The 60,948-nt window shown below is 42.5% G+C and overlaps 1 protein-coding gene across 3 annotated transcripts; it reads left to right on the top strand.

The window, feature by feature from the left end:
• Positions 1 to 10,662: 10,662 nt before the first annotated feature.
• LCP1 (lymphocyte cytosolic protein 1) lies at positions 10,663 to 59,188 on the top strand. Of its 3 annotated transcripts, none has more exons than XM_066313293.1 (16): positions 10,663 to 10,760; positions 38,477 to 38,567; positions 40,376 to 40,527; positions 41,515 to 41,644; positions 42,623 to 42,755; positions 43,349 to 43,430; positions 45,465 to 45,630; positions 48,662 to 48,804; positions 50,846 to 50,941; positions 51,426 to 51,621; positions 51,788 to 51,866; positions 52,067 to 52,181; positions 53,009 to 53,142; positions 54,081 to 54,204; positions 56,241 to 56,365; positions 57,770 to 59,188. In XM_066313293.1, exons 2-16 carry the CDS (start codon positions 38,501 to 38,503, stop codon positions 57,900 to 57,902), a joined length of 1,875 nt encoding a protein of 624 aa, XP_066169390.1. In that variant the 5' UTR covers positions 10,663 to 10,760; positions 38,477 to 38,500; the 3' UTR covers positions 57,903 to 59,188. The 3 variants fall into 3 exon arrangements, with proteins under 3 accessions (XP_066169390.1, XP_066169392.1, XP_066169391.1); XM_066313295.1 differs by lacking the exon at positions 10,663 to 10,760 and adding an exon at positions 24,506 to 24,564; XM_066313294.1 differs by lacking the exon at positions 10,663 to 10,760 and adding an exon at positions 29,479 to 29,613.
• The last annotated feature ends 1,760 nt before the right edge of the window (positions 59,189 to 60,948 follow it).

Raw genomic sequence — 60,948 nt, forward strand, 5'->3', positions numbered from 1 at the left:
TCTGTAATGTCTTGCATAGGAATATTTGACTTTCAGCTATCATCAAGATTCTTGCAAATAGTGGCTGGGTCTACAGTACCCACAGCTCTTTCTGGTATGCAGTTATTATCTACTACTATTATCTAAGTTTCAACGAGACTTTCCCATAGGACAGGATTAAGAAGAGGGAGAGAGGGAAGTGAATCTTTCAAATGCATTCAGTGGCACAATTAATATCCAAGTATGGTCCAGAGCATTATGACGTACAGATCTGTTTTCATTTTCTGTTGTTTAGGTACATGAAGTTCTTGATGTCAGTAGGAATAATGTTAATATCATCATAGGCAACATCCAAACACTAGAGATCTTCAAATAGAAACAACCTACAAAGAAATAAAATAGGAGGATGAATTAGATATTAAAATCAGAAATGACAGTGAATCATGGAGTCAGAAGAATATAGGCTGAGGTGGACCTAGTTCTGCTCTGCAGTTCACAAAAGGAGTAGTGAAAGTTTTTGAAAGAGAGGTCTGACTGCTAGAAGTACCTTAATTTAAGTCACTTATCTCAGGTTTCATGGTCTTATAGAATTGGCTGCATACACAAGATGAGCCAGAAAAGTAGGGAGGGTGAGGATCACATTTTTAAAAAAATTGGGAAAATACTGTATTATTTCTTTAGGTCAAGAGTCCTGTGCTCCTAAGGGAGGTATCTGAAGGTCTAAACTGGTGCTGCTGAGTAGGGTTTGGCCAGAACTCTCTTCCAGCATGCATCTACCAGTCTGTTGTCCAAAAACAGTCTTTGCCCAGGCAAAAGCTTTATATCTAAGTCTACGACTAAAATGTAAAATTTTAGCTTTACATCACTTTAGTGATGTTATAGAAAATAAGCAGCATGTACCTGTTTAAGCAAGAAGAGTAAGTTGTTGAATGACAGATTAAGGCAGACAAAGGTAACCTTTTAAGAGGTCAAGTCTGGAAGGTGCAACAAAATGTAGGCCCAAAAGAGACATACAAATTGAATCAGCTTCATAAAGTAACACTCTCCCATGTTCTTCGACTGTGCTAGGCTTCCCTCTGTAACCTTCCTAAGGCATACTGGATGTATTCACTCAAGAAGCCCAGTCAAGTTCTTGACTGTACAAATCCTCTGGAGAGGATGCAAACCATTCAAACATGCAACCCACAACATCTCCAGAACCCAGGCAGAGAAACTCTCCTGCAGCTTGTTGCTCTTTTATCAAACTCCTTCATTTCTGACCTGGGAGGTTTTATACAAACTCTGATAGGAGAACACTGATTCTGCATTCTTATTATTATTGTTACATACACTGTCTAAAACTACACAGATCCTGAGATAATATTTAACTATTGCCTTATATAATTTCAAATACACTTCAATATATATAATCTATCATCTAGTTTCATAGAAACCAGAACTTAATCATTTTCACAACAGATACACAATAAGGTGTATCCATGCAACGTCCACTACCTATTAATCCCTGAAGTATTATCAAATATAAATTTAAGGGTTCCAATAAATACGACAAAATCTAAGGGTTATAATAAATATGTAGATGAGTGTAAATAATAAAGATTATTATAATGAAAGAGAAGTTATATCCTGCATTGGGGTTCAGAATTTTCTAAGATCCCTGGCATCTGCTTTGCAAGGAAAACAATGCTTCAGTGCTGAAGATTTCCCAGGGCAGTAACAGATAATAACAGATAACTATAGTCAGAGGATGAAAGCATTGTCTGTATTTCATTAAAGTTAAAATTCCAAATGAAAATCCTTCTTTGTGTAAACAAAAATCTACAACATGTGATTGTGAATATGAAAAACATTTCCAGCAAAAATGAAAATCCAATTCAGACATTCTTACTGGTAGCAGTAAAATATTAAAGAGATGTATTGTGAACAAGACAGTCTGAGGAAAAACTGATGTCTAGGTCCCAAGTGGAAGTGTTGTGTTGCTTCTTGTAGCAGAAAATTGCTTTTAGCCTTCAGAGTATATTCCTTAAAGATGCACTGCTCATTTTGTTGTGTTCAAGAGTCAATAACAGCTTTCTTTTAAAGTATCTTCTGGAATTGTAACCTCACTGACAGAAAAGTGATCTTGTATTTCTTACCCTACTACTGCATGAAAATGAAGTGCTTAGAATGATTTAAAACTAAGTATTAGTGATTTAAAACTTTAATATTAGAGTAGCTGTGGGGATAACTGATTTACATGGGGTTTTTTTCTGTAGTACTCTTGCCTTAAATTTTCCATTGTTTATTTCTTCTTTCGTCTCACCTCCTTTTGCCATTTCCTCTGTACCTTTACTGTATCTCATCTTCATTCTGATGCATCCTGCATAATTTCAAGGTACTTGACCAGCACTGCACCTATTGTGAAATTGTAATTCAACTCAAGATACATAAAATGGTCAAAGCACCATTCGAAGTAGTTGGTTTGGCTTTTTGCTGCCTGAGTAGACAGGAATGCAGCTATGCCTGGCAAAGGCCAACCTCCAGGACTGTTATTCTTATGAACTAGATCTGGGAAGTATCTATCATCATTCTGCTCTGTTGGGAAACTTGCTTTGGAGGGAATCAAACCTCTCGTTAATTCAAATAATGCAAACCTGTAGTTCTGGGCTGCAAATGTATTTGCCCATGGATATTATCTTGGCTAAGGAGATAGGCATATCTCTGTTGGAAGCATATAAGGCAAGAACAAATGTGGCCAAACAGATTGTGCATTGCCAGGCTCCAGCTGGGTCTGAAGAAGGGGTCCTTTGAGTTGGATTTGCCCTTGACCACAGAAAATCTGATGAATGGTCTGGGTTGTATCTTTACACTGGATTTTAAAGGGACTTTGGAGTACGTGCTTATTGGTGAGGGAAAGGTCTGTTCACCTGACTAGCCCTTGAGCACTGCCAGATCCTTCTTTTCCATTTTCATTATATATACTCTTTACTGCTCTAGCTGGATATTTGTCCAAAAAGCCTTCCTGCTGAAGACAAGAGAGAAAAAAAAAATTTGTAATGAGGGATCCTCTGACATCCTTTGCGACGAAAAGATCGTGTGACAAATTCTCCATACCCTACATGCATTTTTCTTATTCACAGAAAATGCACCAACAGTTAAGACCAAACATGTTAGTGCTGCCCATCACAAAACGTGTTAGTCTTTTTTTTTTTTTAACACAAGTGGAGTTCTCCTACACACTGTACTGAATGATGTGTTAAATCCAGTAGAAGAGCTGGCTCAGAAGCAGGACAGAAAAGACAGGTTTTCAAAGGCTCCTTGTGAGTTTAATGAAGAATGAATATGCAAGGTTTGTTCTCCTGTGTGTGGAATATGGCCATTTGTATCACTGACAAGTCCCTATTTAGAGATCCTGAATCCATTTGCAAGGTGCCATGTGCCAATGCCATGAGATCTTTCACCTGAGAAGTGGGGCTCCTTTGGTGAGTGTTCCCCTCCCCTTCTGCTCCACAGTGTTTCATGTGTCACCTAAACCTCATGCAGATACTACTGAATGGGAAGGCAAATCAGGCAGATGCCATATGAAGAAAGCACCATGGAAGAGACATGTTTAAAGTGTGATGGCAAAAGTGAGGTCAGCCAAGGAACAGGGATTGAGAAAGGAACAAGAGAATCAGCTTCTAGAAATTGTCTCAACAGTGACTGCAGGACTGGACACTTCATAGACCTTCAATCACAGGCAGCTTCATGGAATTTCTTATGCTTTTTATAGGGGTTGTTTGCATGGCTGTGGTCACCCCACGTGGCTGTGGGGTGGATAATGCTTTAAATTGTCAGACATGCTTTAAGTCTAGGAAGAACTGATGAAGCTGATTGAGACAAACTTGAGCTGGGTCCCCTGCTTACCTAGAGCCAGGTTCAAGCAAGGGCTGACAACGAAACAATGCCTGGAGTGACCTCTGACAGAGGTCAGAGAGCCTTTACAGCTGCCTCAGCAGGTGGAGGGTGTTCTTTCTACCTCTGGTGGCAACTGTAAATTCTGACTAAAACTAACAAACACCCCCATTAAGCCTTATTTGGATATAAACTTTTGCTTCCCTAAGAATGGAAATGAAGAGAAGAGTGAATGTGCCTTATATTTATAACTGCAGTCACCAAAAGCCCAACTATAACACGTGATCCTTCCACCTCATTGGGAAGGGCCAAAAGTTGTAGTATAGGCAAGGGGAGCTCCAGGACTAGAAGAAAAAAAGAAAAAAAAAAAAAAAAAAAGAAAAAAGAATTGGTGGGGGGAAAAACCTCTGCCTGCTTTGGATTGGTCAAGACTGTGTCTCTCCTCTGCCCCCTAAGGGATGCTTAGGTGAGCTTTGCACCTTTAACTACACTGGAGCAGATACATTTTATGGATATAATAAATATATGTCACCGATAGGTCTCTGTTACCGTACCTTTGGTAGTGACATACAATAACACTCTGTGGTCAGTGCATTTATCACCAATTCATTTATCAGAAATTCTGAACCTGCTTTCCTGTTGCTCCAATAAACTGCACTGGTTTTGAACCTGGATTGTACAAATTCTTACTGAATTTGATGAGGCTGATAGTGCCAAATTGGCTATAATCAGAGAGAAAACCCAGCCACACCCAGCCCCTCTGATCTCTGAGGACCAGCTGGAGTGCAAGGGGCTTCATTTTCTGCCAAATTTCTATATCCTTAATGCAACAGTTGGCACTGAGCCCCAGTGTCCCACACCTCTGGGGTGGGTTGACCCTGGCTGGATGCCAGGTACCCACCAAAGCCACTCTGTCGCTCCCCTCAGCTGGGCAGGGGGGAGAGAAATATGACAAAAGGTTTGTGGGTCAAAGTAAGCACAGGGAGACATGGCTCACCAGTTACCATCAGGGGCAAAATTTGGCTTGGGGAAATGAACTGAATTTATTACCAATTAAACCAGGGCAGAGTAATAAGAAAAACCTCAAAATCCTAAAGCATCTTCTCCCCATTCCTCCCTTCTTCTTGGGCTTAACTTCACTCTTGATTTTTCTACTTTTTTCCCCTCAGTGGTGCAGGAGGACAGTGAATGGGGGCTGTGGTCAGGAGCTTGGCCTGAAGGGCTTGGCCTTGGCCAGCAGTAGGTCCATCCTGGAGCTGGCTGGAATAGGATCTGTCAAATATGGGGGAAGCTTCTGGCAGCTTCTCATGGGAGATAAGCCTTTAGCCTCCTCACCACCAAAACTGTGCCACAGAAACCAAGTAAACCCTGTGTCAAAGGTTCATTTCATGCACATGCTGGAACTGTGCTCAGGGCTTTGCCACCAGGGCTATCCCCAAAGACCTCATTTTGGAGGACCATTGAGCCCTTAGCTACTCCCTGGTTTCTGAACAGCACTGCAGACAGCAGTCATTTAGTTGTCAACATTTTTATCAACAAAGAAATACTTGATAAATTATCCTTCACTCAGTCTCTTTAGCTCCACAGTGCTGATGCTCTGTTCCCTTGACAAGGGAGGCTCGTTTCTTGGGACCTGCTGAGGGAGAAGTCACTCTTTATACATCTCAGCTACAGCTTAGCTCTCAAAGAAAGCTGGGACATTGGCTTACCTCCCTGATTTTCCTGCCCTTGGCCACAGTGTCTGACAGCTTCCAGCTCTCAGGTGGACACAGTCTACCCTCCATGACATTTCTGCTGCTTTTTCAATCAACAACCTCATTTTGTTACAGCCCCACTTTCTACACTCCCCCTGAGGGAAATGACAGTGACACCACAAAACAATGCCTTTGTTCCAGCCCAGGGCTTCTGCTCTTCAGTCTCAGTCTCACACTTCATGAAGCAAAAAACAATTTCATCCACCAAGATGATGGAAGTACCATTGCTAAAGAGCTGCTTGCTGATCAATGGGCACACTGCTGCATAAATATCTTTCAGGTGTGATAGTTACATTTGGAGAAATGATCCTTGAATAAACTTTACTGTGAGCTCTTAGATTCCTGTTGTGTTTACTATATAAATACACAATCCCTGAATAGCATTCATCAGTAATATGTATTACTAGAATGGGAACCAGCACAGCAGAACTTTGATTCCAAATAAAAGGTTTTCCTATCATTTTAAATTTTTTTTTAAATCACTGAATCACAGCTCTGGTAGTGAGCCAGAAATATTTGCATCTGTTTGGGCAGCGCCAGACTGGAACTGTATCATACCTAAACAGATTTTACTAGACTTTCTAAATAATATTTAGCAGGGCTTAATAATATCAAGGGATATTATATTATCTGACTTTTCAACCTTATTTCTTTAACTGAGGTTTCTTAACTATTTTCTGTACTGTTAGAAAGGTATTACTTTTAATATATTACTGTTACTCCTTTTAGTTTAATATTATATCATGCGGATAAGTACAGTATGATAGTATTCTTACAAGATGAATATTCAAATTACTTACCATTTATCTCAAACATCATAAAAACCATTTTATTTGTTTTCTTTATCTTTATCTTTGCCTGCTTCATTGACTATGTGAAGATTGAGGAGTTTTAGCAATTTAGATACTCCTACAGAATTACAGAAGCTGGATGGAAAAAATCCCAAACTTGATTTGGTCTCTTTATCTCAGTCATAAGGACAGCATTGTTTTTCCATACTACAACTTTATCCTACTGTGCTGATCTGTAAAAAAAAATTGCAAAATTTATGCATTCTTCTTTTTTACAGTGGCTCCTGAGACCTGAGGTTGTTGACAGAAGTCAGTGAACCTGCACAGACACCAGGGTTCTTCTCTACAGATCTGTTTTCAGGAGTGGTGCCTAGTTTCTGTCTCATTTATATATTACTTAGGTTAAAAATGTTATAATTAGAGATCATGTTATTGTTTTTCACATTTATTTTTAAAGGCTAGTCCTTAAATATTTAATCAATAGCTACTTTATATAAACTGGAAAGAGCTTTTCATTCACCTATATAAGAAGCACACAAAATGCCTGGTTATTTCTGAAGCATACTGCATGGCAAGTCCTTTGTTTTAATTAGAAATCCCTGATGCCTGTAAAATAACATAAGTCAAGATACTTCTTTTCATAGGATTGTATATTCTGAGAAGAGCATGACCATCCCCCAAAATGTCATTTTTTCCATTTTATCTGAATCTAAGCTGTATCTCACTTCCCTCATGGTCTGACACCATGTGATCCAATTTTATTTTTCTTTACACCAGCAGTTTTTCACTGCTGAAAAACCAGAATTTCTGTTCACACCAGAAATATGTGTCTCATATTTCCTGATGAGCTAAGGGAAATACCTCTAATATCCAGCAGGTAGTATTCAAATCTGATAGGTGGAGGCTCAACTTCCAGGACCTGCCAAGAGGACTCTTCCCCAGTTTGAATGAAGAGCCTCCCAAAGAGATGCAGGTCATATGGGTCATTCTGCAGCCTCCTTCACACTGCTTTGCACTAGTAGGTGAATTGCCAATCTGTCATCTTCTGTGCTAATTCTAGAGACCACATGGGATTGGTAACTGTGCACCACAGAAGCTGTCTGTGCAGTTTACCTTTGTCGACATTGTCCCTTGGTATGGATTGTTCAGATGGCAGCTTATGAGGCAGAAGTCCATGGGGCAGTTTTGGTAGCTAAGTTTCCTGCTTAGCCTTTGTTCCTGACAGATAAATGAAGACATTTCAAAAATCAGAAAAATCTCACAATGCAAAACAAAAGAAATAATCACCTCTAGTTTAAGGTGCTGAGCTATGAATGTTTTCTTAAATAAAATGGGTGATAAAAGAGTCATGACACATGAGAAGTGGCCAAAAGTGGCATTTGTTCTTTTAGTGACAGATTTAATAGTTTTTCTAGTTGTCATTAGTGTTTCAGGAAATAAATCTGTGACACTAATTTAAAAAAAAACAAACCCCAAACCTATTATATTAACTTCAAATGCTTGCATTAAAAAGTGTTATCCTTCATTTGGCGTGGTAGGGCCATGAGTTGGACTTTGATGAACCACGTGTGTCCCTTCCAACTCAGGATATTCTATAATTCTATGATTTGTAATTCTGTAGTTCTATGACCTTTGTCACAAAAGGTGAGGCAAGAAGAGTTTTAAATCTCTGAGCCAAAGGAGGAACAATAAAATAGAGAAATGCCCCATGCCAGCCATTGCAAAAGCTCCCAGAAACAGTTTTTGACTGGATAAACAGATTTAATAAGAGCAACTATTAACCCTGGGAAAAGGCAAATCTGCAAGTAGTAATTTCATGCTTCTTCTAGTTTCCTATTAGTTTATGAATGCATACAATGACACTGATTTCAATCAAAGAATCTGTAATTTGGTTTCAGAAATCTTCTTATTAGTAGCCAATTTTAGCAAATCTCTGAGTCACTGTAATTTTCAAGATTATCTATATCCTAAATTGCAGAGTGTGTTGTTTGGTGTTTTTTCTTTTTTTTTTTTTTTTTTTTGGTTTCCTATAGGGCTGAAAACATCTTAGACATTGTACAGTGTAAAGATTCAGTCCTAAAGAACTTAAAATCAGAAGAAAAACACAGAAGGGAAAACACTGGTGAAGGTGACTTTGAAGAGAGACTAAAAGTGCCATCAGGAAGCTAATGGCTTACAGAAAGATTTACAAATATTAAGAAAACTGTCACATACACCTAGAAGCAAGGATACCTCTAGGCATTCATTTTTCCCCAGTAATCTGATTTGAAAGTAGATAAACTAGCGACTTCAGTGCAATTTTGCACGTGGACAAGACTAATTTAAATTAAGTGCAGCATTATATAAACCTGTGATTTTATATACTGAAAGAAAAAGAAATACTGTGATGAAAAGAAAAAAGACAGTGCTGGAGCGAATAATGAATTCAGACTTGACACTTAGCTAGTGGGCTTGAATGGCACTTAAACAAGGAGCTGGAGAAAGGAAGAAATAGGGGAAGTTTAAAAAGGAAGCCTGGAGTTCAATTATAGCCCTGCTGAGTTTGAATAAATGGACAAATATTGCAACAAGATGAGGTACAATGACACAAAAATGGTTCCTGATGTTAACCAGAGGCTGGGGACAGTACCCATGCAATATATTGGAGGCACCAGAGGAAGAATATTTAATATTAAAAAAAAACCCAAACCAATAAACACCAAAAACCCCAATAACAACAATAACTCCCCTCCCTCCCACAATGGAAGACCTCTTAAGGAGCCAAAGAAGTAGAATTTGAGGATCAGGAACAAAACACTCTATAGTTATGTTCGCACTTGATACACTCCAGCTTAGCATTCCAGACTTTTCCTCTTCAGGATAACATTTCTGGCACCTGCCACACGGATATTGCACAGGGAGTAATTCAGCTTGGAAGATACACCAGGAGTCCTTTAGTCCAAGCTCCTGCTCACAGCAGGGTTGGACTATAAGGTCTGAGCAGATTTCTCAGATCTGTACACAAGGATGGAGACCCCACAGCCTTCAGGGCAACCTCTGGGCCTCCTTCCAACAGGGATGAAAACCAAGACACAGAGTGCACACCCAACTAGGGCACACATCTAGAGAAAGTGTGCTTGTTTCCTCTCATTTATAGGTAACCTCTGTTGAAACTGGCTGACAGATCAAGGATGGTGAGAAATGGCTGCAGAATTGTTTGTCAATGCCATGAGGAGCACTGCCTGCAAAATTCCAGGAGGAAAAACAGACTGTAATGACATGAGGGCCTAGGATGGAAGTGGAGTGGAAGAATTCCTGAAGTGAATGTACACAGCAGAGCTCAGAGACAGAGAAGGAGGTGAAAACAGAAGAGGAAACCGGCAGTTACAGGGGCTGATGAGAAGAAAACAGGAGACTCAGTGGGGGAAGGGAGGAAATGCAAAGTAGATAAGAAACCCAAGTGCTTCCGGCAGGGTAGGAGAGATGTTCAAGCTACTAGAGACAGAAAGGATAAAAGCACAGCAGAGGGAGAGAGAACATGATTTTGTCATGAGTTAAAATGGACCATTACGTTTGGCAAGATTTTAGGTAAAACCCAAAATGAAATCAGAAGAGTCACAAAATGTTCTGAGTCAAAAGGGGCCCATATAGGGATTGAACCCACGACCTTGGTGCCACAAAAACCTGTCTGTAATTACTGCTGTAGGTGCAATTTAGCTCAAGGCAGCGGGCAGCTGAACCACCAAAACTCATCAGTGCTGCAGAAGGGAGAACAGAAAACTGGTAGTGAGGAAATCGAGCGTGGTGAAGGATGCAGGAGCAAAGGAAGGATGTATATGTCATGGACCCTGCCAGGTCACTCCTTACTGTGGGAGAAGAGCAAAGTCAGGGTCTGAGGAAGGGGGAACACCAATTCCCAGAAAATATATACGGATCAAGAGAAACTGGGATACAGCTGTATTCTACTCTAACCATGCACGAGTACCAGGAACTTTCTGCTGCACAGCATCAAAACCAGGCTAGCACTGATAAGGAGAAAGCCTCTGTTCTACCAGGATGGAGCAGAACTCCTTACAGAGGTACCTTTTAATAGGGCGGTGCGCTGGCTGCCCAGTGTCACACCCCAGGCTGGCCTTGGGGACCGTCCCCGACGGAGGGGCGTGTCCGGGGGCAATGGGCGTGGCTGGGCGTGGCTGGGAGGAGCGTATCCGGGGCGTGTCCGGGGCGTGGCTGGGCGTGGCTTGGGCGGGGCCGGGGCGGGACCGGGGCGGGGCCGGGCGGGGCTGGGCGGTGGCGCCGGTGGGAGCGGGCGGAGGGGCTGCGGCTGCGGGAGCGCGGCCGCCCCCCGGCCCGGCATCGCCTGTTGCTGCGCCGCTCCTCGCTGGTAACTATCCTCTGGAAATATGCTTCTGGATGGAGGAGGTGGTAGTGGTGGTCCTTTATTATTTTTATTGTTATTATTGCTATTATTATTATTTCTCCCTCGGAAAAAAAAATTCAAATTGAAGTTAGTATGAAGCAGACTCCTCCGGGAGCTCTCTCGGGCGAGCGGCCGGCGGGGAGGAGCGGTGGGGGCCAGGCAGCGGTGCGGGCATCCCGGGATGACGCTGCCGGCTGCGGGAGGGGTGCGGGAATAGCGGGCTGACCCCGCCGGCTGTGGGAATAGCGAGCTGACCCCGCCGGCTGCCGGGAGCGGTGCGGAGCCGTGCCCGGGGAGCGGGGGAAGCGGGGCTCTGCCGTCGGTGTCGCACTGTGCCCTCGCACAGCAGTGCCGGGGACTGTGCTGGATGGGGTCGCAGGTGTAAAGCTGGTGCTTCTTCGTGCAAACCAGGTCGAGCTGAGCCAAACCTTTCCAAATTAATGTCGGCTATGTGATTACTTTGAGAAATAGGCCCGGTACCGCAGTCCCGATTCAAGTAAGTCCCATTTGATACAGTGTGATAGAAATTTTAGCTGGGTACAAAGTCTTTTAAGAATGACTTACAAATGCGGGGTAGGGCAGAGAGAGGGACAGGAGAGAGCAGGGGTGAGGGTGGGTTACTGAAGTGGAGGAAGTTTTAGCATCTCCGATAACTGAGAATGTTCTCTTGAGGTTGCATTTAGGGACTGATGAGTAGTCTGCATCTGTGTTCCGTGAACATTGACCACCCATCATAGTTTTCTCTGTCAAAAAATGCTTGGCTCATTTAATCTTTCTATTTCTTTTTTTTAAAATTCGCTTTTGTCCACAGGGTCCCACTAAAGACAACTTCTTTATAGCTGTAATAGTTTGGAAAATTTCTGAAGGGCACTTCCTTTGCCTCCCTATGGAAATGAAGAAGCTGGTTTGCATGTTGCAGATGACTCTGCTGTTTGTCTCCTGCCTGCCTGCAAGGTTAGCGTTTCCCTACCAGGCTGGCAGCAATCAATTTCCCTCTTTCCTCTGCTTCTCTCCTTCCTTTGCACGTATTCCACTGCGTAAAGTGAGTGGAATAGGCTGAGGGGAAAATTTGGATGTCCTTCCTCAAAAGAAGCTGAGTAAATGAAATTAAAGGCATGGCTGCAACATGCATAATAGGTGCCAGAGAGGGATTATTTAGTACACCCGAAGCATTTACATTTTTTTTTATGTAATCATCATTCAAGGATCAATAGAGTGCCCGAATGATTTATTTCATCATTGGCTTTTGTGCTTAGCAGTGGGAGGTTGAAAGGAAAACGTCACCACAAACAAATACAACACATTATCTGTGTGCCATGCAGCACCACGAGCTCTCCCCTGCTGGGCTGGGGGCTCTTTTGGACACGAGCAGCAATGGTTGTGTGTGCACTATGGAGCTGCCCTCCCCCGTGTGGTGTTTGGGGCTTTTGGGACACCTCACTGCCCACCCTGACACCCCTGTTGCTGGGAGGTGGAATAGAGGCTTTCATGTTTGCCCTTGGGTTTGGAGTTAGGGTACAGCTAGAGTGGGCCTGGGAGCCCAGTGCCGTGGTCGGATGTAGGTGCATGCAGTGAAGATGACAGCCTCAGGAAGGCTGGGAGGATACCCAAAGGATACCAGAATCCTCCTACTGAAACGTTTTATATGTCTTCCTGCCACTGGCAGTGAAATATTGGGTTGCAGACTTCCCTTGGAGGTAAATGTAGAATAAGATACAGGAGTGTGACTTAGGCTTCCTTTCCTGAGGAACTTTTGCCTCTTGTATTTTACAACCAGGATGAAATTTTGCTCTTTTAGGGATTTCTGGGCTGCTGTGGGATTTGGTTTTCGCTCCTTTCAGATGAGAGGAATAAGGTGGTCTTTGTGTTTGCAAAATCAACGCCCATCTTTTTTTGTTGTTTCAGCATAAAACAAGAGCTGTGCTTAAATCACCATCTCACTCAAATCTTTGTGTGTAGTTTTCCCTGGTGGTAAAGGAGCCCTTTTCCACTTTCTCTTCCAGAATCTTCCCACAGTGATGGCAGGGGCCATGACAGCAGCTGGATGATGGCACTGCCATCTCAGCAGGAGTGTGATGTGACAAGATACATGGGAGAGTCTTTGGCTTGGTCCCCAGCAGTCTCTGTCATTGATCTCCATTGGGGATCAGCCTTGGGTGACTGGTGGGATGCTGCTGCTGCCATCAGCTGCTTCCAAAGTGCCTCCCTGTATTCTTCTAACAATTGTTAAGTTGTAGTAACTGTGAATGAGAAGATCAGCAGTAGTGGCAGTCCAGCAGCGGAGTGTGCTGTCCATATTATTCCTGAGTAAGACAAGAGGGAGCTCAGATGAGACTTGTTTTACCACACTACTGCAATGTGCAGGGCTAACTGACCATTAACGCTTTCTCCCTCACAGCCCATCACCATCTCCATGATGGACCTGCAATTCCTGAATTTTCCCATGTGCAACACACACTTCAGGCAACCCCTGATAAAAAATAAGTCTTCAGAAAGCACTTGCTCTCTGATCATCCATTCAAATTGAGAGAAAGAAGCAGTGGTCTGACAGGGAACATCAACAGGGTTTTGTTGGGAGCGCATGCTTGAAGATCAAATGGAGAAACTCAGAACAAAATGTCTTTTTGTTTCTCCACAGGCACATGTGTAACCAGTCCTACTGCTAAATAATCAGATCAATTGATTTATTTTATATATATAAATAAATAGATTAATAGATAAACAGATTTATTTATTTATTTTATATATAAATAAATAAATAGCTAAGCAGGAGGTCTTTCTCAGGAAAATACAATCATTCATGCAAAACTGTAGTCTTCTCCTTGTTATTAGAGGGTCCACAATTCAGTTTTGAGGGATGGATGAAATGAATACCAGTTGTAACAGTGTGGGTTACCAAACTGGAATGAGTTTTACCCAGAAGCTGGGACCATGCTTCTGGTCTTCCTGCTGACCTTTAGCATTGGCAACATAGGGAGCACTTGACTGGAAGATTCACAAATAGGTAACAGCATTACAAGTAGGACTCAAGGGATGGATTTCTAAATTGATTGTGTACTCTGCAAAGAAAATATACTTTTCTCTCAGTATATTTTGCTTATTTAGGCTCTCCCTGTGCTGCCTGTAGGCAGAGCCCCTGACTCAGCCAACTATGGGGAATAGTCCTCATATCCACACCTGCAGCCTGTAGGCTTCCTCTTTTCCTTTCTCCCTTACCTTGTAACCTGGTGACTCCGAGTATTTGCAGTGCATTCATTTCCTTCTCACTTACAAGAAGACCTCTAGTCCATTTATTTCTTATGGGAAGAAAGCAGCCCACTTAATCAGAATTTTAAATAAACCCTAGTTTGTATTTTAATCTGCTTAAGTCATATTCAATCTGTTTCTATTGTGAACGTCCTTATACATTTTTCCCCTAAGGTTTTACTCTGAATCAATATTTAACATATTTCCCTAGTTTAAAATTGATATGTCTTTGTTGGTTTTCATTATTGAACCTTCAATATTTTCTCTTCCTTTCCTGTTGTGACATTTTAGCACTAGTCCTTTATTAGATTGTGACTATATGCCCTTGACTACTGCAGTTTCACTCTGAAGTGGTTTGCAGGGCATTTTCCTTAAAGAGAGTCTCAGAAGAAGGTCAACACACCTCATTTTGCTCTTGCAAGCCCTTTCCTGAAGAAAGTGGACCATTTTAACTGAGAACACTACTAGGAATGAGCTAAGTAAGCATGCATTTACATCAGAAAATTTTCCTTCCTTGTAGCGTTGAATTTTAATGTGACCCACTGAGTATGAGGTTTGGTAGATGAACTCCAAAGTTTCCATCCCACCTACATATACACAGTCTTTTCTTCTCAGCATATTTAAACTGTGTGCCACAAGATGGAAAAGCATGGTCAAAACTCTAGTGTCAAAATAATTTGGGGAGAATTGCGTGGTAGCAAATTTAACATTTACATCATTTTAATTGGCAAGTCCAAAAGCTTCTGGAAAAGGAGGTCAGCATCGTTCTGGAATTGATTTTCCCAAAAATGAAGCACTGTAAGTGGAGTGGTAAAAATATTTGTTTCCGAGACCTGAGTACTTTACAAAATGTGTTTGTTCCTTTAGACAGAAATAGCCATATTTCTTATAATAATGGAATTTTTCCTCTTTATAGTCCCTGTCATCATGCTGTTATATTGCCTAACCTTGAAATTAAAGCAGTTTTGTTAACTTTTTACAAATGCTCGTTGCCATGTTGGGACTGAATTGCCTATCCCTCTCAGGGCAGATGAAAATCTCCAAAAAGTTTAATTTTCTTGTGTGTACTGTTGAAAGAGAGGCAGTGTGCTGGGTAAAAGAGGAACTGAGCAGGAAAAAAATATGAGAAAGAAGCCAGTTACTGCATTTTTTGGTTTGTTTTAATAGTTTTATATGGTCATCATTTTAGATAACAAGGAAACAAAACCTGGTGTCTGCTCTGAAGCAGAAGTTTCAAGTTGAACCACTGAAAACAAATCTTAAAATAGTATCTTTAGAAGCAACTTCTTTGTTTCATGATTATGTGAAGAAACATGAGAACATGCTCTGATTTTTATATGGAAAAGGTCCTGAATGATTGACTTTAGAAAGTTGTCAGTGTAATTTTTCTTTTGCTTATGGGAAGAACTCCAAAGATGAGATTTCAGTGTATATTACAGACAAATTCTTCTTTGCATTTACAAAAAAATAAATAATTTATGTCATTAGTCAAAATCTCTTAAAAAACTAAACATCTTTTACCCAACTTTTAAATTCAGAAGTGTCTGTATTAAGCATCAACAAACTCTTCCAGCAGTTTTGCCCTGTTGTTTTCTATCCAGTCCTTATTTGCATGACATTCTGTAAAGGGATGATTTTCCTCTTCTTCCCCTCCCCATACATGTGCTTTTTTGTACAGGTGGATGTCATGAGTTCACTCATCCATTTCTTCACCTGTGTATCCAGGTTAGAGTTTTCAAAGTAAAACTTAGATTTCAGATTACCTGGTTTAAGACATCCAGGCATTCTGGAGTCTCAGCTCAGCCAGGGTTAGAGAAAACAGTAAAGGAGCACAGCATAAGTGGAAATAGCTTGGATTGTGTTTTCCAGGCACAGTGAGGCCATTTGAGTGTTAGTGGCTTCATCAACTTGGCTCTGATGAGCAAAGTTAGTCAGGACTGTGATTAACACAGTAAGTGTGAGCAGGGACGTGCAGTGAGCAGCAGTATCAGTTCTTTTTTTTTTTTTTTTTTTTTTTTCCTATGAATTAAAATGAAGTAGTTTATATGTTCTTAGAATAACTCCTGGCTGCTCTTGCCAGAGAGAACAAGAATCAGAGGAAAGTACCCCACTCACCAGGTAGCCAAAGCCAAATGCCTTGTCCAGGTGTCTGGTGGGGTTGTCCCTCCAAAGAAGCCATCTCTGACTGTGGGAACAGGCTCCCCTGAACCTGGTAGGGGACACCTGAGGTGCCATCAATTGATAAACCTAGGAGGCATCTGCTGCCTAGGAAGTGTTGCAGTAATAACATGGAATCACATGGACAGATGATGCCAGGGGGAAATGGGGCAGAAAAAGAACCACCATGCTGCTCCCTCCCTGATGAGGAGAGAGCCACAGAAGGTCTCCCATGCTCGTGAAAGGGTGTGTCTCAGAACCATCATCAACCTTTAAATAGCTTTTATTTAAAAAGAAACTGTCTTTGAATGTGTGTGTCAGTAGGAATCCAGGGGTTTGGGTAGTATTGGAAGTATCAGTGATCACAGAGCATTTAGGACAAATATAAAAATTCCTGCAAGAGAAAAATACTATTTTGCATAGTTTGCTTCTTGATAAGGGTAAGTGTTCAACATGATGAGGCAGTTATCAGTTTCTTTATTCTTATGTTGCAAACACAGTTCTTATGTTGTATGTTTGCTTCAGAGAGATTGCTAGGTCATAAAAGAGATCCCAAAAGAGAGATCTTTCCCAGAAAATGAGGAGATTTATAGCAAATTAGAGAGAAAAAATGTCCATACCAGAGATCCCTTAGACCTACCTTCAGTCTCTTGTACTGGATACAGGATAGATGACACTTTTTACTTCTGGATTCTTCTATCAGAAGGAATCAAAATAATTGTTAATATTAATCACTTTTTTTTTTAACAAATAGCATCCTTCTCCTTCCTTATTTTCTCTTTGGGCATTCACTCAGTTAAAAAGTGCAGTCTTAATGTTGTGATATGCCAATAGCCCCAGTAATTTTAATGTGTGAATGCTACACACATAGATGAGAAATTAATTTTTCAAGCAAATTCAAAAGCAGCCTTTAGATGAAGGCTGTCATTTTACACTGGTTTTCAGATAACCCCTGCTTACTGCAAAGTTGTGAGTGCCCAAGTATTTGCCTATGTCTGCAGTTCTCATCTAAATCCCAATGTCCAGATGTTGTCAACATCCACTTTCAGAATTACATACGTGCCCAAGACAGACAAGCAGAAGATGAGAAGAGGAACAGCCAACCAATAGTTAGACCACTGTTTCAAACAGTGAGAGGTCTCTTTTGGACAAATGCCTTAGAAATATGTCTTTCACTTTTTTTTTTTTTTTTTTTTTTTTTTTTTTTTTTTTTTTTTTTTTTTTTTTCCCAGCACTACTGTGCCTTCATTGTCTACATGCACATATTTAAATGGGTTTTTGCAACCAGTGGTAACCAGAAATCCTAGTAGCTGACCACCATGTATCTGCCATGTATTTATCCTCTTATCCTTCCTTTCAGAGACTTTCTTGTGGTGGGATATGCAGGCTGTCCTGTGTTGGCCCAGGTACACAGACTCTATGCAGTGGCATTGTCCCAGAAATTTTGGACAGAATAATGGAATAGTTTGGGTTGGAATGGACATTTAAACATCATCTCATTCCAACTCCCCCTGCCATGGGCAGGGACACCTTCCACTGGACCAGGTTGCTCAAAGCCTCATCCAGCCTGGCCCTGAAAACTTCCAGGGATGGGGCATCCACAGCTCCTCTGGGCAGCTTGTGCCAGCACCACACCTCCCTCACAGTAATTACTCTCTTCCTAATATCTACTCTAAACACATCCTCTTTCATCTTAAAGCATGCCCTTGTGAAAATTCCTTCTCCAGCTGTCTTGGAGGCCCCTTTAAGTGCTGGAAGGCTGCTAGAAAGTCTCCCTGGAGCCTTCTCTTCTCCAGGCTGAACTACCCCAGTTCTTTCTGCCTGTCTGCATAGGAGAGTTGCTCCAGCCCTCTGATCTTCTGTGTGGCCATCCTCAGGATTTGGTCCTGCAGGTTCATGTCCTAATGTAGGTCCCAGCTCCAGGGCTGAAGCAGCACAGTAAGGGGTCTCATAACAGTGGAGTAGAGTGGGAGCATCATCTCCCTTGATGCTTCTTTTGATGCAAGCCACAAGCACACAGCCTTTGCATAAATGCTGACTTACTTTGCAAGGGCCGGTAGGAAGACCTGCTGAAAATATGTCCTTTGGCAAAAGCTGGGGTTTGAGAATGCAGGTACCTGTGTGCTGGGAATGGAGGCCATGAAGTTCTGATGCAAAGCTGCAGAGGAGGTGGTGTATGGGATCTTAGTAAATGCACAGTCATTTCTTTCTCATTCATGAGTCTACCTCTCTTGCACTCACTGCAGGAACATACCCTTGGGCATAGAGTAGCTGTAGCATCATGATTCTAGTGCCTGCTGTCCTCACAGTGCTGTGTCCAGAAATAAACTTGGCAAAGGTGTCCCTGGGCTTTAAGCAGAGAAAGCCCATGGTGCTGGCATCCCATTGGGATGTGGAAGTACACTTACTTTTACAATTAGAGACCACAGCTCTTCAACAATGGAGGAAACAGCGGTTGCAACATACAGCTGAGACCACTGTGGAAATGTAAATAAAAACTAAATCTAGTCTTTGCAGAGGCACCTGCAAACCCTCTTGTTTAAATGTGATTTGCAAGCCAGAGTGTGCCCTGTGCAGTTGGTGATGCGTTACAGTGTCAGTGTGCTGCTCAGGACAGTGGTGAGTCTTACTTCTCTGAGGACAAGTCAGGAAGAGATGGATGTGTGGGATCATTGCAAGCCATCAGAGCCAAACCCCAGTTTTTCTTCCTCTTGCTGTTCAGTTGCAGGAGCAGCCCATGTGCACAGGAGAGAGGAACCAGGCAAACTGGTGGGATTTTCTTCAGTGTGGGATCTTTGCCTGGCTCTGCTACAGTTTGGTGTTTCTGCTCAGTGTTTCTGGCAGCTAAAATGGATATTTCATTACACAGCTCCTCAGTCATGTAATATGTAATGCTGTGAAGAGCTGAAGAATGTTCCTAGTTAAACCTAAACCTTCAATACTTTCCAGAGTAATGCTTAGAAAAGGATTTAGAGTTCTTGTCCTGCCAGAAACTCATTGCTGCTCATGTGAAGCTCATAACTCACCAGGTGGCCAAAGACACAGAAATGCCTGAAGGAGCATTAAACCAGAAAAAGCAAGCTTAGCCAGCAGGCAGACTGCTCCTGCCACGCTTGACACTGAACCCTCTTTCTCTTGAGCTATTTGATGATTTCTGCTAATCTTTTATCTCAGTTCACCACTTCTGTGTGCCTGACCTTTAGCCTTGGCTAGCCAAGTGGATTGAAATAAAAGCTAAGGATGCTCCTTCCTTTGCCCCCATGCTTTGCAACTCTCTGAATGATAGGGCTAGAGCAAATCTTTCTTCTGATTGTCTGTTATGTCTGGTTTCTCTTACCTGCTTCTGTCACCTGGCAGAGTGCAAGACCTTTGGGAAATCTCTCTTTCTTCTCCTCTGTCTTTCTTCAGCTCCTTGGACCACAGTGCCTGGAGTCCTCGGGATCTTTTGTAGAAATCAGCTATAGGAGAAGACAGAAAGATGTGAAGGAAAAGCTGAGCACCTAGGAGCAGTCTGGAAAAAAATTCTCAGCTGCATTACACATTCTTCTATGCTTGATGTGCCAGGGAGAATGGCCAGCACATCACAGTGGCTGAGGCATTTTCACCTTCAAGCAGCAATGTGGTTTTCTGTACCTGGTCCCAGGTTTTGGGGGGACTGCTCAGCCAGTCTGTGTGTATTGCCTGTGGCGACACTTGCCAGGTGCTCCAGTGGGAATGTGGCCAGCAGAATGGGACTGGGGCAATCCCAGCCCCAGGCTCCCTGCATGCCCATGTTTTCTCCTTGGCACAGCTCCAGCTGCCTGGCCAGGGGCAGGGATGGTGGCAATGCCTCAGCTGTCTACACAGACCAGCTGTCCACTTACAGGTCACAACCTACAGGTCAGTGGTATCATCTGCAGAGATTTCCTTCCTCTTCAATGTGTCCAGGAGTCTAAATCTCTGTTGTTTGGGAACAGCTGAGCTCAGAGTTGATGGAGTTTGACATTCATTGCATGAGGCACGGATAAATATCCAAGAAGGGGCTAAACAGACCTGCCTGAGCTCATCTCCAAAGCCATACTGCTCACTTGCTCAGCTGTGAGGGATAGAAAGCAGGCAGCAAAGCCAAGCGGGGCTAGTGACACTGTCCCTTTTGGGGTTCTCGTTTAGGGGATGGGTTGTGTGCACCTGTTCCCTACTGGTCAGTGAGTGCCTGGGCAAATGGACCTCACTGATGGCTTAGGGGTGACCTCCAGAGATGCTGTGATCTGTGTGTTTATTTAGTGGGACGCAGGGATGAATAGGTCCAAACACTTGCTCCTTGTGCCTTTTATACAGGGGATTTTTTGGACAATGTCTTAAACAGTTTGGGTTTTTTTTCCGTGCTTTGTGACAGCAAAGAGGGCAAAGTGAGCAGTGTGTGTATTGCTTGGATAGTACAGGTCTTTTCTCCTGGAAGGCCTTGATTTCTATATTCCTGGCACCAACCCCGCATACACACACATACACAAAATCAATACAGTTTGGAGTTTTTGTTTGCTACTGAATTGTTTAACATTTCAGTTTCCCCTGTGCCTCTTGAACACTTTGTCAAAAGAGCAATTAATGTTTGTTTCAAGTTTGTCTTTTAGATAACACTCCAGCTAAAGTTTTGTTCCCTTTTTCAAGAACAGTCCTTTAGGGGCTCTTTTGAGTCTTCTGACATTTGAAAACATACCTGATGTCTTTGCCTCATTAGCTTTCAGTGTGCACTGGCCACAGCAGCACAGAAAATGGAGCAGCTAAGTGAGGATGCGGAATCAAGGAACTCCTCTGCTTGTCTGAGGATGTGCTCAGCCTGTTCCCTTGCAGTGCAGGCAGCTCCTGGATGATACCCATAGGGAGCAACACCAGCAGCATCTCTGGGATCAGACTGACACCACCTGACACATGTCTGACGCTTCACTGTGGTACTTGCTTTTGACTGGTGGATCTCCCATCTCTCTGTGGTGCCTCAAAAATCTTTCACTACCAGCAGTGAGCAAAATTAAAGTCTGGTCTTCTCTTGTCTAGCACGTGACTTCTGTAGGATTTCTAGCTTGACAACTATCCCAATATCAAGGGTCTTCCTGGCTGTATTCTTAGTCAGGTGCTAAATATGTTTGCTAAAACTTTTTCAGGCTGCCTCAAATTTTTGTTCAGGTGTGTCTTGGCCACCATTACTGTCAAAGCCTGGCTATGCTCTAGAGAGAGACTTTGAGAATGGGAGCATGCCTTTGGGTGCATACCCTTCAGTTGCCTTGCAGGGATTCTGTATTCACATCTCTTCTAGCCTTTTCTCAGCGGATCTTCCAAGAAATATCAATGTCAACCAATAGGAGAGGAAGGTGTTTGACCAGGAAGATGAATTAAAAAAACCCAACAAACCAAAACATCAAGGAAAAAAATTATTTTTGCTTACTTGAGACCAGCAACACTGATGCTGAAAATATGAAGGAATCATAACTGGGTTTTTGTGGTGCCAGTTATAATCAGTGCTTGTCATTGCTAGAGGGGGCAATGTTTCTCCCTTCCAAAGCTTTTTTCCTCTTGTATTTTTAATTTATATGTGTCATGGAAGAGATTAATCCTAATTACAAGCTCTGACTCAGAAGTCTAGTTAATCACTATGTAAAAACATTAGGTGGATTAGATTTGTTCACATTCCTTCATAAAAATAGAGACGTAACAGGGTAGAGTTTGTTTAATTCAGGAACTTTGTGAAAAACCTGACTTCAGATCACAGAATAATAGAATAATAGAATTACAGACTGGAAAAGACCCTTAAGATAACATTAAATTCAATGGCAAACCAAGCACTGTCAAGTCTACCACTAAACCATGTCCCTGAGGCAGCTTGTTCCTGCCTAGGGAAGAAATTTTTCCTAAAAACCAATTTAACCACCCCTGGCACAACCTGAGGCCACCTACTCTTGTTCTGTCACTTATTAACTGGGAGAAGAGATTGACCCCAGCCTGGCTACAACCTCCTTTCATGCAGCTGTAGAGAGATCCCACCTGTATTTGAGTTTCATATGATGCCTCCACCAATGAAACCCCTCTTTTTTGCAAAAAATGCAATCTTTTTTTGTTATCCTGCAACTACAGCAGATGAAGGACATGTTCCTTCTGAGCAAAAGGCTGACACCCAGCACAGGGCAAGGACAACCTAGTGCTGACTTTCACCCTTTACCTGCAGGAAGATAACAGGTCCTGCTGATGAAGCTCCAGAAGCAAGGCTGGCTCTGCAAACACAACCATGGCAAGGCTTGAAGGCAAGAAACAAAGGCAAGAAACAAAGCCCCTTCAGTCTGGTGGTGCAGGGGGAAATACTTTCTTTTTTTTTTTTTTTTTTTTTTTTTTTTTTTTTGGATGTGCTGTAGAAACCCAGCAAGTTCCTTCTGTGTTATGCAAAATTTCCTGTCCTGACAGGGAACTAATAACTGCTTATAAGTGTTTTTGAGTAGCAGCTTCAGTACAATGCTTGGGCCTCAGTCTTGCACATGAGAGGCTGCAAACAAGAAGTGGAGATTCTGTTCTGAACACAGTTACAACTTTTATGAGGAATGTTTGCTTCAGAGCTTGAGAACAAGCAAGCATAAACTGCCAGGGTAGGAGTGAGGAAATGACAAGAGGTAGATGGAAAAGTGGGAGAAAAAAGAAAATGTGCAAAGGAAAAATGAAATAATAAAGGGAAACATGCCAAAGAAAGAAGAAGATATACAAGAATATAGCTTTTTAAAAAGCTGAGAAGAAAAAGGTGAAAACTAAGAAAAACACAGAGCAGACAGCCTAGGATATAAAATTTCTAACATTTAAAAACCTATAAAGTCAGAACATAATAAGAGAGTGTTCAAGGAGACACATATGTGAGTGAACCCATGTGCACATGACATTTTGTTCAGTCCTGCAGGTATTTGTGTGCAAATTTTCATCTGTATCTAAAGAAAATTGGATTATTCTTTTCTTGGCAAAAAGCTGCCTGCTGTTCAGGAGAGCAGTGTAATTTATAGTCATGCAGTTTTTTTCTCCTGCCATGGTTTGCAGCAGAAGACAGGTACTTGAAATTCTGGCAGTGGGTTGGCAGTGCCTGGGTTTGCAGCAGAACAGCTTTATCTTGGCTGTGACAGCCACCCTGTGCAGAGCAGGGGCCCTGGGAAAGCCCATTCAGCCACTGTGTCAAAACTGACTGTGATTCACTCACCAAAAACTGAGTGAGATTGAGGCTGAAAGTACATGAGACGGTTGGTTAACCAAGAGTCAGCTTCTGCCAGATCAGATTCTCAAAAATCATTACTTTGTTTCCTCACAGTTTTGCAAAAATAACTGATATAACAAGTGTAATTAAAAATAATTTTACTTTTTTTTCTCCATCTGTTTCACATGCTTCTTACTCCTGTAAGCCTCTGGCCAGCTGACCCACCAAAGTCCTATTTTCATGTATTTCCTCCCATCACAAAGTCAAATTATTTCCTGAAAGAAAACCAGGAAAACTGGGAAACTCATTGGACTGAGTTAGGGTCTAACCAAGACACTGGTTTTCTTTTGTGGGACTACCAAAACAGGATAATATTGCTGCAACAGCCTCTATGAGTGACACTTCTAGACTCATATCTGTCTGGGAATGGGTTTATCAGCTGGAAGAGTCGCTGCCAGTCTCTGCTGGGAATGTGGGGACTTGCTTGTTTTCCTGGGAGAGCCTTGGAGGTGCCCCCTTCTCCCACTGCAGCCAGACCTGAGAGTGGCCAGGCTTCTCCAACCTCTTCTTGTCACTCTCTCACCAAGTAGAACCTAATATTAGCTCATGCACTGTTATTAATATTTCACTAGTGTTCCCCTTAGCAGCAAATGGATGGTTTTGATCAATAATTCATGGTTGGGTGTAACCCATTAAATTTGAAGTGAGGTGTACATTTTCCTGTTATTTATTTATCATTGCTTTTATTTTACAGCGTGTTTTTGCCCCAGCTATTTCATTTTTCACTTGCTTAAATGCCTTTCCTTCAAACTTCAGACTGCTTGCAGGAAATTAATCTTGTGCCTTATGACTTTTAAGTAAGACTAAACTCTCTTCGAGGGCCTGAGACTGAGCCACAAGGAAAACTTTCAGACCCACTCAGTCACTTCAGTACAAGAGATCTCTTTGAAACAAATGACTTGGGAAGTTTGGTAACAAATCTAACTGTTCAAAGCTCATCTGTGGCCTCAGAGTTGTCTGCTTTTTGTTTCACAGGGATATTTGGCTACTTCTGCTGAGGGAACAGCCTGCTCCAAGACCAGCAATCTGCCCTTGCCCTGTCCCCTGTCCCCTCCTTTGCCAGTGGGGGCTGTTCTGTTGGAACCATCCTGCGCACAGGTTTTGGGGAGTGTAAATCTTCCTATGCTGCTTGCAGGTTGTATCCCCTGGTTAGAAGTGGCCTTCTTGCTTTGCTTTGTGAAAACAGTCTACTCATAGCTTATTTGATTTTTGTGGCTCATCTTGATTCACAAATAGGACAGATCTTAGTGATACTGAAATAAAGATTTCCTTAGAAGACTGTAAGACTGGTTATAGAGTTTAGGTTTTGGAAACTGAAAGCTGCGCAAGCATTTGAAACCATAAACCAACCTCCCAGCCTAGCTTTAATAGGCCATTATCCTCCAGGTCATTCCTGTGCCTGGATCCAATGGAAAGGGTGAGATTTGGAGAGCTGCTGATCTGAGAATTACCCTACCAAAATCATGCTTTTTCACTATGGCAGAGCTTCTTTCTACATTCCTTTCTCCAGCCTTGCCAGTATGCAAGCCTGGGTGTCCCTCCCTGACCAAGCATAAATGTCTTGTTGCTGACGGGCTCTCGAAGCTGCTGCATTTGCTGTGTGGCACAGGCTTCTCTTCATTCACTCCTGTGTGCATGGCATGGGCCATCACCTTCCACCCCACCTGCCTCTCCTCTCCATGCAGCAGCCATGCAAGGTGCCACTGGGAATGCCCACACAAGGGTTGGTTAGTCCTGCCGTGGAGTGTGGGGGCTGAGTGAGGGTCAGAGACCAGGTTTCTCAGGCAGGGAGGGCATGGCGGCAGACTCCAGCTGGAGGCAAAGCTCTGGCAGGAGTAGATCCGCCCCACTCCTTCCTGCATGAAGAGATTTAGAGAAAGAATGAGATGCTCTTGTTGCATCAAGAGGTATTTCATGATATCATGACTCCACCCCCAACAGACCCCAGTATTCATGTTGTGACAGCTTCAGTGGGATCACCCAGCAGTGCTTTGGATGCTCAAGGCTTTTTCTATAATGCAGGAAGAATACAGTGTAAAAGGTCTGAGTTTCACATGCATTCTGCCAAGCCCCAGTCTGTAGTATTCTCTCTCCTGCAGAGATCACAGGTGGCATTTCAGGGTATGCTGCTAACACAGACCCAGCAGTGGGTCAGATTATCAACTTGCACCTGAGCACATGCCATCAGAGTAATGACTCCTGCTTCACAAAGACTAATTTATCTTTCAACAGCATTGAAGTTCTCAGGGTCCATATTCAGAGGCAGTTCAGAGCCAAAATCACTAGTGATTACAGGAAGTGTCACCGACTTTCAGAGGAACAAAGATAGAATCACACAAAATAAAGGTGCAATTCAGATAGTATCAAACCATAGTGGGAATTAGATCAGGTCTAATAGTGATACAGCTCTGTACTTATATATGAGCAAGATATTATTTGTTAAAAGGAGATAATTTAAAAATAATTTCCATTATTTTGATTTGTCCTAGTTTTTCACAGACCAGGATGTTCCCCTCAAAGGGTTAATTTAAATTTGTGCTGTCACTAGGTCAAAGGAGCTTTTGAAGTCCCAAAGGCTCTTTTCATTCAGCTTTGGAGATCTGCATTGCATCCCAACTCTGCTCCCTACTGCACTCTTCCCATCCCAGAGTGTGGTCTGCAACCTGTGACCATATCAGCTGTGCAAAGAAGACCTTGCATTATGAGAGTGTGATTTTGCAAAGTAATGGCTTTTGGAGGAAGTAATTTCCTGAAGCAGAAGTGGCCTGCAGGAAGGCAAAGTTCTTGGGAGATTGCAGCGAGCAGTTAAAAATGTGAGAGCCAAGAGGTGGGTGTGCCAGGGAAGGCCACCACAGGAATACACTTCCCTAGTGCCCGAAGGAAACTACTGACCTATGGCAGACCCCAGCTCCCTCCTCAGTTGGGGATCCCTGCAAACCACCCCCTGGCTGCCAGAACACAGCACTGCCAAGTCAGATGGAGCTGGTGGGCCTCTTCTTGGGCAGATGCCCCAGATCCTTCAAATGTAATTCCCATTCATTGGTGGAAGTGGGATTACTGGCTCCTGTGTGCTTTCTAGGTTGTCACTTAGCTTGCTAAGAAACACACATGCCTCATGGCAGGAGAGCAGAGACAGCCTCTGCCCTTCCCAAGGCTTCCCAGGGCACCCAGGGGAGACAGGGAGGAAGGTGGGAGTCTGTTGGCTGGTGAGGAGGTTGAAGTGAAAATGCTGTGTCACTCAGAGCTGTGGGGCTGACTCGGGAGCAGGGGTGAGGGAGAGAAAAGTCGTGGAAAGGTTTGAAGCCTGTGGTGACACAGTCTGGCTGATCTGCAGTGAAGTGTGTCTGCATTACACAGGCAGCAGGATGGGAGTGTCAGCACTGCTAAAAGTGCTTGGAAAGAAAGGTCCTTCATGCACAGGGACAAGAAGGGGCAAGACTTTTGAAGTGTTGTAGTGGTGACAACAGGGGGAAAATACTGGTTTTGACCTTCTCAGCTGTGTCTCAGGGGCATGGTCTGTTAAGAGTTATAGTCCTCCCTCTGCAAGTGATTGAACACAGTATATGCTAATTTATGGTACTTAATTTATAGACAATCATCTTTGACATTTCCTGATGTCTTTTCCTGTAATTGGAGGACCACCTCCTTTCACTTTTTTTACCTTTCATGCACATAAATCTCAAAGCAGCTCCATGGATATTTTGGCTCTAAGACTGAAGCTGTAGGTCAAGTGTATTGTTTTTCTGAGGTGGGACAGTAATGGACATTTAACTCAGTCCCACAGTACAGCCTGTTCTAACACCAGCTGGCCTGTTCCTAGCCATAAGCATACTTTGTGGCAAAATGCAAGCTATTTGTACTAGAGAGTTACAATTCAACACCCTTCTAGGAAACCAGTAGTGTAGTAATAGACTGCGGTATCCTGCCCTGTTTAAGAAATTGCTTTAGAGGCATCATTCTCATGGAATCCTGCATTGTCAGCAATAACACAGACATCCACCACACAGGTACAAGTTAACCAGGTACAGGTAGGAGATAACTATTTCACCATCCCACTTAAAGATGTTTTGGTGCTGCCCAATAAAATTGTTATTTGTGTGATGCTTCAAGGAGGCACAGAGCAAGGTTTGAATAGTGTGTCCTGACAGGGCTTCAGCTGGGGTTGTGTGTGAAGGGTACCTAAGTCTAATAATATTTGGTGAGACAGCATTTTTAGCTGTACAGTGACAATCCAGCAGGTCTTGAAATGAGGCAGAAAAAGGGATTCATGATCCACGTGGCAAATATAGTTTTTGTTGTTGTCTGCCTTATAAATCCATCATACTTTAAATCTCATCCTTGCTGTCCTTGTATTTCCAAGCTTGTTTGAACACTTCTTTAACACAGCTGGTGCCTATGGGATGTGCTGGTATTGAATCAGTGCTGAGGACACAGTGTTGAGGTCAGTCTATGTCACACGAATATAAAATAGTATACAACATGGTGGAAACTCTGTGTTCCTCCCCTACCTTCAGCATAAGCTGTAACAACTCGAGAGAGGGTGCTAAGAGTGTTAAGCAAGCGTATCTGGTAAAGGAAACACCCACCTCAGTTTTTCTTTGTAAGATGTTAGATTTAGAGCACACATCCCTCTGGTGCCTTCTTCCTTAGCTCAGAAAAGACATTGCAGCATTTAATGGGATGTCGTAGAGACCAACAAAAGTAATTAAGGATTTGGAAAAGGTCTGTAAGAAAAAAGCTGGGACAAACCATCAAGCTGGCGTAAAATATCCTAGAAAACAAAGAAGAGGAGCTGTGGTACAGCCTATCAAATAATGAAATACCACAGAAGATTTTTTTTTTTAAATAGAAGTAAGTAATCAAAAATGCCTGAAACGTGTTTCAACGTACTTCTGAATAGAGCAAATGTATGTTGATTCAAGGATGGATCTTAATTATGGAGATTGGTTCATGAGAGGGCTTTCTTGAATCTCTTTACAACAGCATGTAGCTCATGGTCCAGCTGGTCTGGTGAATGACAGCTTTTTCATTAAAGACATACAGTTTGGTAATTTTTTTCACCTGCCTGCTTTCAGAGGTAAAAGTCAGAACAGGAGTTGTTGGAAAAGCTGAAGGATTATTCTTCAGTCTGTGGAAAGTGGCAAGAATCTTTCTGTTAAGACAGGACCTTTCTTAAAATCCCTGTGGGATTGATTAATAACTTTTCTCTCTTGATGTTGTGTTTTCAGATCTAAGGCTTCTGCAATGCTGCAAGATCAGGGCTTGAAAGATAGTTTATATTTGCATCTATCAATCACTTTTACATGTGACCCTCACTGCTTTGGGAAAGTGTCCTTGAAATGTGTCAGTTGCAAGGTGGTGTGAGGAGTGCTGTGACCTTTCTCTGGCTTCCCCGTTCAATAAAGGCTTGGACAAACTGTAGGGAGACACCAGGATGGTACTGGGATGGATCAGAGAACAGGGAGAGAGGGCTCAGCTTGTTCAGCCTGGAAGAAGGCTGAGAAGGATCTTGGCGTCTACACCAACCTAATCAGAGCTTATAGAGAAGATGGAGCCATCCTTTAGTCAGTGGTGAACATTGATAACGAAAAGGTCACAAGTTGCATCAAAGGAAATTCCAACCACTTGGATGGAAAAAGTTTTTACAGGGAGGGCAGTAAAATGTTGGCAGAGGTTGCGTGGCAATGCTGTGGAGTTTCCGTGCCTGGTGACTGTGCCCCAGCCCTGCGTGGTGGCTGCGGTGTCACTGCAGACCTCACTGTTCCATGCTCCAAATGTGGCTTCCCTAGCAGGGAAGAGAGGAAGTGTTCATGTGTTGGTGTTCCATGAACAAGAGTGGTAGGAAGAGGAAGCAGCCCTTATTGGAGAACTAAAGAGGTAGCGACTATTGGAGAACTAAAGAGGTGCCTCATCTCCTTATAAAGACAAAAAATCTATTGCACTCTGGGATTTTGTCATGCTCACTTCCCTCTCTGGGCTGTCGTGGGCTTGCACTCTTGGGCTTGCCTAGTTGTGCTGCAGGAAGGGAGTGTTTCCTTGTCTGCAGTTCCTCCGCCCTTCAAGGCATTTGGGTTATTTAAGAACTCTGCCCTCTCTGTTGGATTTGTGGGTGCTGAGCTCTTCGTTGCTCTGACAGTTTGGAGCCACTAAGTCCGGAAGGTAAGATCACACAGCATGTGGTGGCTTTTCTGCAAGCTGCTCTCACTGAGGGCCTCAGCAGTTCAACTGACAGGAAATTGTGGTGCATGAACAAACAGACAGGTTCTGTATTAGTGTGAATCATTTTCCTGTCGTCTTGGGTACAGCATCTCTACTGACCTTGGGGGAAAGTGTTTGATGGATTTAATTTGGCAGAGTGGTTTTTGGCTGAGTAGAATGGTAGTCTTGGAGATGGCATTGGCTTGGAAGGGCATGATAAAATAAGGAGCCATTATTTAGATTGCAGACTGGATCCATGTAAGAAGGTAATTTTAATTTCAGTGATGAAAAACACTGATTCATAAGTATAATGTATTCTGGCTCATAGTGCTTACGATGTAATCTGCTGGCTGTTAGGACATTTATGTCAGATTTTTAGAAATCTTTCCAGTGGATAAATAAAACTGATTCATGATAGACCCTGATTGCAGTAGGGACCTCTGCTTTAAAAATAGTGATAGGACGTGGTTCTAGTGTTATATTTGCCTTTTAAGATCCTGACTGATGAATCTGGTCAGGCTTGTCCCTTGTCTTCTTTGGCATTTCAGCTCAGGCTCTAGATGAATTGTGAGTTGTGAATAGATACAGATATATTAGGTGGTAGTATTGTGAACAGGAGCCTCCAGGCTTATCCATCTTCTCTGGGAGAGCAGTAGCCATGCTGGTTTTGTCATGTAGTGATTTCCTTGGCACATGGATGTGGTTTGAACACTGACCCAATGGAACTTTAGGTCTTTGTTATCACAACCAAAGTCACAGACTGGGTTGGCTGACTGATCTCGTACTGCTGCAGGTGTCAGGTGAAGATGATCTCTAGCTAATGCAGCTGGCTGCTTGGCAGATGGGGTTTGGTCATCTTTCAAAAAAACAGATCACGCCCTGAAACCCCTCCTGTGGAGAAACTCCATCATGTTTCACCTTCCTCCCCTCTTGCTTACCCACGGGCACAGTCAGGCCTCCTGAGCTGGGGAAGCTCTCATGAGTAGACAGGAGATGTGGAAACCCCCTCTGTGTTGGGAAACTCCACTGAGAAACAATGCTAGAGCCAGGAGGGACTGGGAAGTACCTGGTAATGTGAGTGGGAGTTTCTGCTTCTATCCTGACAATAAGGTCCAGATTTACTTAGCTCAGAAGCTAAAGAGAGTGTTCACTATATAGGTCAAAAAATGGATGTATTGTATTACTGGGTTTGAATCTGCTTCCTTAACTGAACCAGTGACTGCTTGGACTGAATATTATTATGGTTATAAAATGTTTGTACTTAAACAAATATAGCAGTGTTGCTCTTCTTCTCTTGCTCACAGAACCTGCCACACACTCCATTGCCTTGTATTTTGCTGACAATTTTTTTGACCCTGTTTCTTTCTGATTTCAGTTACGAGCAGCTTAAAACACAGCTGTGTAGCTTGGAGCAGACTTATCTTGATAGGGAACTTACTGTGAAAGCCATTACCATATGTTTTTTATAAAGCATGAAAGAACTCAGATGAGATTGAGTAAAGGAGAAGGAAGGAGATGGGGGAGACCAGGGGAGTACAGTGCATTCTGAAATGTAGCTCGCTTTCGTACTCAGCCCCTTCATGCAAAACAGCAGACTCCAGTGAAGTGCTGATACAAAGTGTAAAATATTTATCAAAATGAAAAAAATTTAGGAAAAAATCTGAGACAGCATTTAGGTGCTGCAGGATGGAGTACAGGAGGTTCTGTTGGGCGGTCTGTGCACTCGCCCAAGGGGAAAGCTGTAGGGCGGGAAATAAATTCCTTCAGGAAAGGCTGTCTTCTCCTTTTCTTGGATTAGCTACCAACCTTCCACAGCACATTTGGGTCAGTACTTTGTCACCTGACCTCTTGCTGTCAGGCTGAACTACACAGGAGCAGGAGGAGAAGATTTTATCTGTCTGTCCAGAGTTTCATGCCTGTCTGCCACTCTGGGCAGAGCTGGGATAGATTCTCATACCTATATCCAAAGCAGAGCCTGCAGATGCTCTCCTCTTCCCACACCTTTGTTAGTGAAGATAGAACCGGGTGGGATAGGGCTTTCCATACCAATGGGACACTTGTTGAATGACTGAAGCTGTTTGCCAGCTTGAGAATCAAAATGTTCCTTTATCTAAGGAAAAATGTTTTCACTTTAAAGCCTGTGTTGATAAAGAAATGACAAAGATAAGGGACCCAACAAGCAATGTAGTGTACTGAATCATTTTTTTTCCTAAGAAAAACTCTATAGATTCTGATTGAAAAATAATATGCACCTATAGGCTGTCTCCCTAGTAGGATGTATCTGACAGATACCAGACACATAAGGAGAGTATGTGTAGGTTCAGAGCTCTGCTTTTCCAATGTCTTAATTTCATTGAAGGATTAACCCTTCCTGCCACAGAGTGGTATATTGGAAAGATATCTCCATCTCTTTCTATACCCTGTGGATTTTCCCTTCCTAATCAAGTATTTGATTTAGGACTCAGGCATCACATTGACGAATAAAGTCCCTTATAAAATGGAACATTAACAAATAACTCATGGGTATTGCTGTGTTCTTTCTGAACAGTGATAGGTGGCTTTTCTCTGTATTTTTTCAAATTGTAAAAGAAAAAAAAAGATAAAGTGCAACATCTTAATCATTCCAGTGCTTACACACATGTTAAGATTTGCTGTTGTAGGCACCAGTCTTTTAAAAAAACCTTTGAGGCAAAGATTGTCATTTATTGTGGGCTAAATCGTGAATCTTTGTAGTGTTCTAGAGAAGAAGTATTTGCCATATTTTCAGAAAGACTCCTCTTGGCATCTTGAATGCTGATTTAAACAACAAGGTCCCACCCAAACTGAAGGTACTGTGATCCAAGTTACCCATGGCTAACAGAGCCAAGTATGTTTCTGTCTACTTTAGGATTTAAAATTTAGCTCAGCAACTTTGAGGAAATTAACAAAAACCCCTCTTGTTCATCTGTAGTTATTTCAGTAGGGAAAATGTCATAACCCAACATGCACAACATAAAAAACTAACTTTTTTAAATTAACCACCTCATGTAGTTTGAAAATGTTGCAGTTTGTGCTTCTTAAAGGATTTTCAAAGTCCTTAATTACAAAATGTGTCTAATTGGTCTGGTTCCAAAGCTGTTTGTGTTTGCTGATATTGTCAGCCACGGTGACCAGCTCTCTGAGTAACTCATCAGCACAGCGGAGAGACATGGACACTAGTTTTTATCTCACATCATGAGCAGAAAAATAGCTGTCCCCCCAAAAAACCAAATCCACTCAGTCTGCCTGGAAGCTGTGACACCAAACAAGAATAAAGGACATCAATGGGATGGGTTGTTTGTCTAAGAAGGCTGGATACCCCAGAGCTATCACTGCAAATGATCACGGGCAGCTCACTTTAATTTAGCATTGAAGCTACTGTCCTATTTTGCTGTGGGTGCAATATGGATCACCCTGCTGGTGCAGGGACATAAGCACATTATTTTGATCAGAACTGTAAGAGAAGTAACAGCTAGTAATAAATGCATGGGAGAAAACCTATGATAGTAGGAAATATGCTGAGACTGAAGTTTAGTCGAGAGATAAACTGTTCTGGATTATGCAAAAGAACATGCTTGGCTGATGATCAACAAGATGGCTTTGCCTGCTATATTTTAGTTGAAGGTTTTTGCTGATGAGCACAGGATGAAACTTTCAAATTGAGTAACTTCTAGGCCACACTGCTGTAGTTTTGTAGCATTGATTCTTCTTTCAACATGAGATCTACCATATAGTTTATCTTTTTTTCACCCTTTATTGACAATAAAAATGGCAAAAACTTGTCTCCAGAAGGAAAGTATCTAACTCAAAAATCTTGTTCTCTTGTCTCCCCCTCAGCCCTTCCACAGTGTAGAAAATCAACTGAGACAAATAATTTGAACAGAAATGTATATGGATACATGGACTTATGTGTGAGATCTTATGAGAAAAAGGTAGAGGAAAATATTTCTGGAGAGGAATATCCTGTCAGGGATATTCTGGTGAGTGACCAGGAATAGGCAGGTGTTCAAAGGTGCAATAAATACAGGACAAAGACTGAATATGTCTGAGATAGTCTTGTTTTCCCTTGTACTTTTCTGGCCTTGAAGATGCTTCAGGTCTATCACAAGAGTTTCTGCACAGTTCTGAGGCCTCTTCTCTCAATCCTCCTTGGTGGTGGCATGATCCAGGGCACGCTGTGCCTTGGGGGAGGCACCTCTCCCAAAAGAAGAGCCTCCCATTGCTGGGGGTGCCTCTTTGATGTCAGCTGGGAGGGAAAGTCTAATGAAGAAGAAAGCTGGGCAAGTATTCCCCAGCCCTTACAGAAAGCTGGACTTTGGAAATTGAATTTGTGAGTGACACAAGAAAGAGAAAAGGAGCTAGAGCTATGAGCTCTGGTGAAATAAAAGGCAGAGTTTTGTGTGTGCAGAGGGACAGTCTCACACTGCCCCGTGAAAATCTGACAGCTGTGTTTTGCAAGAGCGAGTGCCTCTGATTTGATCTTTCAGAACAAAAAAAAACAAGTTTGAAAAGATGATAACAGGAAATTTATATATGCCAGGGAACATGCGTCATGTCACTCTCCAACATCTAGACAGGTTATCATATTATTAGCAAAGTACTTGTGCATTAACAAAGCAAAGCCCTGATGGTAGAAAGTGAGTGAATTTTAGAAGTTTCTTTGACTTTCCTGACACCAAATTCACATTTAAGTTGTTCCTGACTAAATGTTTGTGACAGATAATCTTGTCCCATGAAATGTACTTTTTTATTTTGGGGAAAGGTACAACTTTATGTCTATCTATAAAATGCCATTTCACATCTTCGAGGTTTCCATTGCCTCACTTGCAACAAAGCTTAAACACCACAGCAGTGGAGAAAAGTACCAAACAAGGTAAACATTTAACATTGGTCTTGGAAACCTTGAGGTTTTAATGCCTTTGCCATTTATTATTTATAGTGCATGGTGGGTGTGCACTTTGCCAAGCAATGCATAACCAGGCAGCTCCTCCAACCATGGCTTCAAAATCGAAAAGAAAAGGAAAGAACATCAATATCACTGTGATTCAATTCAGGTCTAAGATTATTTTAGTTCTTCCTTTATATTCCAGTCTAAAAATAGTTTGTTATTAGATCTCTTAAAACATTATTGTGGTCATAGGTTCTTCTGGGGATAAGGTCAAATAAAAGGAGGCTTTAGGGCACGGCTGTGACACACTGGTTTGGAAATGATGGCAGGGAAGGGAGTGCTTTGTGAGAGGTTCTTTTGGTATCAGTTTGCCTGTATTCTCAGCAGCTTAGGTGAGAACCTCTTCCCTTTTTTAACTCAGCAGTCTTCTGAGGAGAAAAGAGTGCATTTGCCCAACTTTATGTTTTGCTTTTGCAATAGCGGGTTTATGCTGCTTGCCAAACAAGAACGAAGTGTTGCTTCCAGGCAATGTTGTAATCTGGATGTCCCAAAGCCGTCTGAATCTCAGACTGTCTCAGGGAGTTTTCTATTTTCCTCCTGAATGTTTACTACCTTCCATTTATTTCGTTTTGGCAGTTCCACTGCCTGTCTTGCTCGGACCCAGGGAGATGTCTTCCCCTCCTAAGCATCTTGTCTCAGCATCTAAGCATGTGCTGACTTTCACCTCATTCTCCCTAAGATGCTTCAGTTCTTTCACCAATCTTCCGTCACACCAAAGTGAAGATCCTTTCTCTCAGCTGCTCCTGATCTTCATTATCTCATTTGTGCTGACAGCTAAGCTGTTTGTGTTCAGTCTATACCAAACTCCCCTTTCTCTTGCGAAACCTGTCCCTTGCACAGCTTTTCTCTTTGCTTCTGGCCATACACCACTTTGCTCAAAGCCATTGCCTGGTTCTCACCAGCTGGTTTTCCCTTTGCTACTCCCTCAGATAGCTCCTCAACAAATGCTCCCTCCAAAGGAGCTCTTTCAACCTGTTCACACTGCTCATCATCACTGCTCATCCACACATTCTCCTTCACTCTTACATCATTCTCTGCATTTTTTTCTCTGCATCTGCCTGGTCATACTGATTTTGCAAACAGTTTGGAACAGGGCAGTGCACCATGTGCCTTGTGAGTTATCAGTAATTGGACTGTTCACCCAGGATTGTTGGATGCCTTTTTGATGGGATGTCCAAAGTGTTTCCAGTTTTCATTGAGGATGGTGAAGTGCTGAAAGTGGTTGAACCCTAGAAGCAAATGGCTCTGCTCTTGGGTGGTCAAATCAGAAGAAAATATTGGGCCTGACCTCTCCCAGAAACATTTTACACCTCTATGTGCCTAAATATTATCACTTAATAATCTAAGCAAAATAAGAATTTTCAATACTGAAAGGTGGCTTTTTGAAAGGGGATTTTCTCCTTTTTGCTGTGTATTGCTAAAGCTTTGGACTTTTACTCTCTTGATTTCCTTATGTTTTGTTTTTCGTACCCGAACAATTTAAAAAATGACAGTGATTTTTTTGTTGGGAACAACTCAAGCCTTTAATATGGAAATTCTGATGCCTTTCTGCATCTCACTCTTGTGAAAGCGCAGTGGGATATTAATCAGCAACACCCAGTGGATTTAGATACTGGAACTGACAGGCTGAAATCAAGAGGTGCTATGAGGGTAAAACTGTAGGAGAAACTCAGTCGTGTGTTGGAGCAGCAGTGACCATCCTTCTGTCACCTGAGGACAACCACCCACAGGTGATGGAGGCCCAGTCCTTGTTCTGGTGTGCACCTGAGATGAATCTGATTGCTCAGCTAAGTGTAGTTACCTTCACAACAGTTGAATGATACTGACCTAAAGAAGTCAAAAGGGGTCATTACAGCAAAGTCCTTCATCCTATAGTTAGTATAAATGTCCACATAGGTAAATATATGTACTACTAATAGAATTCTCTGTATTTAACAGATTAATTACATATCAGAGGTCACAACTTCTTATACAAGCTGGAAGAGGCCATTTTATGTTGGTGATACTTTTTCTCAAGGTTACTTGGTAAAGTAATGTTATAGGCAAAAAACGTGTAGTGTTTCCTACCTTTTAAGCCTAGAATAGTCTTCATGGTATTAAAAGTTGTGTTGTAAATTATATTGCTTGATCAAGTGACTGGACCAGAAGGAATGATCTTACAGTGGAGTGTGGATTTGCTGGTTGATAGTGTAAGATTTTCATGTGTCCAGGTGCATTTTAGTTAACCCACAATTTATAAAAACACATGGCAGGCAAGAAAAAAAAGTTTGGCAGTGAGAAATCAGAGGCAGGAAAGATACCAGGAGAGACTGAGGGAAGACTATGGATCTAATTTTACCCTAACATATGTAACCCACATTGCTAGTGGATCATAGGGGGTTTTAAAGGTAATCCTTGAAAATATGGTGGTTAGAGCCAACTGCAAGAGCAACGGCATTATGGATTCTGCTGCACTTCTCTATTTATGAAGGTTGGAGTGAATGAACAGACTTTTTTACCACTGTCCTCATCCTAAAACCACAGTGATTAGGCAGAAAAAGGGTGCATGATACTACTGGGAGATAGTAGACAAGAAGTTAACCACATGAGATCGCTTTGGGGCTATTTCAAAGCCATGTCCATAGTGGTTTTCACAGACACGAGGAATTAATGCATGAGTTCAAAAGGACATTGAATCTGAAGGCCAGATAGGCTGTGTATAACTGTTTTTACAGAGGGCTATAGCAAATCTAGTGGGTTTTTTTTTGTTTTTTGTTTTTTGTTTTTTGTTTTTTTTTTTTTTTTTTTTTAATTATGCAGTGTGAATTTTAATTTGGGAATGGCACATTTCTGATTTCTTTCCCCTCATTTGATTACTGTAGCTACAGCAACCACTTCCCAGGACCAACTCGGGTTTCCATTCTATTCTGTTCTATTCTATTTAAATAGTTGTTTGGTTAATTAATACTTAAAGAGACATAGGACACTATAGTCATTCTCACAAATATAGAATAATAGATAGTCTGTCTCCTGAACAGTTTCCTCATGAATAGATGCAAGGGACAGTAGGTGCATGGAAAAGCAGATGGGGATAATGTGCATCTTCTGGCAGTGTATTTAATGATGCCATAAAAGAAAGTGAACTTTCCCTGACTGGTTATTAAGCAAAGTGCCTGTAAACTGAAAGCCTAATCCTTGCTCTTGTTTTATATCTTTGATGAGAGGAAAGGCAGGAAAACTCCTCCTGGCCACACATTCCTAAAGCCACCCAACCTCAGGCACTAACTTAGACACCTTGGGAGGAAAATCCTTGAACTCCCCGTATACCCAGGGAGTGAAGTAGCTGACTTTTGGGAAGCCAGACCTGGTGCTCTGAGCACCTTGTGAAGGAGCTTCTCTCCCTCAACCTTTTAAGGGTGAGCAGCCACATCATTAGGTAAGTGGTGCAAATGTCCCCTGAGGCTCTGGCTCCAGGACAGAGCCCTGGGAAGCACTCTGCCAGCACTGCTGAAGAAATGACTTGTGAATTGTATTTCCAAGGGGAAATAATAAGAACCAGCACAATTTAGTTTGTTTTCTCCATGAGAAACAGAAGTCAGCAGAGGTAGGATTTAATTCCAGTTAAATTAATATCAATAAAATTGTTGTAATTTTGAGCAGGGCCTGGCAAAACAACAGGAGGATCATGGAATTGTATCTCATCTACACAGGATTTTAACCCTTCACTTGATTTCAGGATACAGAGAGGAGCTGGGTTTTCAGCTATGGCAAGCTGCTCCAGAACTTTGAAAACCCAAGGAAAAACCTCTCTGTGATGTGTTCCATCACAGCTGCAAACACAAAAAGAACCAAATGAAAACAAGTGTCTTCTCCTTGCAGACGTGCCACTCACAGAAGTAAGAAATGGCATCGACAGCACACTTCTCCGAGGAGGAGATGGCAGAGCTCCGGGAGGCTTTCAGCAAAGTTGGTGAGTGCAGCCAGCAGCAAAGGCCCTGCTGAGGTGTGAACATTCTCATGGTCTAACTGACCAGCTGTTGTGTGACAACAACCACAGAAAGCCCTTTTTCTGTCCCTGCTGGCCTCCCAGATGAAACCACATCATCACACTGCAGAGCACTGGCCTCTTAAAGAGGGAGGTGTTAGGGCTCCAGCAGAGCCTCTTTTTCTTTTATGAAAAAGATCCAAGAGCTATACAGCAAACCATGTTGAAAATATTGTCAAGTGTTTTCCCAAGAATATTGTTTATTCGTGACAAATTATTTGGAAGGCAAAAAGATTTTATTTTAATGTAAATTGAGTATTCCCTATGGGAAGGAAGAATGGGAGGACGACAAATGTGCAAACGGAAAAAAAAATTTGTAATCCTTTCACAATGACCTTTCAAGCCCCATATTTCTACTTTGTGTTTTCTTTCCAAACCTTTAAACATCTCATCTGATTTGTCTCCTTTATAGTCACACAGACCCATCATTGTCTACCCAAATTCTAAGAAAAGGTCCTTGTGCCTCTCACAGCTCACTTAACTTCTATCAGCAGATCTATCAGCCTCATTGGATTATGCACTTATCAGTTGCCTTGCTGATTCAGGTGGTGGCTAGTTGATTTCTGAGCACACAATAGTCTAGGCTGGCAGTCTTAAAAATCTGGTCCCTGTGAGTGTCCTGTATAGCCAATGCAATGACAAGGCAAATCACAGAATCCTAGCATGGCTTGGCTTGGAAGGGACCTTAAAGATTATCTAGTTCTTACCCTACTGCCATGGCAAGGACACCTTCCTCTAAATCTGGTTGCTCCTCCAAATACTGGAAGGAAGCTCTCATTCCTTTCCCAGTCATTTCCCTGTCCAAGTCCAGATCCTTTTGTTGTATGCCATGGGGGAATGGATAGGACTCTCTTTGCAATCTGTATTAATCCGTGCTACTGGTGCTGAGAGCTGAGCTTCTTTTTGCAGCATGCAACAAGTGACTCAAGTTGCAACTTACTGTGCAGGAAGTCATCACACACTGCTTTGAAGTCAGCCTCCAGTGTGGGGGAAAGGAACCCACAGAAAAAGAGAGACAGAGCTACTTAAAAGCCAAATATAAATAACCATATATAACTATATATACATTTATCTATGTCATAATCATAGTGTTTTAATGGAAACTCTCCATATGACAAACTCAGTTTTTATCTGTGGAGTTTTTCACTAAGTGGAGAAGGAGGGACTATGAGCCAGCATTGGTGATCTTCTCATCAAATGCTACTCAGGATCTTGCAGGAAGCTTAGCAGGAGTATTCAAGTTAGCACCATCACAGAGAAACACAGAAGCTTTTATTTTGAGGATGACTGTATGTAGTTCCAGCTAACTTCTGATATTATTAGATGCAGAAAACAGGCCAAAATCACAATATACCTATGGATAACTGCGTTTGTGTATTGTGTCAACTTTATTTTCTTCAGCTGCTCTGTAGACAGAATGCTGCCTCTATAGATCACATTTGTCAGTGTGTAAACCTTGGAATGGCAATTATATCCATTTAAACTTAGCTTTTTAAAGATATTTATATGTCTAAAAATATAAATTAATCAATGCGAGGTTTTGTTTGTTTAAAAGTGATTGTAATTCTTTCTTGGGTGTGAATAACACCAAAGCAATTGAAAATCCCAGATTTCAAGACAACAAATCTTTGTATATAATGTACCTTTCCTTGGATAAAATAAAAACAGGCTTTATGTGCAGAAAATGTCATTGGGCTGATGTAGAATGTAAAAGTTTATTTTAATCTTTGCAGATATCAGCGGGAATGGCTTCATTGATACCAATGATTTAACAGAGGTGTTGAAGGCTGCCAATCTCTCTCTCCCAGGATATAAAGCCAGAGAGCTCATTCAGAGTCTGACAGCCACGGGGAATGGCAGGATCAGTTTTGATGAGTTTATTTCCGTAAGTAAGATGTTATTTATTTCAGTCACTCAAGGTGGTCCCCAGGGCACGGCAGAGGCATGAGCACAGGGGCTCAGGGGCACCTCATTAATCCAGTGAGTCTCCTCACTGGAAAAGCAGAAAGTAACCAAATTAGAAATTCCGCAGTTAACTGGGACAAGTTATGTGAATACAGCTGGTCAATGCATAGATGTCATATCTTTCAGTTTGGTTGATGCAGCAAGATAAAGTTTTTCAGTTATACATTGCAAAGAGATGATGTTCTGGTTAGACGATTACAAAAAGTGCAAGCAGATCGAAACTGAAAACTTCATGGTGATGCCTTGAAACAGAGACTGGACAGAGCTACAGAATAAAGCAGATATTTATTGAAAGGCCTTTAGGGTACACCTTGGGCAGTACAAGAGCCTGACCAGGGCTACACCCAAGCTGGACTTTGAATGGTCACAAAAATGGACGACCAGTTACAAGGTCTTACACTTTTATAAGTTTTGGTCCATTTGCATATTGGGGTTTAATTGCTCAATTACAGCTTCAGATTGTGAGGTCCCATCCTTCTTGTTCCCCCCTTCAGTCCATCGTTGTTTATGGTTTTGGGCCTAAGAATTTTACTCGTTGTCCTTGATCTTCAGCAGGAAAAAGATTTGTTTTGTCTACTCTGTGAAGAGAGCTTACTAGCACTTAATATGAGGCTCAGAAATACACCCCTAGGCATCACAGAATCTGAAAAACATGAAAAACATGCTCCAAAGTAACATTTTTGTTACTTAGCTGATCTTTGTTCCCTGATTTGAGAGCATAAAAGCTGAGTATAATCCTGTTGTACCTCAGCAGATACACAGATTGTACACAGAAACCCACTGAAAATAATCGAGCTGCCTCTCCCTATTTGTGAAGCAAAGAGAATGTGTCTCCTGGCCCAAGAGCTCACTGTTTTAGCTTGGTTTAATTCTCCAAAATTCTAAAATCCTCTGTCTTGCTGGAAAGATTTTCCAAGACCTGAAGAGCGATGATGTTGCTAAGTCATTCCGGAAGCAAATCAACAAGAAGGAGGGGATCTGTGCCATCGGTGGGACGTCGGAGCAGTCCAGTGCTGGCACCCAACACTCCTACTCAGGTGGGTGCCGCTGTCCCACGCTGATGGCAGCAAGTGAGCCACGGCTGCAGCAGCACAGCCCACTGCTGTCCCTGCTCACCACGGAGGCAAGGCACAGGTTCCCTGCTGCTGATAACCCATTTTCTTGTACGTTTTACCAGGCACCCATTTTGTGAACTTCCCTTGCAATCAGGTAGTTCCTGACTTTTTGCCATGGAGGGCACAACCCCATCAGGTCTTTTCTCCCAGCCTGTTTCTCCAAGCTGAAAGTTGGTTGTTTTTTTTACCTCCTGGGCACAGTCCACTCTGAAGCAGTTCCATGGGGAGGGCATCCCACCCCTGGCTATGTGCTGCAGGGGCAAGAGTGGGGAACTGACTGTCTCTGGGGAAAGGAGAACAGGATGCTCCCAAGGACTCCATCCACCTTCATCCTGGAGGACACCTCCTCTGAGCTACTGGGAGCCAAGTGAGCTGCTGCTGGTACAGGATAGCTGTGCCTCAGCCCTGTTGAACTAGAGGCACATCTGCCCATTATCCTCTGAATGCTCTTTGTCAGAACCCAGTCCTGGCCAGGCTTTTCTAGATACTCCATATGAAGAGGGTGTAATGTACAAAACAGAATTGTTTGAAGTTATGGGGGATTTCTATTTAGCAGAGTGGTACTAAAGTACATTCGAATGATGTTGAAAGCACCAATTACTCTTTGCAGAGCTTAACGTCTGGACCACATGGACTTCATTACCAGCCTCTGTGATATGCCTGCCCTCATGACCCAGGCAACCCCAGTGAGTGGGAAGGGGTATTGAAGGAGCATTAACTAGCCCAAGCCCATTGCTGTCCTCAGCTCATTTGATTGTCTCCTGAGGGCCTCTTCCAGGCAGGGTTTTGCTGATCAGTCACACTGGTGGGAAAGGCTCCCCCAGGAGTTCTGCCTTGCTAAGGAAAATGATGGTAGAGGTACTGCACAGCAAACTGATGCATTCGACATTGTGTCCACAGAGGAAGAAAAATATGCCTTTGTCAACTGGATTAACAAAGCCCTTGAGAAGGACCCTGACTGCAAGCATGTGGTGCCAATGAATCCAGAAACAGACGACCTCTTCCAGGCAGTCGGTGATGGCATAGTGCTTTGGTAAATAATACCTTTCTTTCTCACAGACGGGAACCATGAGTCTGCAAATACTCACATTTCTGTTTAAACAGAACCTGCTGAATTTACATTAAGCTCAGGAGCATTTGCAGACTCATGGATTTGATAATACTAGAGTTTTGGTGCTTCTTTTACCTTCAAAAATATAAAGCATATTTCATGCTTAATGAGAATTTTTCCTTGCCTCTAGACATTTACAATTAGATGAACTCAGTGAAATTTGAGGAGCTGCTTGGTTTCATTTTTGCCCAAGGACTTTTGGTGTTTCACACAAAGCAGCACAAAATAGTGAGTGCTTCCACAGACATTTTCTGCGCAATAAACTTCTCACACATTTTCACCTTGTGGCATTCTTGGCTTCACACCTATAGTATACAGTCTGTACGTAGCCCAAAATAATTGCTTAAGTGTTGAGTGTGTGCCTCTGTGTATGTATGTAGAAGCAGAGGGTGATTATCTATTTTTGTTAGGTAGTTTTCCAGCTCTTAGACTTGTCCTGCGATGTAGAGACAAAAAGTATTTTGTGGACATATAGTTTAGTGTAATTCTTGTTATTTTATTTCTTTTATTTCCAGTAAGATGATCAACTTTTCAGTGCCAGATACCATTGATGAGAGAACAATCAACAAAAAGAAACTCACGCCCTTCACAATACAGGTACTAAAAACCAACAAAATTCTTTGCTTTTCCTCTCAGAATGCTTTTGTGTAATCACTTAGGCAAAAGGCTGGTTCTGCCCAACACGGTCAGGCAAAGTTGTTTGTGGCATAGTGAGATCTCAGGTCCATGTCATAAAAAACACAAAGACTTACATTTACATTTCTTTCCAAACATAGGAGCAACTGACTGACCAAACACAATGAATAATAATAACCAGACCAGAGCTTTAGATACTTCTGTGGTAGATACTAAATGAATGCAAGAGCACAGAGATAACACAGTCACCAATTGCAGCTGGAGTAGCTCTCAGAAAGCTGCATCCCTCTTTTAAGGCATGACAACGGACTTGAACTCACAACTGCTGTTGTTGCAGTCTGATGTCCTCACCAAAATATTAACTGTTCCTGGAAGTACCAGTGCAACATGTCTGAAATTGGGCCATTGGTGTTGCATGCCTTTTACAAGCCAGTATTTCACCTTGAATACTGAATCCCTCCTTTCTTTCTGTCACATGCACGTGTATATGATTTTTAAAATGGGCAGAAAGAGTGTTAATTTTCACTATTAAAGTTTATTGTGTTTCTCACACAGCAGTATGTAGAGAGATATTTTGATATGAACATCTATGTACCTGGTACAGAGTATAAATAGATATGTGGAATAGATGTGAACCTAACCCAATTTAGCCCTCAGCTACTCTGATGGAACATTAGCCAGACTCAAGTAAGCTCAGAAGCCATAAAATTGGATTTTTATGCTGTATACCTCATTTTTCAGTTCTAATCGTTTTGGTCAGCAGCATAACTTAATGATGCAGCTCAGATCAATCCCTGTCACACATAGACATGATTTGATCAATACAGCTTCTACTTTAACTTAACCCTTTTAGAGCTGTCTGCTGGAAAAAAGGTAGTTAAGTTGAAATGCTCCAGTTTTTCTAGCTTATGAGAGTGTACACTATGTGAATTTCTTTGCATTTCGTGTCTAAACAGATCTCCTTCAGCAGTGCTGAAATTCATGTAAAAAATTGCAAATCTGTGTGATAAATTATATTTTCCAGGCTTCTTTGCCGGCTTTACTTGCCCTCTGTTTACAAAGCCACCTTTTTGCATAGACCTGAGGATCAGATTTTCTTATTCCCTTTATTTTAAATGGACAGGAGATGGTAAAGGAACATAATGTTCCTGAAATATCACTTTTATTTCTGCCTGTCATTGTGGATTACTGAATCCCTCAGTTTCCTCTGCACACTCCCAGACCAGGAGTCCATACTCCAAAGTTCAAAAAGGAAGATGTCCAGATATTAGCAGTTCTGACCTTGGCTGAACTGCAAGGCTAAAAACTCATCAGGTTTATTCATACTGATTCCTGGGACGGCGTGCTCTTTGCAAACACTGCCAGCTAGCAACTTACTTGTATCTTAGGTCTCAGGGGTTTTGCAGAGTCCTTAGGGAGAGGTGAGCCTGGGATATCTACCTGCTGATGGGGCTGTAGCTCCTTTCTTCCTCCAGGTGTACAGGGCTGAGCAGAGGAGAGCTTGCCCTATGCTGAAGCTACGGCTGTACTGGAGCATGAGCTCAAGCAGTGGCTCTAGGGAGCGCCTGGCCTTGGTAACCAGGATTGAGCCACGACATCACTGTTTGTGTAGACATATGCTCTGAGCTCCAGTGCCTTGTGGAATGATATTTGCCACTTCTGCCAAGAAGAGGTCCTTTCTGTCTTTGTGTTGAGCCCCAGAATCTGCCTGTAATCCACAGGAGAGCCTGCCTTCCCCTGCCCCCTGTGACCAGACATGTGTCCTGGGCTGCATCAAAAGAACTGTGCCCAGCAGGTCCAGGGAGGTGGTTCTATCCTTGTATTCCACTCTAGTGCACCCACCCAGAGCACTGCCTCAGGAAAGACATGGATCTGTGTACTTAAATGCATTCACAGTGAAGATGCCTGCAGATTTCATTCATTTTGTCTGTGCTCCCTTCCTGTAGCCTCAACTCTCAAGTTCTGCCTCATTCAAAAGTTCTCATCTTTTCCTAGGAAAATCTGAACCTGGCCCTGAACTCTGCTTCAGCCATTGGGTGCCATGTTGTTAACATTGGAGCCGAAGACTTAAAAGAAGGGAAACCTTACCTGGTTCTGGGACTTTTATGGCAAGTCATCAAAATTGGACTCTTTGCTGACATAGAGATCAGCAGGAATGAAGGTAAGTATGGCTCTTCCTTTCAGAGCTCCACTGTTATCTCTGCAGAATCTTTAGAATAAAGCTCTTTAAAAGAAAAGGAAATATTGATTTTAATTTTTTCTTCAAGTGTTTGTAGTCTGTTTTCTTAACTGATCTAATTTTCCTTGCTTTTCACAAGTTTCAGTGCTTAAAAGTCCAAGACTTTCTGCAGAGTTGTGTGTTCAGAGTCTTTTCATGCTCACTGGAGCAGGAATGGTGGTCTACATCCAAGTATATTGGTGTTTTGGCACTAAATCCAGGATAAGGAAATCTGTATTCAGGAAGCTTGGCTCCTTCTTGCTCTTGAATACCAAACATCTTCCTTTGTGAAATCATAATTATAGAATCATAGAATAATTTAGGCTGGAAGGAACCTGTGGAGGTGCACCTTGGAGATCTGATTCGACCATCTAGCTACCTGCTTTCAGCAGTATAACATCTTAAGTATAACATCTTAAGGTCAGATGAAGTTGCTCAGGGTCTTTTCTATTGTTTTCTGGGCAGTCTGTCCCAGATCCCAACCATTCTTACTCTGATATTTTTCCTAGTTGGAATCTAGTTGGAATTTCTCTTCTGGCACCTTGTGTCCACAACTTCTCATCCTTTTCCTGTGCATACTGGAAAAATGCAGAAAATGCCCCTCTATATTGGTTGAAGACAGTACTTGCTCTCCTCTCAAACCTCTTTCCAGGCTAAACAATCCCAGTTTTCTCATCCTCTTCCCTTATATCACAAACTTCCATCCAGACATTTTTATGTCCTTCCACTAAACTTGCTTCTGTTTGTCAATGTCTCTTTTGTACTGGGGAGCGAGGAACTGGACACAGCATTCCAGGTGTGTCTTACCAATGCCAAAATTCTCCATGAAGTAGCTTCATCATGAAGACTGTGGGTGTACCTGCAGTCCACACAGCACCTCAACTTGCTGCTTTGTTCCCTATGCCTCTGGATAGTCTCTCACCCAACAGTGACATTGTTTTCCTCCAGTTTCTGTGCAGGTCTTACCTTCAATGGCTCACCCCTTTCACCTTTCTGTCCCTTTCATTGCCAGAGCCACCAGTACCCATTTCTTTGTAGGCAGCCTTGCTCTGCTTATTTGCTATTTTTTTTTCCTTTCTGGTATTTTCTCCTTCACTTCTCATCTAAGACTTCATCTAAGACTAGGCAAGCCAAGAAAATTCTGGTTTCTTTTCAGGTTCTCTCTTTCCCTCATAGCCCTTCTCTGCAGCAGTTTCAGGTAAAACTCCCCTTTCTTGAACATGGGACCCTATGTTTCCAATGAGCTTTCATGAGCACGTGATATCAAGGCAGTAATACATCCAACGGCTATGGGAATTACCTGGGATGCACTTAATACCATGTTGGATTTTCCCCATGTCATATCAAATGGCGGCTCAGAGTACCTTGGAAGACATCTAATACACTCAAGTTCTCTTCCTTCATTCATATGAGCTTTTAGCTAATAGCAGTTATTCATATTAATTCCCCAGTGAATGCCTTTGAACATGGCACTATTAAATTGCATTCCATTTTTATTACTGTCATCTAGCTCATTCTGTCTGATTTCCTGATCGCCCTCTGTATTGACTATGCCACCTAGTCACTATCATCTCCACATTTTTAGCATGTTGCAAGTATTTATGCCAAGATTATTGATGCAAAAAAAAGGAGAAAACATTAATCCAAAAATCAATCCACAATCAAGTCCACAAGAATCCTTCTTCCAGCCTTCTCTCAGTATCCACTCTGTTCTCTTAATAAAATCCTATCTACTTTCAAATGCTTCTATTATCCTGCTCTGGTCCAGTTTAGCCCACCCTATAGCAAATTATCAGTGTAACTCCAGTTATGGTATGTCTCCACTGTTTCCTTTATGTAGCAAATCCATAATTCTTTCAAAGACTGACAAAAGATGCAGGAAGAAAAACAGAGCAATGTAACACACTTCCCTTTTTTGCCACATTAATAAATAGTTTCCATGTTAGTTCTTCTTTTCAAAACTAGTTCTAAAGCCTTTCATGGTCCAGAGATCAGCTGAACTCACTGCATTTTCAAGAGTCAGTCCTCCCATCCTACCTGTTCCTCCTCTTATGAAGATAATATCAATTTTTCTATAAAAATAGGGTGTCTCCTTAATTGACAGATGAGTTGGCCCTACTGGCCCACAGGCCCATAAGTTCATGTGCAAATATTCCAGAATGCCTGTGAGAATCCAGTTTCAGTGTGAAGGTCACTGAGATTTCTTTTGACTAAGCTGTAAAAAGCCTGTGTTCATATTTTCTTTCCAAGCTTGCCTCTGTGGTCAGCATCACTGTGTCCAACTCTGCCCTTCTCAGCACAGGAAAAGCTTGGACCTGTTGGAGTGGGTCCAGAGGAAGGCCACAGAAAGGCTCAGAGTGCTGGGGCACTCCTATGAAGATGGGCTGAGAGGGCTGAGCTTGCTCAGCCTGGAGAGGAAAAGGTTCCAGGGAGACCTTTTTGCAGCCTTCAAGTACCTGAAGGGGCTTATGAGAAAGTTGACGATAAACTCTTCAGCAAAAGGGGCAATGGCTTTAAACAAAAGAGGGTAGATTCAGACTGGATACAAGGAAGGAATTTTTTGCAGTGAAGGTGGTGAAACACTGGCAGAGGTTGCCCAGAGAGGTGGTAGGTGCCCTATTCCTGGAAACATTCAAAGTCATGTCTCATGGGGCTCTGAGCAAACTGATTTTGTTGAAGTTGTCTCTGCTCATTGCAGGGAGGGTTGATCAGATCTTTATGGGCAGTTCTTAGACCACACTGAAATTGTCTTCCACCTGATTATGATCCACAAATTACAACTTTGTACTCATTTTATTGATGAGACCCCTTTTCTGTTTAATCCTTTGTCATGCTAACCCAGCTTGAATTTTGGCAACATTTTGGCAACTCACATTTAGAAACTAGGGTAGGAACATGTAAAAGAGAGAAAACAGTTATACATGTTCCTGAACAAATATCCACATCATTATTTTAAATTTTTTTTCTTGCTTAGCCTTGATTGCTCTTCTGAGAGAAGGAGAGAGCTTGGAGGATCTGATGAAATTGTCTCCAGAGGACTTGCTGCTGAGATGGGCAAACTATCACCTGGAAAATGCAGGATGCAACAAAGTCAACAACTTCAGCTCAGACATCAAGGTATGAGAAATATTGACCAACAAAAAAAGAAACAACAGCTCTACACCCAAATTTCTGCCCTCCACACAGGGATTGTGCACTGAAACACTCCAGGCAGCTGAAACTGTTCTGTCAAGCACATGCAGCTGGATATGTAAAATGCTTTCATTGGGGTTTACCTTTGCACTCAGTAGTATTACTCCTCTTCCTCTTGACCTCCCATTCATCACTGCCAACTCCTGTACACCAGATGCCTGGGAAAGGAGGGGCTGCTGGCCCTGGACAGGGCATACAGACACTGTATTTTCAGTTCCTTGCTTCTATTGCTCTCCTCCTTTCCAAATCTCCCTGAATAACTCTTGACCTGACTTTTGCTTGAAAAAGCCTGATCCTTACTCAAACATGTAGAGAAAGATGACTGGGTATTTCCAATTCCCCCACTTGAGGCTTCATTCACCTGGGCTTTTCTGTCCCAACATTTGCTAAAGCCCTGAATGCAGTTATCTGTGAGTTTTAATTCACTGGGACTATTGAAAATACTTCAGCTAGACTGGGAGACACTTGCAAGGGTGGGTATGGAGTCTGGGCAGCATTTTTTTCATATACTCAGGACCTCTTGGGCTTGTGGGTGCAGATTTCAGCACAGCTTTCCCTGTAGGACCTTCGTTGTTCCCAGACACATATATCTGAACCTCAGTGGTGCCCACTGATGAATTTCAGACGCCAAAACCCAGTGTGAGGCCCAGACAGCATCCCAGAGTGTAGAGGGTGTATAAAGGAGGATATCTGAGCTGGCTTACAGGAAAGCCAGAGGCTAGCCAGCACACCAACCTCACCAGCCACAACCTGATTTGACTGCTACCAGAATAGCGTGGGAAAAATCTGGGTCCAGAGGTACCTGGCTGGAGGCTTCACTAGGGACTGAAGGATAAGCACAAACATTTAACTGAAATACAGAAAAAAAACCCCCCACAAACCACCAGGGAAGGCAACAGGAGATGTAGAGAGTCATATTTGGTAATACATGTTTTATTTTAACAGATTTTTGATTGAGTAGTTGGAGGTGATTGGAGAATATCCATGAAAAGGGAAAGGAATAGAGTCTTTCCCATTTTTCTGTGTGCTGACTAAAAAGACTATGGTGCAACTGATTAAATCCTATCTACAACTGAAAGCTAAATCACAATTCCGACATTTACAGTTGGAAAAAAAGGCACACATTTACAAGATTTCAGTGTTTACAGACATTCTCTAACTAAGTCTGTCTCCCCACCTCTCTTCTGTTGTAAATAATCGCTTCCTAGATATGGTGCGTGGAAATGAAGATGTAAAATATTTAAAATAATTCAGGTAGTCTGCTTTATATTTTGAAGAGCATCACTTGGGTTAGTTAGTCAAGTCCCTAGACATTAACATGTAGCTTTATTTTCAGTTCTTTGAGCTGTATTTGAAGTGAGTTAATATTTTCCACATATGGAAGCAGAGTTGTATTTCACAAAAGATTAAAGACGCAACATGTTAAAACCTTGTCTTGTTCCTGTCCTTTTGCCTGAAAAATGCTGATACTGTTGTCAATGTTAACTTTTGTCCTTGAAAATTATGCTTTCTCTTCCACAACTATTACAGCCTTGCTTTGAAATCCACTTTAAACATCTGCTTTCTCCTTCTGCATTTTTTTTATTAAATGCTCAGCAGCCTGACTTCTACAGCATTATAAAGGTATGCATTTTCTTACCTCTAATTTTATGTTCAGATTAACTACATTCTGATATCTTTTTGTTGTTGCTGTCCTTTCTTTAAGTTCAACACACAGCATTTTTGTCTCGTGTGTTGAGCATTCTGCAGCACATATATAATGGCACAGGGAAGAAATAGATCTGGCAAACACAGCATAAAGTAGGAATTGCTAAGTGCTTCCAGCTTAATTAATTTAATTATGTAGCCCAATGATCGATGTAATAAAAATGAAGCATGCAGGCACATTGTTCAGGGGACCACTGGCATGTAAAGGCTGAGCTTTAGATGTAATTTTTCTTCCCTTTAATTTCTCTGTCTGTCACAGGATTCAAGAGCTTATTACCATTTGCTGAACCAAGTCGCCCCCAAGGGAGATGAAGAAGGCATTCCAGCTATTACTATTGACATGTCAGGATTAAGGGTAAGATGAGATAACTTTGGAGTAAATGCCGGTATTTTCTGCCCATTACTTGCATTGCTGGCCAACACGAGGCTGCGCTGGGATGTCAGAACCAGCAAATGCTTCCTTGCACTGCAACACGATCTCGTATTTCAGAAATCAAAGCTTCCAAAGAATTAAATTATGTGTTTGGATTTCTGTTAGATAACAACTCTGAAACTTCAGCAACCATTTAATCACGCTGATAAACTACTAGCATGCAACAAATGTATTTAAATACATTTATCTGTGAATTTCATCAGACTATCACATTTTGTATGGAATATGGCTGTAAAAGCAATGTGGTGAGGTGGTTGAATCGTAGGCAAAGCCCATTTGGAAACACAGACTTGCCGTTGGTAAAAGTGGGAATGGGAATACCTATAAATCTGTCGAGCAGCGGCTTTAGCAGCTAGATCCCCCGGGGAGCCCCAGGTGCGTGGGGTGACGATGTCCCGTTGTGCAGGAGAAGGATGACGTGCAGCGCGCCGAGTGCATGCTGCAGCAGGCTGAGCGCCTCGGCTGCCGACAGTTCGTCACCGCCACCGACGTCGTCCGCGGGAACCCCAAGCTCAATCTGGCCTTCATCGCCAACCTCTTCAATAAATACCCTGCCCTGCATAAGCCAGAGAACCAGGACATCGACTGGGGCTCCATTGAAGGTCAGGAAAGTGCAAATGTCACGCAGTGCACTGTGGTGCTTCCCATGTGTCTCCTTCTGTTCACCATTCAGTGCACTGTAAATTCAGTTAGGGTTTCTTCCCAAAACACTTACACCAGAACTTGTGGTGTTCTGCAGGCCTTTGATTGATGCGTCTGTTGTTTTAGGTGAGACAAGGGAAGAAAGGACATTTAGGAACTGGATGAACTCCCTTGGCGTTAATCCACGTGTAAATCACTTGTATAGGTAAGATGAGGTATTATACTTCCTTCAGATGATAGATATAGCCAGCAAGTTGTTTGTAAGAACATTAAAACTTTGGGGCCCTATAAGAATATATACTGCTTTGTGTTTCCCAGGAAACTAAGTTTACCTCTGCTAATAGTTGAGTTATGTTTCTTTCCTCTGTTCTTTGGACAATGATATATCCTTTTTGTTGTTTTCAGTGACCTGTCAGATGCCTTGGTTATCTTCCAACTCTATGAAAAGATCAAAGTGCCAGTAGACTGGAACAGGGTGAACAAACCGCCATATCCTAAACTGGGTGGCAACATGAAGAAGGTACAAGAGGCTAGAATAGCTCCAGTAGTGATGCCTTATACACTGTGAATGCCTATATGATTTCAAACAGCAATGTGGGTACTCATGTTGCTCTCCAGTCCCAAGGACAACACCTTAGTTTTTGCTTAATCACTGGATAATTTTTCATTCTGAAAAAGAAATATACATTACACTCACTCGCTCTTTTGACAGGTGAAAAATATTTGTTAATTAAAAAGACCTGGCAGCTTTTGTGTCAGTATTTAGAAACTGTATTCGCAGATTCCTTTTGCTACTGCTTTAGGCACTGATTGTAATGCATCTGGACTGTGAGACGGGTGTATGGCACCAGCTTAATTGCAGCTGCCTGGATCACTGCCCTCCACATCAGATGAAGACAATGATGATAAGCATTCTTGATCAGATGCATCAAGAACCTTTCACACAGCTGCTGCTGAATACAAAGCCTTCTCCCAACTATCTAGATTAGTAATTGTGTCCAGTTAGACCAGAGCCATCAACTGATCTAAAATATTGGCTGGGACACTAATCCTTTGTCTCAGTGCAGTGCCATGATGCTGGAGGTACCCATGAGCCATACACTTTTATTTTCCAGGCTGGTCTGCTTTTCAGATAATAAAGTATTTTCTTCTATGTTAAATATTTAGAACAATATTTTTGGGATGGATCTGCCTGCTGGTAGTCAATCAGCTGTTTTATCACAGAGCCCCAAAATTCCTGTTTGCCCAGGGAGATCTGGACTGAGTGATCCAAAGAATTTAAAGTAACAGCGTGTTCTTTTTTTTTTTTTTTTTTTGAACCACACCAATTAACCCTGCCACTGACAGCTTGAAAACTGCAACTATGCAGTGGAACTGGGAAAGAATCAAGCCAAATTCTCCCTTGTTGGCATTGCTGGGCAAGATCTGAATGAAGGAAACCGTACGCTGACGCTGGCCTTGGTCTGGCAGTTGATGAGAAGGTAGGTCAGCCAGCCACGAGCTGGGAAGGCTCTACAGGCTACAGCCTTCTCACTCCTCTGTTTGCACTTCAGTGCCAAGGTAGGGAGACCTTCTGTTCACTCCTAGTTAAGCACATGATCAGAGCACATCTTGTGGGCAAGGCCATTCCAGTGTCAGCTCATGCAGAAGATTATCACTGTCACTCTCTGCATAGCAAGAAAAAATGTTTATTGCACAGAAGAGAGAGAAAGAAGTTAAAAGGGTTATGTCCCCAGGGAATGGGGACAATGTCCCAGAAACAAGGAATTGATGCAGAGGTTTTGTAAGCTGCACCCTGAAGTGGGCACAACTCAGTACCTCTCCCCATTTTAATGTAATTTTCTGTGTGTGTTTATGTTTCTGTGTTAAGAGCACCGTAAGTGAGAGTAAAGAGCCCCAGTAGTTAGGAACTGAATGCAAATTAAATTCAGACTACAGAGAAAAGTATAGGTTTATCAGTAAGGTAGTTAAAATAGTGATGAGGTGATTAGTTACAGTCAGTTTGGGATATCTTTCCAAGGTGTATGCTGACGTGTAAGCAAAATGCTCCAGGCTCGTTTTTATGCGGAAGGTCAGTCTTAGGTGACCAGAAGGATTCCCTTCTATCTCTAAAATTCACAATTATTTTTCAAGCCCTATAAAAATGAGTAATTTACAATGTGATACATTAAAAGGGACCTTCCAGGAATTTTAAGTAACCAAAACTTTTAACATTCCCAAAGCAGTGATTAAGGAATTGGGGATGAATTAAATTCCTAAGATTAATTATTGTATTATAATGTAAATCATAGGCACTGTGAGTGTGTGCGGGGCAAAGGAATATCAGTTTATTGGGGTGACCTCAGACAAGCTGTGCACATGCAGGACAGTTCTGAGGTTACAGCAGACTTTGAGCAAATATCCTGGCTTCCCTTTTAAGGTACACCCTGAATATCCTTGAGGACATTGGTGGTGGAGAGAAGGTCAATGATGAAATCATTGTCAGCTGGGTCAATGAAACACTGACTGCGGCTGGGAAGGATTCAACCATCTCCAGTTTCAAGGTACAGGTTTTTTTCAGAAGTCTTTGCTCAGCAGTCTCTTATTCAGTGTGCTTGTGTGTCAGATATATAGATGTGTGTGTGGTATACACACATGCCCTACATTATGATATAACTCACTACAAAACTTGATTTTTTTTCATTCCCTTTTAAAAGCTTGTTCAAATGCACAGATTTTATTCAAGAGACTTTATTGTGAAAAAGTAATAGAAATATGATATGAACACTACAGGAAACACCTTGGATTCCAGTTTGGCATAGGAAATCAGAGGATGGAGACAGGAATGATGACTAGAACTAAGAAAGAACTGCTGTGCTGTTGGTTATGAACCAACAGCAATTACAAATGGCACTATTAAAATGAACAACAGCAATACATTTGTAACCTGTTGGTACTATCCAGGGGCACCTTGCCCTATTTTGCATGGTACCATACAAACACAGAGATGGACCAGTCCTAGAGTACTTCCAATTCTGCTAATGTAGCCATGACACTTCCCAAGCTAGGGAACACTCAGTGGATATAAATCAGCAGTTTGCACCAGAAAAGAACAGATCCATCAAACTTCCTGTAATGAGCTCAGGAATCACACAGCTGGTCCCCCTCACACGGAGGTAGATGTCTATCAGTGTCATCTTCCCTCAGGGAGCAAATGCATTAGCCCTGCACCCCATCTTTTGCTCTAATGGCATTGTAGTCTATGACAAAGTGACCTGTTTCATGGATGTGGGAAAAGCTGTGGATGTTGTCTACCTGGATTTTAGTGAAGCCTTTGACACTGTTTACCACAGCATTCTCCTGGAGAAACTGACTGCTCATGGCTTGGACAGGTGCACTGTTTCCTGGGTAAAAACTGGATGTCCAGGCCCAGAGAGTGGCGGTGAACAGAATTACATCCAGCTGGCAGCCTGTCACCAGTGGTGTCCCTAGGACCCAGTTTTGGGGCTATTTAACATCGTTACTGATGTTCTGGACAAGCAGATCAAGTGCATCCCATCGGTTTGCAGAGGACACCAAGGTGGGTGGGAATGTTGATCTGCTGAAAGGCAGGAAGGCTCTGCAGAGGGATCTGGACAGGCTGGATTGATGGACTAAGGCCAGTTGTGTGAGGTTCAATGAGGCCAAGTGCTAGGTCCTGTACTTGTGCCATAACAACCCCTGCAGTTCTATAGGCTTGGAAAAGAGTGGCTGGAAAGCTGCCCAGAAAGAAAGGACCTGGGGATGCTGGTGAACAGCAGCTGAACATGAGCCAACTGTGCCCAAGTAGCCAAGAGTGCCAGTGGCATCCTGGCCTGGATCAGCAATGGTGTAGCCAGCAGGACCAGGGCAGGGATTGTGCCCCTGTGCTCAGCTACACCTTGAATCAATCTTGTGTTCAGTACTGGGCCCTTCACTACAAGAAAGACACTGAGCTGCTGGAGCATGTCTAAAAGCCAAGAAAGCTGGGAAAGGCTCTGGAGTGTAAATCCTATGAGAAGCAGCTGAGGGAGCTGGTGTTGTTTAGCCTCAAGGAAAGGAGGCTCAGGGGAGAGCTCATCACTCTCTATAACTGCCTGAAAGGAGGGTCGTAGCCAAGTGGGGATCATTCTCATCTCCCAGCTAACAAGTGACAGGATAGGAGGAAATAGTCTTGAATTTGGAAATTGCCAGGGAAGATTTAGATTGGATATTAGGGGAGGTTTCTTTCCTCAAAGGGTTGTCAAGCCCTGGAACAGGCCTCTAGTGAAGTGAGTCACCATTACTGGAGGATTTAAAAAAATGTGTAGATGTGGTGCTTAGGGACATGATTTAGTGAGGGACTGGGAAGTGCTAGATTAAGGGTGGACTTGATCATAAAAATCTTTTTTAACCCAAATGATTCTAAATCCTTGAAAGAATTCTTAGTCTGCCTTAGATAAAAAATTATTCTAAGCAGCCCTTTGTGAAGATCTAAATGGTATTTGGCAGAACTGTCCATTGCTCTTTGAGTCTAGACTCTGGCTTTGTGAGAGTTCTGTCATCCTGTTCTTGCATTTAATTTTATTTTTCATCTATGCAGGACAGCAAAATCAGCACCAGCATGCCAGTCCTGGATCTCATTGATGCCATTCAACCCGGGTCAATCAAGTATGACCTCTTGAAAACAGAGGACCTGAATGATGAGGAGAAACTAAATAATGCTAAGTATGTTTCTACCAAGTGGCACTTAGCATGAGTTACCTGGTCAGGCTTGCCCAACTCTGTCTTTAAGAGCTGCTCTGCTGTCATTCTCATCTGGCACAACCTCATGTGAGAAATACCACCTGAGTTAGAAGCACGAAGGCTAGGAGTTAGGCAGTAAAAAGACTATCAATGGAAATGGAGTGTGTAATGTTGTAGTTCCTGCTTTATAAATCCCTTGAAAGGATTGAAATAATTTGGTTTCACAAGCTCCTATTTTCTCATATTAAATTTAAAATTCTTTCAGAGATCAGGGAACAATGCCAACAATAGTGAGCCATGGAAAACAGGGATTAGAGGTCACGATAGCTCTTTAGTCACCTACAGGTAGAACACGAGCATATTTAAGAGAGAAAGGGGAGGACAGGATTCATGCCTGAAAAACTGGTTCTGTAGATGTGGATATTGATTTTTTTTTTCCTGAATGCAAACGATTTCCTAGCAGAGAGTCAATTCTGGGGGCATCTCCCTCTCCTTTCAGAGTTACACAGATCAACTCCTGATCAGCAGTTCAGCTTCTCCTTTTCTTATGCAGTAACTACAAAGAAAAAGAGGACTGTAAAGCAATCAGAGCTGCCATTATTTGTGTAAAGACTTTTCCCACTGTTCTTTTTCCCCTTCCATTAACTACCATCTGTTCTCTTCCTTTTCTTGCAATCCTATGTGTGCTTTTCTCTGTACTTTATTTCTTCATTCATCTGCTGTTCTTTTCCTCATTTCCCACCCCCATTCCCCCACACTCTCAATGTTTCTCTGCATTTTCAGAAAAAATTCTCAAATGTATATGCTCTGAACTGTGAAGAACCTGGGATCTTCTAGGGGTTTTTTAATGAAAAAATAGAGAAAAGAGACAAACCCCCTAGAGAACAGCCTGTGGCTCTGAGCAGAGAAATGGGAATGTCAACTTGGAAATTTTGGATATGGCTGAAACAAGACCCCAAATGTTGATTTCCAACAACACTGATCTCCACTGACATTAACCTTCTGCTTCCATCCTTGCAAGTTTGTTTGTGTACAAAGTCTGAGCCTCAGAGCTTGAGGGGGAACAAGACCAGAATGTCTGATAGTGAGGATAATCTTTCAGGGGATGGAAGATTAAACATTCTATACCAGGATATGACCTCCAGTTTCCCATCCTGAAGTGCTGCAACTATCAGGAAATACACTCTGCCTTTTATAAGAAATGTAGTTCTTTATGAACCTGCCGCATACATTCCTACAGAAAATTTTAAGTTTAGTGAACCCATGAAACCCATTCTGGCATTGATCATGTAAAACACTTAACGGGGGGGAAATAATGCTACTGCACTAATTTCTGTTTTAATTTTCCTTTTTTTTTTTTTTTTCCCTCCCACCCCTGCAATGCAGGTATGCCATCTCTATGGCAAGAAAAATTGGAGCAAGAGTCTATGCCCTCCCAGAAGATCTGGTTGAAGTAAAACCCAAAATGGTCATGACAGTGTTTGCTTGCCTTATGGGAAAAGGCATGAAGAAAGTTTAAAGCACAAAAGACTTTATTCTTCCTTTAGATTCCTTCAAACTGGATGTTCTTTTCTGTACAAGTTGCTCACGATTTTTAGGCATGAACATTATACACAGTTCCACGTCATCTTGAGTCCATGTATTGATGTGTAGACAGGAAATATTGTGTTTGAAACAATAATATGTGCTGATTTCTCTGCCTAATTTTTCCACTTTGCTAGCTTTCATCATTTCATATTCCTAAACAAGTTTTTGACACTGAGGTCTAAGCATATCCTTTCATTAATGGATACCAGGGTTCTCTGGTCATCCAGTGAGAGGTCATCCAGTGACAGACAGCTTTTAGGACTGTGAAATGTTATACTCTGCTTCTGCTTGAAAATATTGTCATACTTTTCGTAGCCTTTCTGCCATACTTACCTTCATTTTGCATCTGGGATAACAAAACAGGTTTCCCCAAGCCAATGCAAGTAGTAGTGACTGTATTTTTGGAACAGTAGGATCCTCTGAGGAAAATCTCGTGGAAAGAAAGAAGTGTTTGGTGCTGATATGCAAACTGAGCAGTACCTTTCCCTGCAAGTTATGTCTCTGCCATCCATGGCATTACTCAGAGATTACCTTACTGCTTACTGAAAAAACCACACTGCAGCCTGGTTCTCCAAGAACACCCAAACTCTGGAACCTTTCCAACAAACATTCTCCAAGAGATAATTCATTTTTATGTCATAATACACTTTAAAAAGATTGAAAAGCATGATAGAAACCATGTTAAAAGAAACTAAGGGAATGTACTCAGTAGCAATACGATGAGAAGTGAACAAAAGGATGCAGAATGACATATTTATGTAGACAATAAAAATTCAACTCTGTTAACTTCACAGACTTGCACTCAAGGAGCTGCGGCTCTGATTCAGGAGAGCATTTAAACTGTGCTAGCATAAGAAACACATACTCAAATGCTCTCCTGAATCCAGGCAGGGATCCTCAACGGAGCTAAATCAGCTTTGCTTTGCAGATAACAAGGCACTGTAAATTTCAATCAGTTGAGGACCTGGCCCTGTCTATGGATAGTCAGTGGGATATATTTGCACTGGATCTCTTCTTGGCATGAGATGTTTACTGGCTTTTACATGAATTTTACTGAGGTGAAATGCGGAAGGAGTGAATTTTGCCTTAATGCAATCCTATTGACACAGAGTACCCTCTCTCCTCCTCCCGTTCCTCCAGCCCTTCAGAACTGCCTTAACAAGGAAATGTTCAATGACATGAGAAGTTTTTCGAAATAAAATGTTCTATAAAGCCAAATGTATAGTCTTTGCTTTTAGTGGTGGATATGCTAGTTGGTGTGTGTCGCAGAGCTGAAATGGGGAGAGAGGTAAAAATAATCTGTGGGCTCGTTGAGAATGTTTCTTCTGTATTGTTAATGAAACACAGAATGCAAAGAATTCAAAGATTTATTACCTAGGCCATTTCTGAAAATGCCACTCTGAGACACTGCCCAAGATGGGACATTGTTCTGGCTGGACTTCCAGTATGATTTCCCCATTTAGTGCACTGCTCAACATCCTCTTCATTTGCCCAGATACCCATAAATTTTGCTTCTTTAAGCATTCTGCAGTGCAACATGCTGGGTTTTTTCTGCCATTCCTGGTCCTTATCATCTGACTGCCTGGTTCCTCCAGAGAATTTAATACAGGATGGGAAAAGTACAACATCCTAAAGCCCATTCTGTCTGGTCCCAGTATTTCCCAGTGCTGGCAGAGGAGGAGAACGTCCAAAGTGTTATACATTGGAGATGTCACTCCAGCTTATTGCCCATGAAGGGGGAGTTATGAGACCATGACCCCTACACCACTCCTCCTCTCTTCAGGGGTAGGGCGTGCTGTTCCCAGAGAAGAAGGCTGGCACAGAAAAGGCAGCCCCTCTCCCCTTGTGATTGACTTGGGAGTCCTTCTGAGGTAAACCAGAGAGAGGAAACTGTGACTGCAGAGCTTCTCTCAGGTGGGGTGACCACGTATTGCGTGAGTCATGTGCATGTGTGTGCATTTGCAAAATGAAGGGGCCGTTTATTGTTGGACAAATGGTGTAGATCAGAAAGGACTGGGTAATCCTGCCTGAAGACAGCGCTGCTTCAGGTTCCTTGTTTCAAGGGGATGGTCTCACTCCAGGCTCAGGGGCATGAAGGATGAAATAGATGACAGATTGGAAATGGCAGCAGAAGCAGGGTAAGAAGGATGGCTTTTCCCTTGACCCCAAATGAATGCAGGCATCTGCCATCCCCAGAGAGTAGAAGGGATTTTCAGGCATTTTCCATTCGCCAGCTCTTAGCAACTCCGCTTTTTGCACGGGGGTAGGATTCTTAGAGGAGTCTGCTGAGATCGGCATAGAGGAGAGGCTTCCATACATCATTGCATTTCCACTAGGCAAGGTGTAGGACTTCGGGGGCCCTGGAGACTGAAAACTGCCTCTGCCTCCGGCTCTGGAGAGGGGCCAGGTGATGTACGGTGTTATTTGAATCACGTTTTGTGAAAGGGGCTGCTTTTCCTCCTCCTCAGCATCCCAGCGCCGGAGCCGGGCGCTCTGCCCGCAGGCTGCTTTTGGGAAGGCGGTGGCTGAGCCCAGCCCGCGGCTCTGCAGCAGGGACAGGTCACCACGAGATGGCACTCACTGCTCCCGCAGCCCCGACAGCGGCGGGCAGGAGCGCCAGCAGCGCGATCCTCCGAGGAGCGGAGGAAAAATTGGATACTGAGCTCTGGGCACGGAGCCAGCACTCGTCAGTGAGCCAAAGGGAGTAAGTGCTGGTGACACGGATACTACAGTAAAACCCGGCCAGATCTTCAGCCCTAGCTCCGGAACCTGACTTGAAAAACAATCTGTCACGGCCCCGAAGGTGTGGGAATAGCTTCATTCTGGCACAGGAGTACAAATATTTTCACTTTTCAGTCCATTTCTGTTTAATCGAGTAGTCTTACTTATTTGATGGACTTGAAGTTTTGCTTTCATGAACTGGTAATAGCAGCCTGTAATAAAGGTCTCTCTCAGCAGACACTGAAGGGGTTAAGCCT

This window comes from Sylvia atricapilla, chromosome 2 (genome assembly GCF_009819655.1).
Source record: "Sylvia atricapilla isolate bSylAtr1 chromosome 2, bSylAtr1.pri, whole genome shotgun sequence".
NCBI classification, from domain to species: domain Eukaryota; kingdom Metazoa; phylum Chordata; class Aves; order Passeriformes; family Sylviidae; genus Sylvia; species Sylvia atricapilla.

Coding starts and splice junctions, on each gene's coding strand:
- LCP1 (XM_066313293.1), top strand. CDS start 38,501: ATGGCATCGACAGCACACTTCTCCGAGGAGGAGATGGCAGAGCTCCGG. Junction 38,568..40,375: donor GGAGGCTTTCAGCAAAGTTG/GTGAGTGCAGCC, acceptor TAATCTTTGCAG/ATATCAGCGGGAATGGCTTC. Junction 56,366..57,769: donor GAGAAACTAAATAATGCTAA/GTATGTTTCTAC, acceptor CCTGCAATGCAG/GTATGCCATCTCTATGGCAA.